Here is a 69,318-nt window from a genome sequence, read left to right as displayed (position 1 = left end):
CATGTTAAAGGTGCTGGTCTCTGGTCGCTCATGTTAAAGGTGCTGGTCTCCTCTGGTCGCTCATGTTAAAGGTGCTGGTCTCCTCTGGTCGCTCATGTTAAAGGTGCTGGTCTCCTCTGGTCGCTCATGTTAAAGGTGCTGGTCTCTGGTCGCTCATGTTAAAGGTGCTGGTCTCCTCTGGTCGCTCATGTTAAAGGTGCTGGTCTCTGGTCGCTCATGTTAAAGGTGCTGGTCTCTGGTCGCTCATGTTAAAGGTGCTGGTCTCCTCTGGTCGCTCATGTTAAAGGTGCTGGTCTCCTCTGGTCGCTCATGTTAAAGGTGCTGGTCTCCTCTGGTCGCTCATGTTAAAGGTGCTGGTCTCCTCTGGTCGCTCATGTTAAAGGTGCTGGTCTCCTCTGGTCGCTCATGTTAAAGGTGCTGGTCTCCTCTGGTCGCTCATGTTAAAGGTGCTGGTCTCTGGTCGCTCATGTTAAAGGTGCTGGTCTCCTCTGGTCGCTCATGTTAAAGGTGCTGGTCTCTGGTCGCTCATGTTAAAGGTGCTGGTCTCTGGTCGCTCATGTTAAAGGTGCTGGTCTCTGGTCACTCATGTTAAAGGTGCTGGTCTCCTCTGGTCGCTCATGTTAAAGGTGCTGGTCTCTGGTCGCTCATGTTAAAGGTGCTGGTCTCCTCTGGTCGCTCATGTTAAAGGAGCTGGTCTCCTCTTGTCGCTCATGTTAAAGGTGCTGGTCTCTGGTCGCTCATGTTAAAGGTGCTGGTCTCTGGTCGCTCATGTTAAAGGTGCTGGTCTCCTCTGGTCGCTCATGTTAAAGGTGCTGGTCTCTGGTCGCTCATGTTAAAGGTGCTGGTCTCCTCTGGTCGCTCATGTTAAAGGTGCTGGTCTCCTCTGGTCGCTCATGTTAAAGGTGCTGGTCTCCTCTGGTCGCTCATGTTAAAGGTGCTGGTCTCTGGTCGCTCATGTTAAAGGTGCTGGTCTCCTCTGGTCGCTCATGTTAAAGGTGCTGGTCTCTGGTCGCTCATGTTAAAGGTGCTGGTCTCTGGTCGCTCATGTTAAAGGTGCTGGTCTCCTCTGGTCGCTCATGTTAAAGGTGCTGGTCTCCTCTGGTCGCTCATGTTAAAGGTGCTGCTCTCCTCTGGTCGCTCATGTTAAAGGTGCTGGTCTCCTCTGGTCGCTCATGTTAAAGGTGCTGGTCTCCTCTGGTCGCTCATGTTAAAGGTGCTGGTCTCTGGTCGCTCATGTTAAAGGTGCTGGTCTCTGGTCGCTCATGTTAAAGGTGCTGGTCTCTGGTCGCTCATGTTAAAGGTGCTGGTCTCTGGTCGCTCATGTTAAAGGTGCTGGTCTCCTCTGGTCGCTCATGTTAAAGGTGCTGGTCTCTGGTCGCTCATGTTAAAGGTGCTGGTCTCTGGTCGCTCATGTTAAAGGTGCTGGTCTCTAGTCGCTCATGTTAAAGGTGCTGGTCTCTGGTTGCTCATGTTAAAGGTGCTGGTCTCTGGTCGCTCATGTTAAAGGTGCTGGTCTCTGGTCGCTCATGTTAAAGGTGCTGGTCTCTGGTCGCTCATGTTAAAGGTGCTGGTCTCCTCTGGTCGCTCATGTTAAAGGTCCTGGTCTCCTCTGGTCGCTCATGTTAAAGGTGCTGGTCTCCTCTGGTCGCTCATGTTAAAGGTGCTGGTCTCCTCTGGTCGCTCATGTTAAAGGTGCTGGTCTCCTCTGGTCGCTCATGTTTTTTTTTTTTTTATCCACTTTTTCTCCCATTTTTCCATATTTTCTCCCATCCCAATTTCGTATCATCCAATTTCAACCCTCCCCTGTCACGAACGCTGTTTCTTGCCTCCCACAAGCCGGCTGCAATGTGGACTAAGTCATACATAGCACAAGTCCCCTCCGGTACTTGAGGTAACAGCAGTCGCATCTTTTCACCTGCGCAGCTCGATCTCTCAGTGTCGAGGAGTAACGCGTGGGAGGCTCACGCTGCCCCCGACACTTCCTGATTCTACTGCGCAGGCGCACCAACCGACTTGTAGGAGTCGCTTGTTCACAACGTTCGATCCCCACCCTTCAGTTTTTCCCTCCCCGTAATACGGCCAATGTGTATTACTGCGGACGACCAGCCAAACTGAAAAACAATGTGGAGAGCTGGATTCGATCACGCGAATCCTAGCATCTCCACACTGGTGGCGAGTGCCTTGCCCACTACACCACCTAGCCGCCCTCTCTGGTCGCTCATGTTAAAGGTGCTGGTCTCCTCTGGTCGCTCATGTTAAAGGTGCTGGTCTCCTCTGGTCGCTCATGTTAAAGGTGCTGGTCTCCACTGGTCGCTCATGTTAAAGGTGCTGGTCTCTGGTCGCTCATGTTAAAGGTGCTGGTCTCCTCTGGTCGCTCATGTTAAAGGTGCTGGTCTCTGGTCGCTCATGTTAAAGGTGCTGGTCTCTGGTCGCTCATGTTAAAGGTGCTGGTCTCTGGTCGCTCATGTTAAAGGTGCTGGTCTCTGGTCGCTCATGTTAAAGGTGCTGGTCTCCTCTGGTCGCTCATGTTAAAGGTGCTGGTCTCCTCTGGTCGCTCATGTTAAAGGTGCTGGTCTCCTCTGGTCGCTCATGTTAAAGGTGCTGGTCTCTGGTCGCTCATGTTAAAGGTGCTGGTCTCCTCTGGTCGCTCATGTTAAAGGTGCTGGTCTCCTCTGGTCGCTCATGTTAAAGGTGCTGGTCTCTGGTCGCTCATGTTAAAGGTGCTGGTCTCTGGTCGCTCATGTTAAAGGTGCTGGTCTCCTCTGGTCGCTCATGTTAAAGGTGCTGGTCTCTGGTCGCTCATGTTAAAGGTGCTGGTCTCTGGTCGCTCATGTTAAAGGTGCTGGTCTCCTCTGGTCGCTCATGTTAAAGGTGCTGGTCTCCTCTGGTCGCTCATGTTAAAGGTGCTGGTCTCCTCTGGTCGCTCATGTTTTTTTTTTTTTTATCCACTTTTTCTCCCATTTTTCCATATTTTCTCCCATCCCAATTTCGTATCATCCAATTTCAACCCTCCCCTGTCACGAACGCTGTTTCTTGCCTCCCACAAGCCGGCTGCAATGTGGACTAAGTCATACATAGCACAAGTCCCCTCCGGTACTTGAGGTAACAGCAGTCGCATCTTTTCACCTGCGCAGCTCGATCTCTCAGTGTCGAGGAGTAACGCGTGGGAGGCTCACGCTGCCCCCGACACTTCCTGATTCTACTGCGCAGGCGCACCAACCGAATTGTAGGAGTCGCTTGTTCACAACGTTCGATCCCCACCCTTCAGTTTTTCCCTCCCCGTAATACGGCCAATGTGTATTACTGCGGACGACCAGCCAAACTGAAAAACAATGTGGAGAGCTGGATTCGAACACGCGAATCCTAGCGTCTCCACACTGGTGGCGAGTGCCTTGCCCACTACACCACCTAGCCGCCCTCTCTGGTCGCTCATGTTAAAGGTGCTGGTCTCCTCTGGTCGCTCATGTTAAAGGTGCTGGTCTCCTCTGGTCGCTCATGTTAAAGGTGCTGGTCTCCACTGGTCGCTCATGTTAAAGGTGCTGGTCTCTGGTCGCTCATGTTAAAGGTGCTGGTCTCCTCTGGTCGCTCATGTTAAAGGTGCTGGTCTCTGGTCGCTCATGTTAAAGGTGCTGGTCTCTGGTGGCTCATGTTAAAGGTGCTGGTCTCTGGTCGCTCATGTTAAAGGTGCTGGTCTCTGGTCGCTCATGTTAAAGGTGCTGGTCTCCTCTGGTCGCTCATGTTAAAGGTGCTGGTCTCCTCTGGTCGCTCATGTTAAAGGTGCTGGTCTCCTCTGGTCGCTCATGTTAAAGGTGCTGGTCTCTGGTCGCTCATGTTAAAGGTGCTGGTCTCTGGTCGCTCATGTTAAAGGTGCTGGTCTCCTCTGGTCGCTCATGTTAAAGGTGCTGGTCTCTGGTCGCTCATGTTAAAGGTGCTGGTCTCTGGTCGCTCATGTTAAAGGTGCTGGTCTCCTCTGGTCGCTCATGTTAAAGGTGTTGGTCTCTGGTCGCTCATGTTAAAGGTGCTGGTTTCCTCTGGTCGCTCATGTTAAAGGTGCTGGTCTCCTCTGGTCGCTCATGTTAAAGGTGCTGGTCTCTGGTCGCTCATGTTAAAGGTGCTGGTCTCTGGTCGCTCATGTTAAAGGTGCTGGTCTACTCTGGTCGCTCATGTTAAAGGTGCTGGTCTCCTCTGGTCGCTCATGTTAAAGGTGCTGGTCTCCTCTGGTCGCTCATGTTAAAGGTGCTGGTCTCCTCTGGTCGCTCATGTTAAAGGTGCTAGTCTCTGGTTGCTCATGTTAAAGGTGCTGGTCTCCTCTGGTCGCTCATGTTAAAGGTGCTGGTCTCCTCTGGTCGCTCATGTTAAAGGTGCTGGTCTCCTCTGGTCGCTCATGTTAAAGGTGCTGGTCTCTGGTCGCTCATGTTAAAGGTGCTGGTCTCTGGTCGCTCATGTTAAAGGTGCTGGTCTCCTCTGGTCGCTCATGTTAAAGGTGTTGGTCTCTGGTCGCTCATGTTAAAGGTGCTGGTCTCCTCTGGTCGCTCATGTTAAAGGTGCTGGTCTCCTCTGGTCGCTCATGTTAAAGGTGCTGGTCTCTGGTCGCTCATGTTAAAGGTGCTGGTCTCTGGTCGCTCATGTTAAAGGTGCTGGTCTCCTCTGGTCGCTCATGTTAAAGGTGCTGGTCTCCTCTGGTCGCTCATGTTAAAGGTGCTGGTCTCTGGTCGCTCATGTTAAAGGTGCTGGTCTCCTCTGGTCGCTCATGTTAAAGGTGCTGGTCTCCTCTGGTCGCTCATGTTAAAGGTGCTAGTCTCTGGTCGCTCATGTTAAAGGTGCTGGTCTCCTCTGGTCGCTCATGTTAAAGGTGCTGGTCCCCTCTGGTCGCTCATGTTAAAGGTGCTGGTCTCCTCTGGTCGCTCATGTTAAAGGTGCTGGTCTCCTCTGGTCGCTCATGTTAAAGGTGCTGGTCTCCTCTGGTCGCTCATGTTAAAGGTGCTGGTCTCCTCTGGTCGCTCATGTTAAAGGTGCTGGTCTCCTCTGGTCGCTCATGTTAAAGGTGCTGGTCTCTGGTCGCTCATGTTAAAGGTGCTGGTCTCTGGTCGCTCATGTTAAAGGTGCTGGTCTCTGGTCGCTCATGTTAAAGGTGCTGGTCTCCTCTGGTCGCTCATGTTAAAGGTGCTGGTCTCCTCTGGTCGCTCATGTTAAAGGTGCTGGTCTCCTCTGGTCGCTCATGTTAAAGGTGCTGGTCTCTGGTCGCTCATGTTAAAGGGTTAAAGGTGCTGGTCTCTGGTCGCTCATGTAAAGGTGCTGGTCTCTGGTCGCTCATGTTAAAGGTGCTGGTCTCTGGTCGCTCATGTTAAAGGTGCTGGTCTCTGGTCGCTCATGTTAAAGGTGCTGGTTCTCTCCTGGTGCTCTGTTAAAGTGCTGGTCTCCCTGGTCGCTCATGTTAAGGTGCTGGTCTCTGGTCGCTCATGTTAAAGTGCTGGTCTCCTCTGGTCGCTCATGTTAAAGGTGCTGGTCTCTGGTCGCTCATGTTAAAGGTGCTGGTCTCTCTGTCGCTCATGTTAAAGGTGCTGGTCTCTGGTCGCTCATGTTAAAGGTGCTGGTTCTCTGGTCGCTCATGTTAAAGGTGCTGGTCTCCTCTGGTCGCTCATGTTAAAGGTGCTGGTCTCCTCTGGTCGCTCATGTTAAAGGTGCTGGTCTCCTCTGGTCGCTCATGTAAAGGTGCTGGTCTCTGGTCGCTCATGTTAAAGGTGCTGGTCTCCTCTGGTCGCTCATGTTAAAGGTGCTGGTCTCTGGTCGCTCATGTTAAAGGTGCTGGTCTCTGGTCGCTCATGTTAAAGGTGCTGGTCTCTGGTCGCTCATGTTAAAGGTGCTGGTCTCTGGTCGCTCATATTAAAGGTGCTGGTCTCCTCTGGTCGCTCATGTTAAAGGTGCTGGTCTCCTCTGGTCGCTCATGTTAAAGGTGCTGGTCTCTGGTCGCTCATGTTAAAGGTGCTGGTCTCTGGTCGCTCATGTTAAAGGTGCTGGTCTCTGGTCGCTCATGTTAAAGGTGCTGGTCTCCTCTGGTCGCTCATGTTAAAGGTGCTGGTCTCTGGTCGCTCATGTTAAAGGTGCTGGTCTCCTCTGGTCGCTCATGTTAAAGGTGCTGGTCTCTGGTCGCTCATGTTAAAGGTGCTGGTCTCCTCTGGTCGCTCATGTTAAAGGTGCTGGTCTCTGGTCGCTCATGTTAAAGGTGCTGGTCTCTGGTCGCTCATGTTAAAGGTGCTGGTCTCTCGTCGCTCATGTTAAAGGTGCTGGTCTCTGGTCGCTCATGTTAAAGGTGTTGGTCTCCTCTGGTCGCTCATGTTAAAGGTGCTGGTCTCCTCTGGTCGCTCATGTTAAAGGTGCTGGTCTCTGGTCGCTCATGTTAAAGGTGCTGGTCTCTGGTCGCTCATGTTAAAGGTGCTGGTCTCTGGTCGCTCATGTTAAAGGTGCTGGTCTCCTCTGGTCGCTCATGTTAAAGGTGCTGGTCTCCTCTGGTCGCTCATGTTAAAGGTGCTGGTCTCTGGTCGCTCATGTTAAAGGTGCTGGTCTCTGGTCGCTCATGTTAAAGGTGCTGGTCTCTGGTCGCTCATGTTAAAGGTGCTGGTCTCTGGTCGCTCATGTTAAAGGTGCTGGTCTCCTCTGGTCGCTCATGTTAAAGGTGCTGGTCTCCTCTGGTCGCTCATGTTAAAGGTGCTGGTCTCTGGTCGCTCATGTTAAAGGTGCTGGTCTCCTCTGGTCGCTCATGTTAAAGGTGCTGGTCTCCTCTGGTCGCTCATGTTAAAGGTGCTGGTCTCTGGTCGCTCATGTTAAAGGTGCTGGTCTCTGGTCGCTCATGTTAAAGGTGCTGGTCTCCTCTGGTCGCTCATGTTAAAGGTGCTGGTCTCTGGTCGCTCATGTTAAAGGTGCTGGTCTCCTCTGGTCGCTCATGTTAAAGGTGCTGGTCTCTGGTCGCTCATGTTAAAGGTGCTGGTCTCCTCTGGTCGCTCATGTTAAAGGTGCTGGTCTCTGGTCGCTCATGTTAAAGGTGCTGGTCTCCTCTGGTCGCTCATGTTAAAGGTGCTGGTCTCTGGTCGCTCATGTTAAAGGTGCTGGTCTCCTCTGGTCGCTCATGTTAAAGGTGCTGGTCTCTGGTCGCTCATGTTAAAGGTGCTGGTCTCCTCTGGTCGCTCATGTTAAAGGTGCTGGTCTCCTCTGGTCGCTCATGTTAAAGGTGCTGGTCTCTGGTCGCTCATGTTAAAGGTGCTGGTCTCCTCTGGTCGCTCATGTTAAAGGTGCTGGTCTCTGGTCGCTCATGTTAAAGGTGCTGGTCTCCTCTGGTCGCTCATGTTAAAGGTGCTGGTCTCTGGTCGCTCATGTTAAAGGTGCTGGTCTCCTCTGGTCGCTCATGTTAAAGGTGCTGGTCTCCTCTGGTCGCTCATGTTAAAGGTGCTGGTCTCCTCTGGTCACTCATGTTAAAGGTGCTGGTCTCTGGTCGCTCATGTAAAAGGTGCTGGTCTCCTCTGGTCGCTCATGTTAAAGGTGCTGGTCTCTGGTCGCTCATGTTAAAGGTGCTGGTCTCCTCTGGTCGCTCATGTTAAAGGTGCTGGTCTCTGGTCGCTCATGTTAAAGGTGCTGGTCTCTGGTCGCTCATGTTAAAGGTGCTGGTCTCTGGTCGCTCATGTTAAAGGGGCTGGTCTCCTCTGGTCGCTCATGTTAAAGGTGCTGGTCTCTGGTCGCTCATGTTAAAGGTGCTGGTCTCTGGTCGCTCATGTTAAAGGTGCTGGTCTCTGGTCGCTCATGTTAAAGGTGCTGGTCTCCTCTGGTTGCTCATGTTAAAGGTGCTGGTCTCTGGTCGCTCATGTTAAAGGTGCTGGTCTCTGGTCGCTCATGTTAAAGGTGCTGGTCTCTGGTCGCTCATGTTAAAGGTTCCGGTCTCCTCTGGTCGCTCATGTTAAAGGTGCTGGTCTCTGGTCGCTCATGTTAAAGGTGCTGGTCTCCTCTGGTCGCTCATGTTAAAGGTGCTAGTCTCTGGTTGCTCATGTTAAAGGTGCTGGTCTCCTCTGGTCGCTCATGTTAAAGGTGCTGGTCTCTGGTCGCTCATGTTAAAGGTGCTGGTCTCCTCTGGTCGCTCATGTTAAAGGTGCTGGTCTCTGGTCGCTCATGTTAAAGGTGCTGGTCTTCTCTGGTCGCTCATGTTAAAGGTGCTGGTCTCCTCTGGTCGCTCATGTTAAAGGTGCTGGTCTCCTCTGGTCGCTCATGTTAAAGGTGCTGGTCTCTGGTCGCTCATGTTAAAGGTGCTGGTCTCCTCTGGTCGCTCATGTTAAAGGTGCTGGTCTCCTCTGGTCGCTCATGTTAAAGGTGCTGGTCTCCTCTGGTCGCTCATGTTTAAGGTGCTGGTCTCCTCTGGTCGCTCATGTTAAAGGTGCTGGTCTCCTCTGGTCGCTCATGTTAAAGGTGCTGGTCTCTGGTCGCTCATGTTAAAGGTGCTGGTCTCTGGTCGCTCATGTTAAAGGTGCTGGTCTCCTCTGGTTGCTCATGTTAAAGGTGCTGGTCTCTGGTCGCTCATGTTAAAGGTGCTGGTCTCCTCTGGTCGCTCATGTTAAAGGTGCTGGTCTCTGGTCGCTCATGTTAAAGGTGCTGGTCTCTGGTCGCTCATGTTAAAGGTGCTGGTCTCTGGTCGCTCATGTTAAAGGTGCTGGTCTCCTCTGGTCGCTCATGTTAAAGGTGCTGGTCTCCTCTGGTCGCTCATGTTAAAGGTGCTGGTCTCCTCTGGTCGCTCATGTTAAAGGTGCTGGTCTCCTCTGGTCGCTCATGTTAAAGGTGCTGGTCTCCTCTGGTCGCTCATGTTAAAGGTGCTGGTCTCTGGTCGCTCATGTTAAAGGTGCTGGTCTCTGGTCGCTCATGTTAAAGGTGCTGGTCTCCTCTGGTCGCTCATGTTAAAGGTGCTGGTCTCTGGTCGCTCATGTTAAAGGTGCTGGTCTCTGGTCGCTCATGTTAAAGGTGCTGGTCTCCTCTGGTCGCTCATGTTAAAGGTGCTGGTCTCCTCTGGTCGCTCATGTTAAAGGTGCTGGTCTCTGGTCGCTCATGTTAAAGGTGCTGGTCTCCTCTGGTCGCTCATGTTAAAGGTGCTGGTCTCTGGTCGCTCATGTTAAAGGTGCTGGTCTCTGGTCGCTCATGTTAAAGGTGCTGGTCTCTGGTCGCTCATGTTAAAGGTGCTGGTCTCCTCTGGTCGCTCATGTTAAAGGTGCTGGTCTCTGGTCGCTCATGTTAAAGGTGCTGGTCTCTGGTCGCTCATGTTAAAGGTGCTGGTCTCTGGTCGCTCATGTTAAAGGTGCTGGTCTCTGGTCGCTCATGTTAAAGGTGCTGGTCTCTGGTCGCTCATGTTAAAGGTGCTGGTCTCCTCTGGTCGCTCATGTTAAAGGTGCTGGTCTCCTCTGGTCGCTCATGTTAAAGGTGCTGGTCTCCTCTGGTCGCTCATGTTAAAGGTGCTGGTCTCCTCTGGTCGCTCATGTTAAAGGTGCTGGTCTCTGGTCGCTCATGTTAAAGGTGCTGGTCTCCTCTGGTCGCTCATGTTAAAGGTGCTGGTCTCTGGTCGCTCATGTTAAAGGTGCTGGTCTCTGGTCGCTCATGTTAAAGGTGCTGGTCTCCTCTGGTCGCTCATGTTAAAGGTGCTGGTCTCCTCTGGTCGCTCATGTTAAAGGTGCTGGTCTCCTCTGGTCGCTCATGTTAAAGGTGCTGGTCTCTGGTCGCTCATGTTAAAGGTGCTGGTCTCCTCTGGTCGCTCATGTTAAAGGTGCTGGTCTCCTCTGGTCGCTCATGTTAAAGGTGCTGGTCTCCTCTGGTCGCTCATGTTAAAGGTGCTGGTCTCCTCTGGTCGCTCATGTTAAAGGTGGTGGTCTCCTCTGGTCGCTCATGTTAAAGGTGCTGGTCTCCTCTGGTCGCTCATGTTAAAGGTGCTGGTCTCTGGTCGCTCATGTTAAAGGTGCTGGTCTCCTCTGGTCGCTCATGTTAAAGGTGCTGGTCTCTGGTCGCTCATGTTAAAGGTGCTGGTCTCTGGTCGCTCATGTTAAAGGTGCTGGTCTCTGGTCACTCATGTTAAAGGTGCTGGTCTCCTCTGGTCGCTCATGTTAAAGGTGCTGGTCTCTGGTCGCTCATGTTAAAGGTGCTGGTCTCCTCTGGTCGCTCATGTTAAAGGAGCTGGTCTCCTCTTGTCGCTCATGTTAAAGGTGCTGGTCTCTGGTCGCTCATGTTAAAGGTGCTGGTCTCTGGTCGCTCATGTTAAAGGTGCTGGTCTCCTCTGGTCGCTCATGTTAAAGGTGCTGGTCTCTGGTCGCTCATGTTAAAGGTGCTGGTCTCCTCTGGTCGCTCATGTTAAAGGTGCTGGTCTCCTCTGGTCGCTCATGTTAAAGGTGCTGGTCTCCTCTGGTCGCTCATGTTAAAGGTGCTGGTCTCTGGTCGCTCATGTTAAAGGTGCTGGTCTCCTCTGGTCGCTCATGTTAAAGGTGCTGGTCTCTGGTCGCTCATGTTAAAGGTGCTGGTCTCTGGTCGCTCATGTTAAAGGTGCTGGTCTCCTCTGGTCGCTCATGTTAAAGGTGCTGGTCTCCTCTGGTCGCTCATGTTAAAGGTGCTGCTCTCCTCTGGTCGCTCATGTTAAAGGTGCTGGTCTCCTCTGGTCGCTCATGTTAAAGGTGCTGGTCTCCTCTGGTCGCTCATGTTAAAGGTGCTGGTCTCTGGTCGCTCATGTTAAAGGTGCTGGTCTCTGGTCGCTCATGTTAAAGGTGCTGGTCTCTGGTCGCTCATGTTAAAGGTGCTGGTCTCTGGTCGCTCATGTTAAAGGTGCTGGTCTCCTCTGGTCGCTCATGTTAAAGGTGCTGGTCTCTGGTCGCTCATGTTAAAGGTGCTGGTCTCTGGTCGCTCATGTTAAAGGTGCTGGTCTCTAGTCGCTCATGTTAAAGGTGCTGGTCTCTGGTTGCTCATGTTAAAGGTGCTGGTCTCTGGTCGCTCATGTTAAAGGTGCTGGTCTCTGGTCGCTCATGTTAAAGGTGCTGGTCTCTGGTCGCTCATGTTAAAGGTGCTGGTCTCCTCTGGTCGCTCATGTTAAAGGTGCTGGTCTCTGGTCGCTCATGTTAAAGGTGCTGGTCTCTGGTCGCTCATGTTAAAGGTGCTGGTCTCTGGTCGCTCATGTTAAAGGTGCTGGTCTCTGGTCGCTCATGTTAAAGGTGCTGGTCTCCTCTGGTCGCTCATGTTAAAGGTGCTGGTCTCCTCTGGTCGCTCATGTTAAAGGTGCTGGTCTCCTCTGGTCGCTCATGTTAAAGGTGCTGGTCTCCTCTGGTCGCTCATGTTAAAGGTGCTGGTCTCTGGTCGCTCATGTTAAAGGTGCTGGTCTCCTCTGGTCGCTCATGTTAAAGGTGCTGGTCTCTGGTCGCTCATGTTAAAGGTGCTGGTCTCTGGTCGCTCATGTTAAAGGTGCTGGTCTCCTCTGGTCGCTCATGTTAAAGGTGCTGGTCTCCTCTGGTCGCTCATGTTAAAGGTGCTGGTCTCCTCTGGTCGCTCATGTTAAAGGTGCTGGTCTCTGGTCGCTCATGTTAAAGGTGCTGGTCTCCTCTGGTCGCTCATGTTAAAGGTGCTGGTCTCCTCTGGTCGCTCATGTTAAAGGTGCTGGTCTCCTCTGGTCGCTCATGTTAAAGGTGCTGGTCTCCTCTGGTCGCTCATGTTAAAGGTGGTGGTCTCCTCTGGTCGCTCATGTTAAAGGTGCTGGTCTCCTCTGGTCGCTCATGTTAAAGGTGCTGGTCTCTGGTCGCTCATGTTAAAGGTGCTGGTCTCCTCTGGTCGCTCATGTTAAAGGTGCTGGTCTCTGGTCGCTCATGTTAAAGGTGCTGGTCTCTGGTCGCTCATGTTAAAGGTGCTGGTCTCTGGTCACTCATGTTAAAGGTGCTGGTCTCCTCTGGTCGCTCATGTTAAAGGTGCTGGTCTCTGGTCGCTCATGTTAAAGGTGCTGGTCTCCTCTGGTCGCTCATGTTAAAGGAGCTGGTCTCCTCTTGTCGCTCATGTTAAAGGTGCTGGTCTCTGGTCGCTCATGTTAAAGGTGCTGGTCTCTGGTCGCTCATGTTAAAGGTGCTGGTCTCCTCTGGTCGCTCATGTTAAAGGTGCTGGTCTCTGGTCGCTCATGTTAAAGGTGCTGGTCTCCTCTGGTCGCTCATGTTAAAGGTGCTGGTCTCCTCTGGTCGCTCATGTTAAAGGTGCTGGTCTCCTCTGGTCGCTCATGTTAAAGGTGCTGGTCTCTGGTCGCTCATGTTAAAGGTGCTGGTCTCCTCTGGTCGCTCATGTTAAAGGTGCTGGTCTCTGGTCGCTCATGTTAAAGGTGCTGGTCTCTGGTCGCTCATGTTAAAGGTGCTGGTCTCCTCTGGTCGCTCATGTTAAAGGTGCTGGTCTCCTCTGGTCGCTCATGTTAAAGGTGCTGCTCTCCTCTGGTCGCTCATGTTAAAGGTGCTGGTCTCCTCTGGTCGCTCATGTTAAAGGTGCTGGTCTCCTCTGGTCGCTCATGTTAAAGGTGCTGGTCTCTGGTCGCTCATGTTAAAGGTGCTGGTCTCTGGTCGCTCATGTTAAAGGTGCTGGTCTCTGGTCGCTCATGTTAAAGGTGCTGGTCTCTGGTCGCTCATGTTAAAGGTGCTGGTCTCCTCTGGTCGCTCATGTTAAAGGTGCTGGTCTCTGGTCGCTCATGTTAAAGGTGCTGGTCTCTGGTCGCTCATGTTAAAGGTGCTGGTCTCTAGTCGCTCATGTTAAAGGTGCTGGTCTCTGGTTGCTCATGTTAAAGGTGCTGGTCTCTGGTCGCTCATGTTAAAGGTGCTGGTCTCTGGTCGCTCATGTTAAAGGTGCTGGTCTCTGGTCGCTCATGTTAAAGGTGCTGGTCTCCTCTGGTCGCTCATGTTAAAGGTCCTGGTCTCCTCTGGTCGCTCATGTTAAAGGTGCTGGTCTCCTCTGGTCGCTCATGTTAAAGGTGCTGGTCTCCTCTGGTCGCTCATGTTAAAGGTGCTGGTCTCCTCTGGTCGCTCATGTTTTTTTTTTTTTTTATCCACTTTTTCTCCCATTTTTCCATATTTTCTCCCATCCCAATTTCGTATCATCCAATTTCAACCCTCCCCTGTCACGAACGCTGTTTCTTGCCTCCCACAAGCCGGCTGCAATGTGGACTAAGTCATACATAGCACAAGTCCCCTCCGGTACTTGAGGTAACAGCAGTCGCATCTTTTCACCTGCGCAGCTCGATCTCTCAGTGTCGAGGAGTAACGCGTGGGAGGCTCACGCTGCCCCCGACACTTCCTGATTCTACTGCGCAGGCGCACCAACCGACTTGTAGGAGTCGCTTGTTCACAACGTTCGATCCCCACCCTTCAGTTTTTCCCTCCCCGTAATACGGCCAATGTGTATTACTGCGGACGACCAGCCAAACTGAAAAACAATGTGGAGAGCTGGATTCGATCACGCGAATCCTAGCATCTCCACACTGGTGGCGAGTGCCTTGCCCACTACACCACCTAGCCGCCCTCTCTGGTCGCTCATGTTAAAGGTGCTGGTCTCCTCTGGTCGCTCATGTTAAAGGTGCTGGTCTCCTCTGGTCGCTCATGTTAAAGGTGCTGGTCTCCACTGGTCGCTCATGTTAAAGGTGCTGGTCTCTGGTCGCTCATGTTAAAGGTGCTGGTCTCCTCTGGTCGCTCATGTTAAAGGTGCTGGTCTCTGGTCGCTCATGTTAAAGGTGCTGGTCTCTGGTCGCTCATGTTAAAGGTGCTGGTCTCTGGTCGCTCATGTTAAAGGTGCTGGTCTCTGGTCGCTCATGTTAAAGGTGCTGGTCTCCTCTGGTCGCTCATGTTAAAGGTGCTGGTCTCCTCTGGTCGCTCATGTTAAAGGTGCTGGTCTCCTCTGGTCGCTCATGTTAAAGGTGCTGGTCTCTGGTCGCTCATGTTAAAGGTGCTGGTCTCCTCTGGTCGCTCATGTTAAAGGTGCTGGTCTCCTCTGGTCGCTCATGTTAAAGGTGCTGGTCTCTGGTCGCTCATGTTAAAGGTGCTGGTCTCTGGTCGCTCATGTTAAAGGTGCTGGTCTCCTCTGGTCGCTCATGTTAAAGGTGCTGGTCTCTGGTCGCTCATGTTAAAGGTGCTGGTCTCTGGTCGCTCATGTTAAAGGTGCTGGTCTCCTCTGGTCGCTCATGTTAAAGGTGCTGGTCTCCTCTGGTCGCTCATGTTAAAGGTGCTGGTCTCCTCTGGTCGCTCATGTTTTTTTTTTTTTGATCCACTTTTTCTCCCATTTTTCCATATTTTCTCCCATCCCAATTTCGTATCATCCAATTTCAACCCTCCCCTGTCACGAACGCTGTTTCTTGCCTCCCACAAGCCGGCTGCAATGTGGACTAAGTCATACATAGCACAAGTCCCCTCCGGTACTTGAGGTAACAGCAGTCGCATCTTTTCACCTGCGCAGCTCGATCTCTCAGTGTCGAGGAGTAACGCGTGGGAGGCTCACGCTGCCCCCGACACTTCCTGATTCTACTGCGCAGGCGCACCAACCGACTTGTAGGAGTCGCTTGTTCACAACGTTCGATCCCCACCCTTCAGTTTTTCCCTCCCCGTAATACGGCCAATGTGTATTACTGCGGACGACCAGCCAAACTGAAAAACAATGTGGAGAGCTGGATTCGAACACGCGAATCCTAGCGTCTCCACACTGGTGGCGAGTGCCTTGCCCACTACACCACCTAGCCGCCCTCTCTGGTCGCTCATGTTAAAGGTGCTGGTCTCCTCTGGTCGCTCATGTTAAAGGTGCTGGTCTCCTCTGGTCGCTCATGTTAAAGGTGCTGGTCTCCACTGGTCGCTCATGTTAAAGGTGCTGGTCTCTGGTCGCTCATGTTAAAGGTGCTGGTCTCCTCTGGTCGCTCATGTTAAAGGTGCTGGTCTCTGGTCGCTCATGTTAAAGGTGCTGGTCTCTGGTCGCTCATGTTAAAGGTGCTGGTCTCTGGTCGCTCATGTTAAAGGTGCTGGTCTCTGGTCGCTCATGTTAAAGGTGCTGGTCTCCTCTGGTCGCTCATGTTAAAGGTGCTGGTCTCCTCTGGTCGCTCATGTTAAAGGTGCTGGTCTCCTCTGGTCGCTCATGTTAAAGGTGCTGGTCTCTGGTCGCTCATGTTAAAGGTGCTGGTCTCTGGTCGCTCATGTTAAAGGTGCTGGTCTCCTCTGGTCGCTCATGTTAAAGGTGCTGGTCTCTGGTCGCTCATGTTAAAGGTGCTGGTCTCTGGTCGCTCATGTTAAAGGTGCTGGTCTCCTCTGGTCGCTCATGTTAAAGGTGCTGGTCTCTGGTCGCTCATGTTAAAGGTGCTGGTCTCTGGTCGCTCATGTTAAAGGTGCTGGTCTCTGGTCGCTCATGTTAAAGGTGCTGGTCTCTGGTCGCTCATATTAAAGGTGCTGGTCTCCTCTGGTCGCTCATGTTAAAGGTGTTGGTCTCTGGTCGCTCATGTTAAAGGTGCTGGTTTCCTCTGGTCGCTCATGTTAAAGGTGCTGGTCTCCTCTGGTCGCTCATGTTAAAGGTGCTGGTCTCTGGTCGCTCATGTTAAAGGTGCTGGTCTCTGGTCGCTCATGTTAAAGGTGCTGGTCTACTCTGGTCGCTCATGTTAAAGGTGCTGGTCTCCTCTGGTCGCTCATGTTAAAGGTGCTGGTCTCTGGTCGCTCATGTTAAAGGTGCTGGTCTCCTCTGGTCGCTCATGTTAAAGGTGCTGGTCTCCTCTGGTCGCTCATGTTAAAGGTGCTAGTCTCTGGTTGCTCATGTTAAAGGTGCTGGTCTCCTCTGGTCGCTCATGTTAAAGGTGCTGGTCTCCTCTGGTCGCTCATGTTAAAGGTGCTGGTCTCCTCTGGTCGCTCATGTTAAAGGTGCTGGTCTCTGGTCGCTCATGTTAAAGGTGCTGGTCTCTGGTCGCTCATGTTAAAGGTGCTGGTCTCCTCTGGTCGCTCATGTTAAAGGTGCTGGTCTCCTCTGGTCGCTCATGTTAAAGGTGCTGGTCTCCTCTGGTCGCTCATGTTAAAGGTGCTGGTCTCTGGTCGCTCATGTTAAAGGTGCTGGTCTCCTCTGGTCGCTCATGTTAAAGGTGCTGGTCTCCTCTGGTCGCTCATGTTAAAGGTGCTGGTCTCTGGTCGCTCATGTTAAAGGTGCTGGTCTCTGGTCGCTCATGTTAAAGGTGCTGGTCTCCTCTGGTCGCTCATGTTAAAGGTGCTGGTCTCTGGTCGCTCATGTTAAAGGTGCTGGTCTCTGGTCGCTCATGTTAAAGGTGCTGGTCTCCTCTGGTCGCTCATGTTAAAGGTGCTGGTCTCCTCTGGTCGCTCATGTTAAAGGTGCTGGTCTTCTCTGGTCGCTCATGTTTTTTTTTTTTTGATCCACTTTTTCTCCCATTTTTCCATATTTTCTCCCATCCCAATTTCGTATCATCCAATTTCAACCCTCCCCTGTCACGAACGCTGTTTCTTGCCTCCCACAAGCCGGCTGCAATGTGGACTAAGTCATACATAGCACAAGTCCCCTCCGGTACTTGAGGTAACAGCAGTCGCATCTTTTCACCTGCGCAGCTCGATCTCTCAGTGTCGAGGAGTAACGCGTGGGAGGCTCACGCTGCCCCCGACACTTCCTGATTCTACTGCGCAGGCGCACCAACCGACTTGTAGGAGTCGCTTGTTCACAACGTTCGATCCCCACCCTTCAGTTTTTCCCTCCCCGTAATACGGCCAATGTGTATTACTGCGGACGACCAGCCAAACTGAAAAACAATGTGGAGAGCTGGATTCGAACACGCGAATCCTAGCGTCTCCACACTGGTGGCGAGTGCCTTGCCCACTACACCACCTAGCCGCCCTCTCTGGTCGCTCATGTTAAAGGTGCTGGTCTCCTCTGGTCGCTCATGTTAAAGGTGCTGGTCTCCTCTGGTCGCTCATGTTAAAGGTGCTGGTCTCCACTGGTCGCTCATGTTAAAGGTGCTGGTCTCTGGTCGCTCATGTTAAAGATGCTGGTCTCCTCTGGTCGCTCATGTTAAAGGTGCTGGTCTCTGGTCGCTCATGTTAAAGGTGCTGGTCTCTGGTCGCTCATGTTAAAGGTGCTGGTCTCTGGTCGCTCATGTTAAAGGTGCTGGTCTCTGGTCGCTCATGTTAAAGGTGCTGGTCTCCTCTGGTCGCTCATGTTAAAGGTGCTGGTCTCCTCTGGTCGCTCATGTTAAAGGTGCTGGTCTCCTCTGGTCGCTCATGTTAAAGGTGCTGGTCTCTGGTCGCTCATGTTAAAGGTGCTGGTCTCTGGTCGCTCATGTTAAAGGTGCTGGTCTCCTCTGGTCGCTCATGTTAAAGGTGCTGGTCTCTGGTCGCTCATGTTAAAGGTGCTGGTCTCTGGTCGCTCATGTTAAAGGTGCTGGTCTCCTCTGGTCGCTCATGTTAAAGGTGCTGGTCTCTGGTCGCTCATGTTAAAGGTGCTGGTCTCTGGTCGCTCATGTTAAAGGTGCTGGTCTCTGGTCGCTCATGTTAAAGGTGCTGGTCTCTGGTCGCTCATATTAAAGGTGCTGGTCTCCTCTGGTCGCTCATGTTAAAGGTGTTGGTCTCTGGTCGCTCATGTTAAAGGTGCTGGTTTCCTCTGGTCGCTCATGTTAAAGGTGCTGGTCTCCTCTGGTCGCTCATGTTAAAGGTGCTGGTCTCTGGTCGCTCATGTTAAAGGTGCTGGTCTCTGGTCGCTCATGTTAAAGGTGCTGGTCTACTCTGGTCGCTCATGTTAAAGGTGCTGGTCTCCTCTGGTCGCTCATGTTAAAGGTGCTGGTCTCTGGTCGCTCATGTTAAAGGTGCTGGTCTCCTCTGGTCGCTCATGTTAAAGGTGCTGGTCTCCTCTGGTCGCTCATGTTAAAGGTGCTAGTCTCTGGTTGCTCATGTTAAAGGTGCTGGTCTCCTCTGGTCGCTCATGTTAAAGGTGCTGGTCTCCTCTGGTCGCTCATGTTAAAGGTGCTGGTCTCCTCTGGTCGCTCATGTTAAAGGTGCTGGTCTCTGGTCGCTCATGTTAAAGGTGCTGGTCTCTGGTCGCTCATGTTAAAGGTGCTGGTCTCCTCTGGTCGCTCATGTTAAAGGTGTTGGTCTCTGGTCGCTCATATTAAAGGTGCTGGTCTCCTCTGGTCGCTCATGTTAAAGGTGCTGGTCTCCTCTGGTCGCTCATGTTAAAGGTGCTGGTCTCTGGTCGCTCATGTTAAAGGTGCTGGTCTCTGGTCGCTCATGTTAAAGGTGCTGGTCTCCTCTGGTCGCTCATGTTAAAGGTGCTGGTCTCCTCTGGTCGCTCATGTTAAAGGTGCTGGTCTCTGGTCGCTCATGTTAAAGGTGCTGGTCTCCTCTGGTCGCTCATGTTAAAGGTGCTGGTCTCCTCTGGTCGCTCATGTTAAAGGTGCTAGTCTCTGGTCGCTCATGTTAAAGGTGCTGGTCTCCTCTGGTCGCTCATGTTAAAGGTGCTGGTCCCCTCTGGTCGCTCATGTTAAAGGTGCTGGTCTCCTCTGGTCGCTCATGTTAAAGGTGCTGGTCTCCTCTGGTCGCTCATGTTAAAGGTGCTGGTCTCCTCTGGTCGCTCATGTTAAAGGTGCTGGTCTCCTCTGGTCGCTCATGTTAAAGGTGCTGGTCTCCTCTGGTCGCTCATGTTAAAGGTGCTGGTCTCTGGTCGCTCATGTTAAAGGTGCTGGTCTCTGGTCGCTCATGTTAAAGGTGCTGGTCTCTGGTCGCTCATGTTAAAGGTGCTGGTCTCCTCTGGTCGCTCATGTTAAAGGTGCTGGTCTCCTCTGGTCGCTCATGTTAAAGGTGCTGGTCTCCTCTGGTCGCTCATGTTAAAGGTGCTGGTCTCTGGTCGCTCATGTTAAAGGTGCTGGTCTCTGGTCGCTCATGTTAAAGGTGCTGGTCTCTGGTCGCTCATGTTAAAGGTGCTGGTCTCTGGTCGCTCATGTTAAAGGTGCTGGTCTCTGGTCGCTCATGTTAAAGGTGCTGGTCTCTGGTCGCTCATGTTAAAGGTGCTGGTCTCTGGTCGCTCATGTTAAAGGTGCTGGTCTCTGGTCGCTTATGTTAAAGGTGCTGGTCTCCTCTGGTCGCTCATGTTAAAGGTGCTGGTCTTTGGTCGCTCATGTTAAAGGTGCTGGTCTCCTCTGGTCGCTCATGTTAAAGGTGCTGGTCTCCTCTGGTCGCTCATGTTAAAGGTGCTGGTCTCCTCTGGTCGCTCATGTTAAAGGTGCTGGTCTCCTCTGGTCGCTCATGTTAAAGGTGCTGGTCTCCTCTGGTCGCTCATGTTAAAGGTGCTGGTCTCCTCTGGTCGCTCATGTTAAAGGTGCTGGTCTCCTCTGGTCGCTCATGTTAAAGGTGCTGGTCTCCTCTGGTCGCTCATGTTAAAGGTGCTGGTCTCTGGTCGCTCATGTTAAAGGTGCTGGTCTCCTCTGGTCGCTCATGTTAAAGGTGCTGGTCTCTGGTCGCTCATGTTAAAGGTGCTGGTCTCTGGTCGCTCATGTTAAAGGTGCTGGTCTCTGGTCGCTCATGTTAAAGGTGCTGGTCTCTGGTCGCTCATATTAAAGGTGCTGGTCTCCTCTGGTCGCTCATGTTAAAGGTGCTGGTCTCCTCTGGTCGCTCATGTTAAAGGTGCTGGTCTCTGGTCGCTCATGTTAAAGGTGCTGGTCTCTGGTCGCTCATGTTAAAGGTGCTGGTCTCCTCTGGTCGCTCATGTTAAAGGTGCTGGTCTCTGGTCGCTCATGTTAAAGGTGCTGGTCTCTGGTCGCTCATGTTAAAGGTGCTGGTCTCCTCTGGTCGCTCATGTTAAAGGTGTTGGTCTCTGGTCGCTCATGTTAAAGGTGCTGGTTTCCTCTGGTCGCTCATGTTAAAGGTGCTGGTCTCCTCTGGTCGCTCATGTTAAAGGTGCTGGTCTCTGGTCGCTCATGTTAAAGGTGCTGGTCTCTGGTCGCTCATGTTAAAGGTGCTGGTCTACTCTGGTCGCTCATGTTAAAGGTGCTGGTCTCCTCTGGTCGCTCATGTTAAAGGTGCTGGTCTCTGGTCGCTCATGTTAAAGGTGCTGGTCTCCTCTGGTCGCTCATGTTAAAGGTGCTGGTCTCCTCTGGTCGCTCATGTTAAAGGTGCTAGTCTCTGGTTGCTCATGTTAAAGGTGCTGGTCTCCTCTGGTCGCTCATGTTAAAGGTGCTGGTCTCCTCTGGTCGCTCATGTTAAAGGTGCTGGTCTCCTCTGGTCGCTCATGTTAAAGGTGCTGGTCTCTGGTCGCTCATGTTAAAGGTGCTGGTCTCTGGTCGCTCATGTTAAAGGTGCTGGTCTCCTCTGGTCGCTCATGTTAAAGGTGTTGGTCTCTGGTCGCTCATGTTAAAGGTGCTGGTCTCCTCTGGTCGCTCATGTTAAAGGTGCTGGTCTCCTCTGGTCGCTCATGTTAAAGGTGCTGGTCTCTGGTCGCTCATGTTAAAGGTGCTGGTCTCTGGTCGCTCATGTTAAAGGTGCTGGTCTCCTCTGGTCGCTCATGTTAAAGGTGCTGGTCTCCTCTGGTCGCTCATGTTAAAGGTGCTGGTCTCTGGTCGCTCATGTTAAAGGTGCTGGTCTCCTCTGGTCGCTCATGTTAAAGGTGCTGGTCTCCTCTGGTCGCTCATGTTAAAGGTGCTAGTCTCTGGTCGCTCATGTTAAAGGTGCTGGTCTCCTCTGGTCGCTCATGTTAAAGGTGCTGGTCCCCTCTGGTCGCTCATGTTAAAGGTGCTGGTCTCCTCTGGTCGCTCATGTTAAAGGTGCTGGTCTCCTCTGGTCGCTCATGTTAAAGGTGCTGGTCTCCTCTGGTCGCTCATGTTAAAGGTGCTGGTCTCCTCTGGTCGCTCATGTTAAAGGTGCTGGTCTCCTCTGGTCGCTCATGTTAAAGGTGCTGGTCTCTGGTCGCTCATGTTAAAGGTGCTGGTCTCTGGTCGCTCATGTTAAAGGTGCTGGTCTCTGGTCGCTCATGTTAAAGGTGCTGGTCTCCTCTGGTCGCTCATGTTAAAGGTGCTGGTCTCCTCTGGTCGCTCATGTTAAAGGTGCTGGTCTCCTCTGGTCGCTCATGTTAAAGGTGCTGGTCTCTGGTCGCTCATGTTAAAGGTGCTGGTCTCTGGTCGCTCATGTTAAAGGTGCTGGTCTCTGGTCGCTCATGTTAAAGGTGCTGGTCTCTGGTCGCTCATGTTAAAGGTGCTGGTCTCTGGTCGCTCATGTTAAAGGTGCTGGTCTCTGGTCGCTCATGTTAAAGGTGCTGGTCTCTGGTCGCTCATGTTAAAGGTGCTGGTCTCTGGTCGCTTATGTTAAAGGTGCTGGTCTCCTCTGGTCGCTCATGTTAAAGGTGCTGGTCTTTGGTCGCTCATGTTAAAGGTGCTGGTCTCCTCTGGTCGCTCATGTTAAAGGTGCTGGTCTCCTCTGGTCGCTCATGTTAAAGGTGCTGGTCTCCTCTGGTCGCTCATGTTAAAGGTGCTGGTCTCCTCTGGTCGCTCATGTTAAAGGTGCTGGTCTCCTCTGGTCGCTCATGTTAAAGGTGCTGGTCTCCTCTGGTCGCTCATGTTAAAGGTGCTGGTCTCCTCTGGTCGCTCATGTTAAAGGTGCTGGTCTCCTCTGGTCGCTCATGTTAAAGGTGCTGGTCTCTGGTCGCTCATGTTAAAGGTGCTGGTCTCCTCTGGTCGCTCATGTTAAAGGTGCTGGTCTCTGGTCGCTCATGTTAAAGGTGCTGGTCTCTGGTCGCTCATGTTAAAGGTGCTGGTCTCTGGTCGCTCATGTTAAAGGTGCTGGTCTCTGGTCGCTCATATTAAAGGTGCTGGTCTCCTCTGGTCGCTCATGTTAAAGGTGCTGGTCTCCTCTGGTCGCTCATGTTAAAGGTGCTGGTCTCTGGTCGCTCATGTTAAAGGTGCTGGTCTCTGGTCGCTCATGTTAAAGGTGCTGGTCTCTGGTCGCTCATGTTAAAGGTGCTGGTCTCCTCTGGTCGCTCATGTTAAAGGTGCTGGTCTCTGGTCGCTCATGTTAAAGGTGCTGGTCTCCTCTGGTCGCTCATGTTAAAGGTGCTGGTCTCTGGTCGCTCATGTTAAAGGTGCTGGTCTCCTCTGGTCGCTCATGTTAAAGGTGCTGGTCTCTGGTCGCTCATGTTAAAGGTGCTGGTCTCTGGTCGCTCATGTTAAAGGTGCTGGTCTCTCGTCGCTCATGTTAAAGGTGCTGGTCTCTGGTCGCTCATGTTAAAGGTGCTGGTCTCCTCTGGTCGCTTATGTTAAAGGTGCTGGTCTCCTCTGGTCGCTCATGTTAAAGGTGCTGGTCTCCTCTGGTCGCTCATGTTAAAGGTGCTGGTCTCTGGTCGCTCATGTTAAAGGTGCTGGTCTCTGGTCGCTCATGTTAAAGGTGCTGGTCTCTGGTCGCTCATGTTAAAGGTGCTGGTCTCCTCTGGTCGCTCATGTTAAAGGTGCTGGTCTCCTCTGGTCGCTCATGTTAAAGGTGCTGGTCTCTGGTCGCTCATGTTAAAGGTGCTGGTCTCTGGTCGCTCATGTTAAAGGTGCTGGTCTCCTCTGGTCGCTCATGTTAAAGGTGCTGGTCTCCTCTGGTCGCTCATGTTAAAGGTGCTGGTCTCTGGTCGCTCATGTTAAAGGTGCTGGTCTCTGGTCGCTCATGTTAAAGGTGCTGGTCTCCTCTGGTCGCTCATGTTAAAGGTGCTGGTCTCTGGTCGCTCATGTTAAAGGTGCTGGTCTCCTCTGGTCGTTCATGTTAAAGGTGCTGGTCTCTGGTCGCTCATGTTAAAGGTGCTGGTCTCCTCTGGTCGCTCATGTTAAAGGTGCTGGTCTCTGGTCGCTCATGTTAAAGGTGCTGGTCTCCTCTGGTCGCTCATGTTAAAGGTGCTGGTCTCTGGTCGCTCATGTTAAAGGTGCTGGTCTCCTCTGGTCGCTCATGTTAAAGGTGCTGGTCTCTGGTCGCTCATGTTAAAGGTGCTGGTCTCCTCTGGTCGCTCATGTTAAAGGTGCTGGTCTCCTCTGGTCGCTCATGTTAAAGGTGCTGGTCTCTGGTCGCTCATGTTAAAGGTGCTGGTCTCCTCTGGTCGCTCATGTTAAAGGTGCTGGTCTCTGGTCGCTCATGTTAAAGGTGCTGGTCTCCTCTGGTCGCTCATGTTAAAGGTGCTGGTCTCTGGTCGCTCATGTTAAAGGTGCTGGTCTCCTCTGGTCGCTCATGTTAAAGGTGCTGGTCTCCTCTGGTCGCTCATGTTAAAGGTGCTGGTCTCCTCTGGTCACTCATGTTAAAGGTGCTGGTCTCTGGTCGCTCATGTAAAAGGTGCTGGTCTCCTCTGGTCGCTCATGTTAAAGGTGCTGGTCTCTGGTCGCTCATGTTAAAGGTGCTGGTCTCCTCTGGTCGCTCATGTTAAAGGTGCTGGTCTCTGGTCGCTCATGTTAAAGGTGCTGGTCTCTGGTCGCTCATGTTAAAGGTGCTGGTCTCTGGTCGCTCATGTTAAAGGGGCTGGTCTCCTCTGGTCGCTCATGTTAAAGGTGCTGGTCTCTGGTCGCTCATGTTAAAGGTGCTGGTCTCTGGTCGCTCATGTTAAAGGTGCTGGTCTCTGGTCGCTCATGTTAAAGGTGCTGTTCTCCTCTGGTCGCTCATGTTAAAGGTGCTGGTCTCTGGTCGCTCATGTTAAAGGTGCTGGTCTCTGGTCGCTCATGTTAAAGGTGCTGGTCTCCTCTGGTTGCTCATGTTAAAGGTGCTGGTCTCTGGTCGCTCATGTTAAAGGTGCTGGTCTCTGGTCGCTCATGTTAAAGGTGCTGGTCTCTGGTCGCTCATGTTAAAGGTTCCGGTCTCCTCTGGTCGCTCATGTTAAAGGTGCTGGTCTCTGGTCGCTCATGTTAAAGGTGCTGGTCTCCTCTGGTCGCTCATGTTAAAGGTGCTGGTCTCTGGTCGCTCATGTTAAAGGTGCTGGTCTCCTCTGTTCGCTCATGTTAAAGGTGCTGGTCTCTGGTCGCTCATGTTAAAGGTGCTGGTCTCCTCTGGTCGCTCATGTTAAAGGTGCTGGTCTCCTCTGGTCGCTCATGTTAAAGGTGCTGGTCTCCTCTGGTCGCTCATGTTAAAGGTGCTGGTCTCTGGTCGCTCATGTTAAAGGTGCTGGTCTCCTCTGGTCGCTCATGTTAAAGGTGCTGGTCTCCTCTGGTCGCTCATGTTAAAGGTGCTGGTCTCCTCTGGTCGCTCATGTTTAAGGTGCTGGTCGCCTCTGGTCGCTCATGTTAAAGGTGCTGGTCTCCTCTGGTCGCTCATGTTAAAGGTGCTGGTCTCTGGTCGCTCATGTTAAAGGTGCTGGTCTCTGGTCGCTCATGTTAAAGGTGCTGGTCTCCTCTGGTTGCTCATGTTAAAGGTGCTGGTCTCTGGTCGCTCATGTTAAAGGTGCTGGTCTCCTCTGGTCGCTCATGTTAAAGGTGCTGGTCTCTGGTCGCTCATGTTAAAGGTGCTGGTCTCTGGTCGCTCATGTTAAAGGTGCTGGTCTCTGGTCGCTCATGTTAAAGGTGCTGGTCTCCTCTGGTCGCTCATGTTAAAGGTGCTGGTCTCCTCTGGTCGCTCATGTTAAAGGTGCTGGTCTCCTCTGGTCGCTCATGTTAAAGGTGCTGGTCTCCTCTGGTCGCTCATGTTAAAGGTGCTGGTCTCCTCTGGTCGCTCATGTTAAAGGTGCTGGTCTCTGGTCGCTCATGTTAAAGGTGCTGGTCTCTGGTCGCTCATGTTAAAGGTGCTGGTCTCCTCTGGTCGCTCATGTTAAAGGTGCTGGTCTCTGGTCGCTCATGTTAAAGGTGCTGGTCTCTGGTCGCTCATGTTAAAGGTGCTGGTCTCCTCTGGTCGCTCATGTTAAAGGTGCTGGTCTCCTCTGGTCGCTCATGTTAAAGGTGCTGGTCTCTGGTCGCTCATGTTAAAGGTGCTGGTCTCCTCTGGTCGCTCATGTTAAAGGTGCTGGTCTCTGGTCGCTCATGTTAAAGGTGCTGGTCTCTGGTCGCTCATGTTAAAGGTGCTGGTCTCTGGTCGCTCATGTTAAAGGTGCTGGTCTCCTCTGGTCGCTCATGTTAAAGGTGCTGGTCTCTGGTCGCTCATGTTAAAGGTGCTGGTCTCTGGTCGCTCATGTTAAAGGTGCTGGTCTCTGGTCGCTCATGTTAAAGGTGCTGGTCTCTGGTCGCTCATGTTAAAGGTGCTGGTCTCTGGTCGCTCATGTTAAAGGTGCTGGTCTCCTCTGGTCGCTCATGTTAAAGGTGCTGGTCTCCTCTGGTCGCTCATGTTAAAGGTGCTGGTCTCCTCTGGTCGCTCATGTTAAAGGTGCTGGTCTCCTCTGGTCGCTCATGTTAAAGGTGCTGGTCTCTGGTCGCTCATGTTAAAGGTGCTGATCTCCTCTGGTCGCTCATGTTAAAGGTGCTGGTCTCTGGTCGCTCATGTTAAAGGTGCTGGTCTCTGGTCGCTCATGTTAAAGGTGCTGGTCTCTGGTCGCTCATGTTAAAGGTGCTGGTCTCCTCTGGTCGCTCATGTTAAAGGTGCTGGTTTCTGGTCGCTCATGTTAAAGGTGCTGGTCTCTGGTCGCTCATGTTAAAGGTGCTGGTCTCTGGTCGCTCATGTTAAAGGTGCTGGTCTCTGGTCGCTCATGTTAAAGGTGCTGGTCTCTGGTCGCTCATGTTTTTTTTTTTGGATCACATTTTTTATTATTATTCACATGAAACAAGACAACACATTAACCACAATCACAGTACATAGAACTTCACAAGAAAATAACAAAAACAATAATAATAATGCAGACTAACAATTATACAGACAAGAGAAAAGAAAACAGAGTTCAACCTTCTAAATTTTTATTCCAAGGGGTACAATCTAATAAATGGTCTTTCCCAGTGTTCAGCCCCGACTCCCGGCCGTGTGACCCTATATTAATAAAACGTACATCTCCAATCCACCACAAGGACCATTTTTTGAGAACACGACCCGAAAACAGAGCAATGAACCTTCATGAAAAAACAAAAACCTGTAGAGGTGTTCCATAGACTCACAGAGACCGTGTAAAAGTGGCCAAACAGTGAAGAAATAGTTAAATAGCTGCCCCCCCATAATATCCCCAGCTAAACTCAAGATGACAAGACAAAAGACAAGACAGACAAAACATTTCCTCCTCCCCCTCCCAAGAGACCGCCGGACTCACCCGGACACGCACCTCAACCCCGCTCAGCCGCACACTGCGGTCTTTACCTTCTCAGCTGCTGCGAACCACAGGTCAATTCCAGCCTGCCCCACCCCAATCACCCGGGCTGTGGATATCTCAAGATAAATCACATCCAATAGAGTTAGGGACCAGTTAATCATTGTAAGCTTCTCAGGCTCCTTCCATCTCATTGCTATTAGCTTCTTCGCTGCTGTGACGCCCGCTAGGACAACCCTTTTCAGTTGTACGGACGCGGGTAGTGTCGTTATATCGTTCAGGAGTAGCGTAACAGCTGTGAATGGGATAGTTAAGCCACACAGATCTGAAAGTTTGTCCGTTATTGACCTCCAGAAGCGGGCCACTGGTGGGCAATCCCAATACATATGCATATAAGTGCCAGTGGCCTTTTGAGAGCACAAAGTGCACCGAGAGTCGGTTATCAGTCCCATAGCATATAGCTTCCTAGGTGTAAGATAGGTCCTATGAATATAATTAAAATTAATTTGCTGGTGATTGGGGTTGCGGGAAGATAATGCCACATTTGCCCAAACATCATCCCAGTCAAACTCGGGGTCCAACTCCGGGATATCCACACGCCAGATTGTATCCAATGATACATTTTTATACGTGGATTGAATTAAGAGCGTATAAAAGTCGGAGACAAACCCTCTGGATGTCGTCCTGTCCACTATGAGCCTGAGGAAGGGGTGTGGGTGCAAGGCTTGAGCCCACGGTACGCCATGCGCCCTCAGTGCTGACCTTAGTTGAAGGTAAAGAAAGAAGGACTCGCCGGGAAGATCATAAAATTCTCTTAAGTCCTGAAACGCACGGAGGCCGTTCTTATCATAAATATCCTCCAGAGTATGCACTCCCCTCCTTTGCCATTGAGGGATATTAACCGGCTTGTGTCTAACAAGTAATTGCTGGTTATTAAAAATTGGAGAGTCCAGGTGCCAAGGGCATTTAACCCCACACGACCTCTGTACATTACGCCACGTTTGGATCACGTGAGTTATGATCGGTCCATACCTCAGCCGGCATTTCGAAATAGAGACAGTGGAGTACACTACATCCTGCAATCTTAGCGGAGATACCGCCGCCGCTTCTAAGGAGCGCCACGATACAGCCTCTACAGGGTCTAGCCAGCACATCAGAGGTCTCAGTGAAAAGGACCAGAAATAAAGTTTAAAATCAGGGATTGCGAGGCCCCCATCTTGTTTTCTACGTTGAGTAGTAGCCCTTTTGATTCTCGGGCGTTTGTTATTCCAGATAAACTTAGATACCATCGATTGTACCTTGCGCCAGTGGTCTATTGGAGGGGGCAGGGGGAGCATTGAGCTAATAAAATTTATCCTAGGCAGGATGTTCATTTTGATTATGGAAGCCCGGGCTTGTAAGGAGTTAGGAAGGGACGACCACCTGTCTAGATCCTGGCGTATTTTATCATAAGTACCCGTGAAGTTGTACTTAGTAGTTTGGTTCAGCGTGGGGAATATCTCTATGCCCAAGTATTTAAAATGTTCTACTATGGGGATATCAGCTGGTAGTCGTACCGCCTTGGCCAGTTCATTAAGAGGTAGGCAGGCTGATTTGTTCCAGTTAATCTTAAAACCTGACAATTTACCAAAGTCGTCGATTATCCTCAATAATTTTGTGGCCGACCGGGAGGGGTCGTCCATGAAAATCAGCAGGTCATCCGCATAGAGAGCAATTTTGTGTGGAGTATTGTTGACCATTATGGGGACGATGTCCTCCGATTGCCTAATAAATTGGGCCAAAGGTTCGAGGGAAAGCGCGAACAGTCCCGGGCTCAGAGGGCAACCCTGTCTAGAAGATCTGGAGACTGGAAAGAGTGTGGAACAGTTTTTGCCTGTCAGTATCATCGCAGACGGCGAGGCATACAGGACTTTAATCATATGAATAAAACTCTTTCCAAGACCCATGACCTCAAGTACCTTCCACAGGTATGACCACTCAAGTCTGTCAAACGCCTTCATGGCATCCAAAGACAGAACTGTGGATGGAGTTGTATTGTCTTTACTGTTATCGATTAGATGCAACAGCCTCCTAAGATTATCTGCAGCCAGACGCCCCGGGATAAAACCAGTTTGATCGCAGTGTACCAATACAGACATAAATCTCTGCAGGCGACGGGCCAGCACCTTGGCAAACACCTTTAAATCGGCCCCGAGAAGACTCAAGGGTCTATAGCTACCACAATCATTGGGATCTTTGTCCTTCTTGAGAAGTAAAGAAATCAACGCCATATTGACATCTCTTGAGAACTCCCCTTGTTCGATAGCGTAATTGATCATATCGAGCATCAATGGACCCAGTTGGTCCCAGAAAGCTAAATACACTTCGGGTGGAATACCATCCCAGCCTGGTGCCTTACCCCTCTGCATTTCAACAATCGTCTCCCTCAATTCTACGAGAGTAATCGGTCTCCCCAGTTCCTTGGCCTCTTCCTCAGAAATGTGGGGTATCTCAAGCCCGCCAATGAACGATTCAAATTTAGAGTCATCAAGATTACCCTCTGAGCTATATAACTGTGAGTAAAACTCTTTAAAAGTGTCATTGATCTTTTTCGAATCAGTAGTGACTGCACCCTGGCTCGTCCTAATCGAGGGGATATCCGAGAAATGATCATTTGAGCGTATTTTCATTGCCAATAGATGGCTAGGTCTGGAGCCGTGAAAATAGTAATTTTGTCTTGTCCTATGTATCAAGAACTCAGACTGTTGTTTAAGTATGGAGTTTATTTCTTTTTTGACTATCTTACGTTGTGTGTTTAGTCGTTCATTATAGTTAGTTTGCAAGGATGCGTATAGGTCCGCATATAATGATTCCAGTCCTTCTAGCTTTTTTGACCGGGATTTTCGCAAATTGGAGGCAAATAGTGTGACATGACCCCTGATAAATCCTTTCAATGCGTTCCACAGGACCCTAGGGTCTTCTACTGTGCCAACGTTGATCTGCAAAAATTCAGCTAGTTTACTCCTGAACTCAGAACAGAAGTCATCGTTCTTTAGCAAGGTCGAATTAAAACGCCATCTGGGAGCTCTTGCGGAGAGCCTGCCAAAGGTTGCCGTAAGGAAAATCCCCTTGTGGTCTGAGAGAGCCAAGGGAACCAATGAGACATCGAAACTATCAAACATATTAGGGGACGCGAATGCATAGTCAATTCGAGAGAAGCTTTTGTGTCTGGCTGACAGGTGAGAGTAATCTTTGAGGGTGGGGTTGCATAAGCGCCAAAGGTCTGTGAGCCCCGTGTCTTTGGCCCACATCCTAAGGGCCTTAGAGGCCCGTTTTTGGTCGCTCGTTTCAGAGGGCCCGGACCTATCCATCTCCGCATCCCAGCACGCATTAAAATCGCCACCCACAATGAGAGCGTATCCATTAAGTTCCAACATATTCTTCGTGATTGTATTATAGAACGCTGAATCAAATGTGTTAGGAGCATACAATGCTATTATAGCCATCTTCCTATGCAAGAATTCAACTTTTGCTATAGTAATCCTTCCCTCCGTGTCCGACCATACATCCAAGATTTTGATATCAAGGTTACGTCTTGTAACTATGACTACTCCTTTCGTCTTATCATCGGCTGAGGATGAGGAGATAACGTGATATTGCCGATTTGCCAGTCTTGACACGTCACCTACCAATAAATGCGTCTCACTAAGGAGAGCAAGGTCAATATTTCTCCTCTTCAATAGCCAAAGGACACTGGCACGCTTGTGTGGGGCGTTAAGCCCTCCTGCGTTCCAAATTAAAATATTCAATTTAGCCATGGTCGAGCTTGTATAAATGCGTAGAGAACATACCAGTGCAGCCAGGCTGAGTACAGAGGTGCTGATCCCGGCGGGCCCGGACGGTCAATCCCAGGAGTTCAGAGGAGGAACAATTACACACATATAAGACAACAGTACATAAAACACATAAAAATACCACCCCAGCTACAACCCCCCCTCCTTCTACTCTAAACCCTAACCCCCCCGTCCTATTATAAGGCCCCCTATACCCACTCTCCAATCCCCACCCTATGCCCCATCCACTGAGGATGGTCATCTTCCTATCACTTCCCACTAGAGACATGGATCAATAAGACGCTCCCCACTCCAACCCCCCTCTAGATAAACCCTGAGTAAACCCCCACTAGTCCAATAAACACAAATAATAATAAAAATAAAATTCAATAAAGATATCGGTCGAAACCCACCTGAGCCCTGGCCCCAACATGAGACAACCATAATGGTAAAAATAGCCATTATTAAATAATAACTCCACATCAACCTGCAGCCAACTATTTCCGAATCTGCGCTTCAACGTCGCGTTGTTATAGCCCAAAAGGGTATAGGAAAATTCAAAACAAAGTTAAATTAAAGCATCCCAGCCGATAGTCTAAGGCAGGATCGGGTCACAGGTTAATTGTGCAAAATTGTGTGAACAATGTCAATTAAACAATGACAAAAAAAGGAAGGGAAAAAAAAAGGGTTATGGTCAAAGTGCACCCCTTTAGCTGTCCCTCTGATCAGGCACAACGGCTGAAATGACATAACCTATGTAAGAATAGAATTAAACACATTCATTAATTAATCCGGGGATGGTAATAAGCAACACCTGACACCACCTGTTATCATACATTGTTTCAATAAAGATATCGGTCGGAGCAGTTAGTCCAAGGTAGGATCGAATCACAGTTAAATTGCTCATTCAAATGCCATTAAAACAGCGACAATAATTATTATATAATTACTCAGCATCAACCCTGTAACCATCTACCTTGGAGTCTGCATATTAATGTCGCAACGTTATAGCATAAATGGATCACGGAAAATTCAAAACAAAATTAAGGAAAATCAGCAGTTAGTCCAAGGTAGAATCGGATCACATTTAAATCGCGCATACAGATGACATAAAAACAGCGACAATAAGAAAGAAAAAAGAAAGGAAAAGAGGGTCATGGCTAAAGTGCAGGCCATATAACCATATAGCCATGAAGTGCAAGCCATACCCGACCCAACCTGTTATCATATATTGTATATGCATATTCAACCGACCTTGGCTTCTACTATGGATCCCAAAGCTCAAAACAACCCGCCATAGATATCAAGCAACAGACTCGGGTATCTCCGCGAGATATTCCTTCGCTTTAGCCAACAACCAAAACAAACGCTGACCACCGACCTTCTCCAACACAGATAATTTCGCGGGAGCGAATAACGTGGGCCTCAGGCCTAGTTTCCATAGCTTAGTCAGGACCACCTTGTATTCGCCTCTCTGTGCTTGAACCTCCGGTGTAAAGTCTTCGAAAATGGCCACTTTGTGATCGCCAAGCCTCAGATTACCCCTTCTGGTACGAGCCGACCGCATGATGAGTTCTCTCTGCTGGAGTCTGTTCAGCTTGACTATGATGGGCCTCGGCTCTTTGTTCACGCCGGGAGAAAACCTGCCCGCTCTGTAGGCCGATTCACAGATAGGAGGCGAAGGGAGGACGTCCGTCCCTAGTATTTTCTGCAGCAGTTCGGGCACGGTCTCAGAGAGACGGCCTTCACCGCTGGTCTCCGGTACTCCAACAATCCTGACGTTGTGGCGTCTATCCCGGGACTGCATCTCCTCCATTGCCGACTGTAGTTTGTTGACTTCAGCCTGCCTAGCCAGCAGGGCGGATTCGAGACCCGCCATCTTCTCGCACTGTAATGATACCTCCGTCGTTAGCATGGCTAGTTCGTTAGCATTAGCCGAGGAGACAGCGTGCATCGTCTCCATCTTGTCTGTCAGCGGTACTACCGCCAGCCGTATTTCTTCTGATATCTCACGACGGAGGCTGACACAAAAATCCGCCAACACTTTCTTCTGTGCTTCAGCGATGCGTGTCTCAGAGTCTGCGTGTAGCTTGGTCATGACCAAGAGCACAGCTTCGCTTAACTCCCCGACAACGGGCGACGGTGCGGCCAGGCCCGGCGGTGATGGTTTGCTGGTTGGGGCAGTCATGGCTCTGGTTTCCACCCCCGTCATCGTAGAAAGTCGAAAAAAGTCGATGAATGTATACTAAACACGACGACCTAGCAAACAGATAAAAAACAAATAAAAATAAAATAAAGACTAATGGGGAGAAACGTATATTCAGCACGGTAGAAGGGAGCTCATGTGAAACACGTCTACTCCATGATCGCTCAGCTCCGCCCCCCCCTCTGGTCGCTCATGTTAAAGGTGCTGGTCTCCTCTGGTCGCTCATGTTAAAGGTGCTGGTCTCTGGTCGCTCATGTTAAAGGTGCTGGTCTCCTCTGGTCGCTCATGTTAAAGGTGCTGGTCTCCTCTGGTCGCTCATGTTAAAGGTGCTGGTCTCTGGTCACTCATGTTAAAGGTGCTGGTCTCTGGTCGCTCATGTTAAAGGTGCTGGTCTCCTCTGGTCGCTCATGTTAAAGGTGCTGGTCTCCTCTGGTCGCTCATGTTAAAGGTGCTGGTCTCTGGTCGCTCATGTTAAAGGTGCTGGTCTCCTCTGGTCGCTCATGTTAAAGGTGCTGGTCTCTGGTCGCTCATGTTAAAGGTGCTGGTCTCCTCTGGTCGCTCATGTTAAAGGTGCTGGTCTCTGGTCGCTCATGTTAAAGGTGCTGGTCTCCTCTGGTCGCTCATGTTAAAGGTGCTGGTCTCTGGTCACTCATGTTAAAGGTGCTGGTCTCTGGTCGCTCATGTTAAAGGTGCTGGTCTCCTCTGGTCGCTCATGTTAAAGGTGCTGGTCTCTGGTCGCTCATGTTAAAGGTGCTGGTCTCTGGTCGCTCATGTTAAAGGTGCTGGTCTCTGGTCGCTCATGTTAAAGGTGCTGGTCTCTGGTCGCTCATGTTAAAGGTGCTGGTCTCTGGTCGCTCATGTTAAAGGTGCTGGTCTCCTCTGGTCGCTCATGTTAAAGGTGCTGGTCTCCTCTGGTCGCTCATGTTAAAGGTGCTGGTCTCCTCTGGTCGCTCATGTTAAAGGTGCTGGTCTCCTCTGGTCGCTCATGTTAAAGGTGCTGGTCTCTGGTCGCTCATGTTAAAGGTGCTGGTCTCCTCTGGTCACTCATGTTAAAGGTGCTGGTCTCTGGTCGCTCATGTTAAAGGTGCTGGTCTCTGGTCGCTCATGTTAAAGGTGCTGGTCTCTGGTCGCTCATGTTAAAGGTGCTGGTCTCCTCTGGTCGCTCATGTTAAAGGTACTGGTCTCTGGTCGCTCATGTTAAAGGTGCTGGTCTCTGGTCGCTCATGTTAAAGGTGCTGGTCTCTGGTCGCTCATGTTAAAGGTGCTGGTCTCTGGTCGCTCATGTTAAAGGTGCTGGTCTCTGTTCGCTCATGTTAAAGGTGCTGGTCTCCTCTGGTCGCTCATGTTAAAGGTGCTGGTCTCCTCTGGTCGTTCATGTTAAAGCTGCTGGTCTCCTCTGGTCGCTCATGTTAAAGGTGCTGGTCTCTGGTCGCTCATGTTAAAGGTGCTGGTCTCCTCTGGTCGCTCATGTTAAAGGTGCTGGTCTCCTCTGGTCGCTCATGTTAAAGGTGCTGGTCTCTTCTGGTCGCTCATGTTAAAGGTGCTGGTCTCTTCTGGTCGCTCATGTTAAAGGTGCTGGTCTCCTCTGGTCGCTCATGTTAAAGGTGCTGGTCTCTGGTCGCTCATGTTAAAGGTGCTGGTCTCCTCTGGTCGCTCATGTTAAAGGTGCTGGTCTCCTCTGGTCGCTCATGTTAAAGGTGTTGGTCTCCTCTGATCGCTCATGTTAAAGGTGCTGGTCTCTGGTCGCTCATGTTAAAGGTGCTGGTCTCCTCTGGTCGCTCATGTTAAAGGTGCTAGTCTCCTCTGGTCGCTCATGTTAAAGGTGCTGGTCTCCTCTGGTCGCTCATGTTAAAGGTGCTGGTCTCTGGTCGCTCATGTTAAAGGTGCTGGTCTCCTCTGGTCGCTCATGTTAAAGGTCCTGGTCTCCTCTGGTCGCTCATGTTAAAGGTGCTGGTCTCTTCTGGTCGCTCATGTTAAAGGTGCTGGTCTCCTCTGGTCGCTCATGTTAAAGGTGCTGGTCTCCTCTGGTCGCTCATGTTAAAGGTGCTGGTCTCCTCTCGTCGCTCATGTTAAAGGTGCTGGTCTCTGGTCGCTCATGTTAAAGGTGCTGGTCTCTGGTCGCTCATGTTAAAGGTGCTGGTCTCTGGTCGCTCCTGTTAAAGGTGCTGGTCTCTGGTCGCTCATGTTAAAGGTGCTGGTCTCCTCTGGTCGCTCATGTTAAAGGTGCTGGTCTCTGGTCGCTCATGTTAAAGGTGCTGGTCTCCTCTGGTCGCTCATGTTAAAGGTGCTGGTCTCCTCTGGTCGCTCATGTTAAAGGTGCTGGTCTCCTCTGGTCGCTCATGTTAAAGGTGCTGGTCTCTGGTCGCTCATGTTAAAGGTGCTGGTCTCTGGTCGCTCATGTTAAAGGAGCTGGTCTCCTCTGGTCGCTCATGTTAAAGGTGCTGGTCTCCTCTGGTCGCTCATGTTAAAGGTGCTGGTCTCCTCTGGTCGCTCATGTTAAAAGTGCTGGTCTCCTCTGGTCGCTCATGTTAAAGGTGCTGGTCTCCTCTGGTCGCTCATGTTAAAGGTCCTGGTTAAAGGTGCTGGTCTCTGGTCGCTCATGTTAAAGGTGCTGGTCTCCTCTGGTCGCTCATGTTAAAGGTGCTGGTCTCTGGTCGCTCATGTTAAAGGTGCTGGTCTCCTCTGGTCGCTCATGTTAAAGGTGCTGGTCTCTGGTCGCTCATGTTAAAGGTGCTGGTCTCCTCTGGTCGCTCATGTTAAAGGTGCTGGTCTCTGGTCGCTCATGTTAAAGGTGCTGGTCTCCTCTGGTCGCTCATGTTAAAGGTGCTGGTCTCCTCTGGTCGCTCATGTTAAAGGTGCTGGTCTCTGGTCGCTCATGTTAAAGGTGCTGGTCTCCTCTGGTCGCTCATGTTAAAGGTGCTGGTCTCTGGTCGCTCATGTTAAAGGTGCTGGTCTCCTCTGGTCGCTCATGTTAAAGGTGCTGGTCTCTGGTCGCTCATGTTAAAGGTGCTGGTCTCTGGTCGCTCATGTTAAAGGTGCTGGTCTCTGGTCGCTCATGTTAAAGGTGCTGGTCTCCTCTGGTCGCTCATGTTAAAGGTGCTGGTCTCTGGTCGCTCATGTTAAAGGTGCTGGTCTCTGGTCGCTCATGTTAAAGGTGCTGGTCTCTGGTCGCTCATGTTAAAGGTGCTGGTCTCCTCTGGTCGCTCATGTTAAAGGTGCTGGTCTCTGGTCGCTCATGTTAAAGGTGCTGGTCTCAGGTCGCTCATGTTAAAGGTGCTGGTCTCCTCTGGTCGCTCATGTTAAAGGTGCTAGTCTCTGGTCGCTCATGTTAAAGGTGCTGGTCTCCTCTGGTCGCTCATGTTAAAGGTGCTGGTCTCTGGTCGCTCATGTTAAAGGTGCTGGTCTCCTCTGGTCGCTCATGTTAAAGGTGCTGGTCTCCTCTGGTCGCTCATGTTAAAGGTGCTGGTCTCCTCTGGTCGCTCATGTTAAAGGTGCTGGTCTCCTCTGGTCGCTCATGTTAAAGGAGCTGGTCTCCTCTGGTCGCTCATGTTAAAGGTCCTGGTCTCCTCTGGTCGCTCATGTTAAAGGTGCTGGTCTCCTCTGATCGCTCATGTTAAAGGTGCTGGTCTCCTCCGGTCGCTCATGTTAAAGGTGCTGGTCTCCTCTGGTCGCTCATGTTAAAGGTGCTGGTCTCCTCTAGTCGCTCATGTTAAAGGTGCTGGTCTCTGTTCGCTCATGTTAAAGGTGCTGGTCTCTGGTCGCTCATGTTAAAGGTGCTGGTCTCCTCTGGTCGCTCATGTTAAAGGTGCTGGTCTCTGGTCGCTCATGTTAAAGGTGCTGGTCTCCTCTGGTCGCTCATGTTAAAGGTGCTGGTCTCCTCTGGTCGCTCATGTTAAAGGTGCTGGTCTCCTCTGGTCGCTCATGTTAAAGGTGCTGGTCTCTGGTCGCTCATGTTAAAGGTGCTGGTCTCTGGTCGCTCATGTTAAAGGTGCTGGTCTCCTCTGGTCGCTCATGTTAAAGGTGCTGGTCTCTGGTCGCTCATGTTAAAGGTGCTGGTCTCTGGTCGCTCATGTTAAAGGTGCTGGTCTCCTCTGGTCGCTCATGTTAAAGGTGCTGGTCTCTGGTCGCTCATGTTAAAGGTGCTGGTCTCCTCTGGTCGCTCATGTTAAAGGTGCTGGTCTCTGGTCGCTCATGTTAAAGGTGCTGGTCTCCTCTGGTCGCTCATGTTAAAGGTGCTGGTCTCTGGTCGCTCATGTTAAAGGTGCTGGTCTCTGGTCGCTCATGTTAAAGGTGTTGGTCTCCTGTGGTCGCTCATGTTAAAGGTCCTGGTCTCCTCTGGTCGCTCATGTTAAAGGTGCTGGTCTCTGGTCGCTCATGTTAAAGGTGCTGGTCTCTGGTCGCTCATGTTAAAGGTGCTGGTCTCTGGTCGCTCATGTTAAAGGTGCTGGTCTCTGGTCACTCATGTTAAACGTGCTGGTCTCTGGTCGCTCATGTTAAAGGTGCTAGTCTCTGGTCGCTCATGTTAAAGGTGCTGGTCTCCTCTGGTCGCTCATGTTAAAGGAGCTGGTCTCCTCTGGTCGCTCATGTTAAAGGTGCTGGTCTCCTCTGGTCGCTCATGTTAAAGGTGCTGGTCTCCTCTGGTCGCTCATGTTAAAGGTGCTGATCTCTGGTCGCTCATGTTAAAGGTGCTGGTCTCTGGTCGCTCATGTTAAAGGTCCTGGTCTCCTCTGGTCGCTCATGTTAAAGGTGCTGGTCTCCTCTGGTCGCTCATGTTAAAGGTGCTGGTCTCTGGTCGCTCATGTTAAAGGTGCTGGTCTCTGGTCGCTCATGTTAAAGGTCCTGGTCTCCTCTGGTCGCTCATGTTAAAGGTCCTGGTCTCCTCTGGTCGCTCATGTTAAAGGAGCTGGTCTCCTCTGGTCGCTCATGTTAAAGGTGCTGGTCTCCTCTGGTCGCTCATGTTAAAGGTGCTGGTCTCCTCTGGTCGCTCATGTTAAAGGTGCTGGTCTCCTCTGGTCGCTCATGTTAAAGGTCCTGGTCTCCTCTGGTCGCTCATGTTAAAGGTGCTGGTCTCTGGTCGCTCATGTTAAAGGTGCTGGTCTCTGGTCGCTCATGTTAAAGGTGCTGGTCTCTGGTCGCTCATGTTAAAGGTGCTGGTCTCTGTTCGCTCATGTTAAAGGTGCTGGTCTCCTCTGGTCGCTCATGTTAAAGGTGCTGGTCTCCTCTGGTCGCTCATGTTAAAGCTGCTGGTCTCCTCTGGTCGCTCATGTTAAAGGTGCTGGTCTCTGGTCGCTCATGTTAAAGGTGCTGGTCTCCTCTGGTCGCTCATGTTAAAGGTGCTGGTCTCCTCTGGTCGCTCATGTTAAAGGTGCTGGTCTCTTCTGGTCGCTCATGTTAAAGGTGCTGGTCTCTTCTGGTCGCTCATGTTAAAGGTGCTGGTCTCCTCTGGTCGCTCATGTTAAAGGTGCTGGTCTCTGGTCGCTCATGTTAAAGGTGCTGGTCTCCTCTGGTCGCTCATGTTAAAGGTGCTGGTCTCCTCTGGTCGCTCATGTTAAAGGTGTTGGTCTCCTCTGGTCGCTCATGTTAAAGGTGCTGGTCTCTGGTCGCTCATGTTAAAGGTGCTGGTCTCCTCTGGTCGCTCATGTTAAAGGTGCTAGTCTCCTCTGGTCGCTCATGTTAAAGGTGCTGGTCTCTGGTCGCTCATGTTAAAGGTGCTAGTCTCCTCTGGTCGCTCATGTTAAAGGTGCTGGTCTCTGGTCGCTCATGTTAAAGGAGCTGGTCTCCTCTGGTCGCTCATGTTAAAGGTGCTGGTCTCCTCTGGTCGCTCATGTTAAAGGTGCTGGTCTCCTCTGGTCGCTCATGTTAAAGGTGCTGGTCTCCTCTGGTCGCTCATGTTAAAGGTGCTGGTCTCCTCTGGTCGCTCATGTTAAAGGTGCTGGTCTCCTCTGGTCGCTCATGTTAAAGGTGCTGGTCTCTGGTCGCTCATGTTAAAGGTGCTGGTCTCTGGTCGCTCATGTTAAAGGTGCTGGTCTCTGGTCGCTCATGTTAAAGGTGCTGGTCTCTGGTCGCTCATGTTAAAGGTGCTGGTCTCCTCTGGTCGCTCATGTTAAAGGTGCTGGTCTCTGGTCGCTCATGTTAAAGGTGCTGGTCTCCTCTGGTCGCTCATGTTAAAGGTGCTGGTCTCCTCTGGTCGCTCATGTTAAAGGTGCTGGTCTCCTCTGGTCGCTCATGTTAAAGGTGCTGGTCTCTGGTCGCTCATGTTAAAGGTGCTGGTCTCTGGTCGCTCATGTTAAAGGTGCTGGTCTCTGGTCGCTCATGTTAAAGGAGCTGGTCTCCTCTGGTCGCTCATGTTAAAGGTGCTGGTCTCCTCTGGTCGCTCATGTTAAAGGTGCTGGTCTCCTCTGGTCGCTCATGTTAAAAGTGCTGGTCTCCTCTGGTCGCTCATGTTAAAGGTGCTGGTCTCCTCTGGTCGCTCATGTTAAAGGTCCTGGTCTCCTCTGGTCGCTCATGTTAAAGGTGCTGGTCTCTGGTCGCTCATGTTAAAGGTGCTGGTCTCCTCTGGTCGCTCATGTTAAAGGTGCTGGTCTCTGGTCGCTCATGTTAAAGGTGCTGGTCTCTGGTCGCTCATGTTAAAGGTGCTGGTCTCTGGTCGCTCATGTTAAAGGTGCTGGTCTCTGGTCGCTCATGTTAAAGGTGCTGGTCTCTGGTCGCTCATGTTAAAGGTGCTGGTCTCTGGTCGCTCATGTTAAAGGTGCTGGTCTCTGGTCGCTCATGTTAAAGGTGCTGGTCTCCTCTGGTCGCTCATGTTAAAGGAGCTGGTCTCCTCTGGTCGCTCATGTTAAAGGTGCTGGTCTCCTCTGGTCGCTCATGTTTTTTTTTTTTTATCAATTTTTTTTATTATTAATTACATGAAACAAGACAACACAATAACCACAGTAACAAAAAACATAACTTCACAGGATAATAACAACCAATAATAATACAGAATAATACAGAATAATAAATTATAAAGATAAAAAGAAAAAGAAACAGCGTCCAACCTATCAAATATAGATGGCTACTTCAATAACAAAAGGTCTTCAAACATGCCAACCTTTCCCCACCTTTACAAAGTGGAGTGACTTAAAAGATTGTTTACGAGAGTGTTGCCGCAGATTTACTGTAGATAGCCTAGGTCCCTTACACATGTTCAAGACTGCCAAACTCGCAGAAGGTAAAGTGTAAGAAGAAAGAAAATCTTCCTCCAAGTTGGTTGACAGGTCAATCAGTCTGCCAATATTAGTCCCTTGGGGAGATGGCATGTGAATGGACATATAGCGCAGAATAGCTAAATATCAACCCCCCCTAAAATCCCCCCAGTCAAAGTTAAGAAGGACAAGACAAAAACCAAGACAGACAAGACATTTCCTCCTCCCCCTCCCCAGAGACCGCCGGACCCCCCCGATCAAGCGCCCCAACCCCGCTCAGCCGCACACGGCGGTCTTTACCTTCTCAGCTGCTGCGAACCACAGGTCAATGCCAGCCTGCCCTACCCCAATCACCCGAGCCGTGGATATCTCAAGATAAATCACATCCAATAGAGTTAAGGCCTCTGCATGCTACAGCAAATTCAAAGCAACTTCGACACAACATCGACAAAGCAACGGTGTTGCAGACACTCTACCTTTATGCTTCTGCAAAATCAACGCGCAGCCTATGTAACATTGTACCCCGTATGTAGCTAGGTTCCCTAGATAGATGACGCTTCCCTTCTCAACCAACCCATTGATAAAAGCAGAAAAATAAGCATAATTTTTACTTCCGGGCGGGGGGTTTCAAAATAAAAGAGCGAGTCTAAAAGCACCGTAAATACGTTTATTTTGTACATAATCTAACGTTAACACGAACCTAAACTAACTTTATATTAGTTTAGGTTTGTGTAACGTTAGATATTGTAAAAAATAAACGTATTTACGGTGCTTTTAGACTCGCTCTTTTATTTTGAAACCCCCCGCCGGAAGTATTATAGTGTCTGTTGCTAGCAGCTTAACCTTTGTCAGCCGGTTCTTTGCTTTTTAACGTAACTTCATTCGTTTCCAATGGAGAGGAGAGAAAGACCGGCTCACATGCAGCTCAAACTACCTATTGGAATAAATTAATTGATTGATGTTTAACTTGTCCCTGTGTGTGTCCAGTCATTTCGACTAGCAAACGTTGTATTTAACGTTAAAGTTACCTCAGGATACCATTGTATTTAGTTGGTTAGCTATGCAGCTAATGTGGATAGCATTTTGTATAGCACCAATGCTAGCTGGCTGGCTACAGCTTTATTTACTAAATTATGGAGGCTTTTTTATCGTCAAGGTAAGAGAGGATTTGTCATGATCAACTGAAGGCGTATGCTATGGAACAATATGTGCTTGGGTTTTCAGAAAAAGGCCAGCTATGTGACGCTAATTATTTAGCATCAACGCTGGCTGGCTACAACAATGGCGGATGGTATTCTCTGCGATACCTATATTATTCTATGACAGCCCCGCCCCCATTCGCTAACCAACCAATCACTGCTACGCAATATCAACGCAACGGTTGTTTAGGTTCGATTTTGGAGACATGTACGCAGATTCCTCGCAACACAGTCTACAAGACCCTAAACAACAACCGCGCTGAAATCGCGCTGATGTTGTGTTGAAGTTGCTTTGAAGTTGCTGTAGCATGTAGAGGCCTTTAGGGACCAGTTAATCATTGTAAGCTTCTCAGGCTCCTTCCATCTCATTGCTATAAGCTTCTTCGCTGCTGTGACGCCCGCTAGGACAACCCTTTTCAGTTGTACGGACGCGGGTAGTGTCGTTATATCGTTCAGGAGTAGCGTAACAGCTGTGAATGGGATAGTTAAGCCACACAGATCTGAAAGTTTGTCCGTTATTGACCTCCAGAAACGGGCCACTGGTGGGCAATCCCAATACATATGCATATAAGTGCCAGTGGCCTTTTGAGAGCACAAAGTGCACCGAGAGTCGGTTATCAGTCCCATAGCAAATAGCTTCCTAGGTGTAAGATAGGTCCTATGAATATAATTAAAATTAATTTGCTGGTGATTGGGGTTGCGGGAAGATAATGCCACATTTGCCCAAACATCATCCCAGTCAAACTCGGGGTCCAACTCCGGGATATCCACACGCCAGATTGTATCCAATGATACATTTTTATACGTGGATTGAATTAAGAGCGTATAAAAGTCTGAGACAAACCCTCTGGATGTCGTCCTGTCCACTATGAGCCTGAGGAAGGGGTGTGGGTGCAAAGCTTGAGCCCACGGTACGCCATGCGCCCTCAGTGCTGACCTTAGTTGAAGGTAAATAAAGAAGGACTCGCCGGGAAGATCATAAAATTCTCTTAAGTCCTGAAACGCACGGAGGCCGTTCTTATCATAAATATCCTCCAGAGTATGCACTCCCCTCCTTTGCCATTGAGGAATATTAACCGGCTTGTGCCCAACAAGTAATTGCTGGTTATTAAAAATTGGAGAGTCCAGGTGCCATGGGCATTTAACCCCACACGACCTCTGTACATTACGCCACGTTTGGATCACGTGAGTTATGATCGGTCCATACCTCAGCCGGCATTTCGAAATAGAGACAGTGGAGTACACTACATCCTGCAATCTTAGCGGAGATACCGCCGCCGCTTCTAAGGAGCGCCACGATACAGCCTCTACAGGGTCTAGCCAGCACATCAGAGGTCTCAGTGAAAAGGACCAGAAATAAAGTTTAAAATCAGGGATTGCGAGGCCCCCATCTTGTTTTCTACGTTGAGTAGTAGCCCTTTTGATTCTCGGGCGTTTGTTATTCCAGATAAACTTAGATACCATCGATTGTACCTTGCGCCAGTGGTCTATTGGAGGGGGCAGGGGGAGCATTGAGCTAATAAAATTTATCCTAGGCAGGATGTTCATTTTGATTATGGAAGCCCGGGCTTGTAAGGAGTTAGGAAGGGACGACCACCTGTCTAGATCCTGGCGTATTTTATCATAAGTACCCGTGAAGTTGTACTTAGTAGTTTGGTTCAGCGTGGGGAATATCTCTATGCCCAAGTATTTAAAATGTTCTACTATGGGGATATCAGCTGGTAGTTGTACCGCCTTGGCCAGCTCATTAAGAGGTAGGCAGGCTGATTTGTTCCAGTTAATCTTAAAGCCTGACAATTTACCAAAGTTGTCGATTATCCTCAATAATTTTGTGGCCGACCGGGAGGGGTCGTCCATGAAAATCAGCAGGTCATCCGCATAGAGAGCAATTTTGTGTGGAGTATTATTGACCATTATGGGGACGATGTCCTCCGATTGCCTAATAAATTGGGCCAAAGGTTCGAGGGAAAGCGCGAACAGTCCTGGGCTCAGAGGACAACCCTGTCTAGAAGATCTGGAGACTGGAAAGAGTGTGGAACAGTTTTTGCCTGTCAGTATCATCGCAGACGGCGAGGCATACAGGACTTTAATCATATGAATAAAACTATTCCCAAGACCCATGACCTCAAGTACCTTCCACAGGTATGACCACTCAAGTCTGTCAAACGCCTTCATGGCATGCAAAGACAGAACTGTGGATGGAGTTGTATTGTCTTTACTGTTATCGATTACATGCAACAGCCTCCTAAGATTATCTGCAGCCAGACGCCCCGGGATAAAACCAGTTTGATCGCAGTGTACCAATACAGACATAAATCTCTGCAGGCGACGGGCCAGCACCTTGGCAAACACTTTTAAATCGGCCCCGAGAAGACTCAAGGGTCTATAGCTACCACAATCATTGGGATCTTTGTCCTTCTTGAGAAGTAAAGAAATCAACGCCATATTGACATCTCTTGAGAACTCCCCTTGTTCGATAGCGTAATTGATCATATCGAGCATCAATGGACCCAGTTGGTCCCAGAAAGCTAAATACACTTCGGGTGGAATACCATCCCAGCCTGGTGCCTTACCCCTCTGCATTTCAACAATCGTCTCCCTCAATTCCACGAGAGTAATCGGTCTCCCCAGTTCCTTGGCCTCTTCCTCAGAAATGTGGGGTATCTCAAGCCCGCCAATGAACGATTCAAATTTAGAGTCATCAAGATTACCCTCTGAGCTATATAACTGTGAGTAAAACTCTTTAAAAGTGTCATTGATCTTTTTCGAATCAGTAGTGACTGCACCCTGGCTCGTCCTGATCGAGGGGATATCCGAGAAATGATCATTTGAGCGTATTTTCATTGCCAATAGATGGCTAGGTCTGGAGCCGTGAAAGTAGTAATTTTGTCTTGTCCTATGTATCAAGAACTCAGACTGTTGTTTAAGTATGGAGTTTATTTCTTTTTTGATTATCTTACGTTGTGTGTTTAGTCGTTCACTATAGTTAGTTTGCAAGGATGCGTATAGGTCCGCATATAATGTTTCCAATCCTTCTAGCTTTTTTGACCGGGATTTTCGCAAATTGGAGGCAAATAGTGTGACATGACCCCTGATAAATCCTTTCAATGCGTTCCACAGGACCCTAGGGTCCTCTACTGTGCCAATGTTGATCTGCAAAAATTCAGCTAGTTTACTCCTGAACTCAGAACAGAAGTCATCGTTCTTTAGCAAGGTCGAATTAAAACACCATCTGGGAGCTCTTGCGGAGAGCCTGCCAAAGGTTGCCGTAAGGAAAATCCCCTTGTGGTCTGAGAGAGCCAAGGGAACCAATGAGACATCAAAACTATCAAACATATTAGGGGACGCGAATGCATAGTCAATTCGAGAGAAGCTTTTGTGTCTGGCTGACAGGTGAGAGTAATCTTTGAGGGTGGGGTTGGATAAGCGCCAAAGGTCTGTGAGCCCCGTGTCCTGGGCCCACATCCTGAGGGCCTTAGAGGCCCGTTTTTGGTCGCTCGTTTCAGAGGGCCCGGACCTATCCATCTCCGCATCCCAGCACGCATTAAAATCGCCACCCACAATGAGAGCGTATCCATTAAGTTCCAACATATTCTTCGTGATTGTATTATAGAACGCTGAATCAAATGTGTTAGGAGCATACAATGCTATTATAGCCATCTTCCTATGCGAGAATTCAACTTTTGCTATAGTAATCCTTCCCTCCGTGTCCGACCATACATCCAGGACTTTGATATCAAGGTTACGTCTTGTAACTATGACGACTCCTTTCGTCTTATCATCGGCTGAGGATGAGGAGATAACGTGATATTGCCGATTTGCCAGTCTTGACACGTCACCTACCAATAAATGCGTCTCACTAAGGAGAGCAAGGTCAATATTTCTCCTCTTCAATAGCCAAAGGACACTGGCACGCTTGTGTGGGGCGTTAAGCCCTCCTGCATTCCAAATTAAAATATTCAATTTAGCCATGGTCGAGCTTGTCTAAATGCGTAGAGAACATACCAGTGCAGCCAGGCTGAGTAAAGAGGCGCTGATCCAGGCGGGCCCAGACGGTCAATCCCAGGAGTTCAGAGGAGGAACAATTACACACATATAAGACAACAGTACATAAAACACATAAAAATACCACCCCAGCTACAACCCCCCCTCCTTCTACTCTAAACCCTAACCCACCCATCCTATTATAAGCCCTCCTAAACCCACTCTCCAGTCCCCACGCTATGCCCCATCCACTGAGGATGGTCATCTTCCTATCACTTCCCACTGGAGACATGGATCCAATAAGACGCTCCCCACTCCAACCCCCCTCTAGATAAACCCCTGAGTAAACCCCCACTAGTCCAATAAACACAAATAATAATAAAAATAAAATTCAATAAAGATATCGGTCGAAAACCACCTGAGCCTTGGCCCCAACATGAGACAACCATAATGGTAAAAATAGCCATTATTAAATAATAACTCCACATCAACCTGCAACCATCTATGTTATAGCCCAAATGGGTACAGGAAAATTCAAAACAAAATTAAATTAAAGCATCCCAGCCGATAGTCTAAGGCAGGATCGGGTCACAGGTTAATTGTGCAAAATTGTGTGAACAATGTCAATTAAACAATGACAATAATAAGAAAGGGAAAAAAAGGGGTTATGGTCAAAGTGCACCCCTGTAGCAGTCCCTCTGATCAGGCACAACGGCTGAAATGACATAACCTATGTAAGAAAAGCATTAAACACATTAATTAATCCGGGGATGGTAATAGGCAATATCTGACACAACCCGTTAACATCTATTGTTTCAATAAAGATATCGGTCGAAAACCACCGTGAGCCTAGGACTTAACATGAGATAACTTATAATGGAAAAAATAAATTAAAAAATAAATTTAAATATAGTCATTATTATATAACAACTCAACATCAACCCTGCAACCATCTATTTCGGAGTCTGCGCATCAACGACGCAATGTTATAGCACCAATGGACAAAGGAAAAATCCAAAACAAAATTAAATTAGAGTATACCAGCGGGTAGTCTAAGGTAGGATCGGGTTCCAGGTAAATTGTGCAAACAAATGCCATTTAACAACGACAATAATAAGAAGGGGAAAAAGGGGTTATGGTCAAACTGCACATCTGTAACAGTCCCTCTGATCAGGCACAATCAAACACATTCATTAACCCGGGGATGATAATAGGCAATATCTGACAAAACCTGTTATCATATCTTGTTAATATACATATTCAACCGATCCTCTCCTACCGGAGCCCAAAGCTCAAAACAGCATGGATATAAAAATAACAGCATACAAGAATTTAGTTAAGGACCCGACCACCGTTGGATTGTGCGAGCCGATCACACTTATACAGCAACAACAACCAAAGTGCGTCACTATTAACGGGTCCCGAACGACTTCACGCAGGCGATAGACGCAGCCCGCTAGCTAGCCCGAGGCTAGCGCGTGAGCTAGTGATGAATCCGGATAGCACGTTAGAGTTTGTTATGTACATTGTTCAGCTAGCTCGCTAGCTTCCAAAGAGGCGATACACAAGTACGATCATGAGGTCAGCATTAGCAAGTAACAGAAGTCATTGGGAAGTCCCGCTAGTTGGATGGGCAGTGGACAGTTAGAGTGTCTGGGCATGACAGCAAGTATTTGTGAATAGTCGGCCTAATCAATGTATATAGGCCCACACCGCCAAGTCACTCACTCTGTGCTTGAACCTCCGGCGTAAAGTCTTCGAAAATGGCCACTTTGTGATCGCCAAGCCTCAGATTACCCCTTCTGGTACGAGCCGACCGCATGATGAGTTCTCTCTGCTGAAGCCTGTTCAGCTTGACTATGATGGGCCTCGGCTCTTTGTTCACGCCGGGAGAAAACCTGCCTGCCCTGTAGGCCGACTCACAGACAGGAGGCGAAGGGAGGACGTCAGTTCCTAGTATTTTCTGCAGCAGTTCGGGCATGGTCTCAGAGAGACGGCCTTCACCGCTGGCCTCCGGTACTCCAACAATCCTGACGTTGTGGCGTCTATCCCGGGACTGCATCTCCTCCATTGCCGACTGTAGTTTGTTGACTTCAGCCTGCCTAGCCAGCAGGGCGGACTCGAGACCCACCATCTTCTCGCCCTGTAATGATACCTCCGTCGTTAGCATGGCTAGTTCGTTAGCATTAGCCGAGGAGACAGCGTGCATCGACTCCATCTTGTCCATCAGCGGGACTACCGCCAGCCGTATTTCTTCTGATATCTCACGATGGAGGTTGACACAAAAATCCGCCAACACTTTCTTCTGTGCTTCAGCGAAGCGTGTCTCAGAGTCTGCGTGTAGCTTGGTCATGACCAAGAGCACAGCTTCGCTTATCTCCCCGACACCGGGCGACGATGCGGCCAGGCCCGGTGGTGGTGGTTTGCTGGTTGGGGCGCTCATGGCTCTGGTTTCCACCCCCGTCATCGCAGAAAGTCGAAAAAAAGTCGACGACAGTATACTAAACACGACGACCTAGCAAACAGATAAAAAACAAATAAAAATAAAATAAAGACTAATGGGGAGAAACGTATATTCAGCACGGTAGAAGGGAGCTCATGTGAAACACGTCTACTCCATGATCGCTCCGGTTCGATTCCTCTGGTCGCTCATGTTAAAGGTGCTGGTCTCTGGTCGCTCATGTTAAAGGTGCTGGTCTCCTCTGGTCGCTCATGTTAAAGGTGCTGGTCTCTGGTCGCTCATGTTAAAGGTGCTGGTCTCCTCTGGTCGCTCATGTTAAAGGTGCTGGTCTCTGGTCGCTCATGTTAAAGGTGCTGGTCTCCTCTGGTCGCTCATGTTAAAGGTGCTGGTCTCTGGTCGCTCATGTTAAAGGTGCTGGTCTCTGGTCGCTCATGTTAAAGGTGCTGGTCTCTGGTCGCTCATGTTAAAGGTGCTGGTCTCCTCTGGTCGCTCATGTTAAAGGTGCTGGTCTCTGGTCGCTCATGTTAAAGGTGCTGGTCTCCTCTGGTCGCTCATGTTAAAGGTGCTGGTCTCTGGTCGCTCATGTTAAAGGTGCTGGTCTCTGGTCGCTCATGTTAAAGGTGCTGGTCTCCTCTGGTCGCTCATGTTAAAGGTGCTGGTCTCCTCTGGTCGCTCATGTTAAAGGTGCTGGTCTCCTCTGGTCGCTCATGTTAAAGGTGCTGGTCTCCTCTGGTCGCTCATGTTAAAAGTGCTGGTCTCCTCTGGTCGCTCATGTTAAAGGTGCTGGTCTCCTCTGGTCGCTCATGTTAAAGGTCCTGGTCTCCTCTGGTCGCTCATGTTAAAGGTGCTGGTCTCTGGTCGCTCATGTTAAAGGTGCTGGTCTCCTCTGGTCGCTCATGTTAAAGGTGCTGGTCTCTGGTCGCTCATGTTAAAGGTGCTGGTCTCTGGTCGCTCATGTTAAAGGTGCTGGTCTCTGGTCGCTCATGTTAAAGGTGCTGGTCTCTGGTCGCTCATGTTAAAGGTGCTGGTCTCTGGTCGCTCATGTTAAAGGTGCTGGTCTCTGGTCGCTCATGTTAAAGGTGCTGGTCTCCTCTGGTCGCTCATGTTAAAGGAGCTGGTCTCCTCTGGTCGCTCATGTTAAAGGAGCTGGTCTCCTCTGGTCGCTCATGTTAAAGGTGCTGGTCTCTGGTCGCTCATGTTAAAGGTGCTGGTCTCCTCTGGTCGCTCATGTTAAAGGTGCTGGTCTCTGGTCGCTCATGTTAAAGGTGCTGGTCTCCTCTGGTCGCTTGTTACATCCCAATGTATATATTCCCCAGTGTGTGTCTCCATGTGTGTGTGTTCTACATTTTGTTTGTTTCCTCCCTCCAGCCATTGTTCCCTTCACCATTGGTCAATTCTTCCATTATTGCAATACAGCACCGATTGGTGGATGGCTTCAGACTCCAACACTCAATCCACACCACCCAATCATGGATCACCCCACACCTGTTAAAACATGGCTTCTCACTTCAGTCTTTCTCTCTCTCTGGCATGAGACTAGGCATGTTGTGTTTTTGGTAAACCTGTAACTTTGACAGCATTGCATTTCGTTTATTGGCCTTTGGTGCTTAGTAGTAATTTCCTTGTGTGTGTATGGCCACAGAGAGAGCATTGTCCGTTATAGTTTGTTTTTGTATATATTCTGCTTTTGTTTCTGTATAATTAATGTGTTTTTCTCTCTTTCTCAGGAAGCACAGATGGGGTGAGCTGCCATTTCCTTTGGACATTGTTTTCTCCTGTTTTGGTTAGGTAAGAGTAGTTTAGGTAATGTAATCTCTTTTACCATAGATTAGATTGTGTTTATTTGGAGTATAGTGGTGTTTGTTTGTTGTTTTGGCCTGGGCTCACCCCTGAGCTACATGTGCTTCCTTTGCCTCTATTCAATAAATATCATTGTTGTTTACAAACCTGGTCCATCTTTTCTGTCAACCAACTGTTATGTTACAGCCCTTTACCCTTAGACTCACAGGGGTCGTAACATAAATGGGGGCTCTCCGAGAGACCGAAGTTGATACTTATTTTAATGTGTTTGAGCGTATTGCTGCTTCATTGCGCTGGCCAAGAGAGGTCTGGCCTTTGTTGCTTCGATGCAAATTGACTGGTAAAGCCCAAGAGGTTTGTTCAACACTTTCCCTAGAAGATAGTCTATTGTATGATACTGTGAAGGCTGCCATCCTTCGTGCATATGAGCTTGTGCCCGAAGCTTATAGGCAGAGGTTTCGCAGTCACAAGAGAGCTGTCAACCAGACCTTTGTAGAGTTTGCTAGAGAGAAGGGAACTCTCTTTGATAAATGGTGTGCAGCAAGCAAGGCCTCAGATCTTAACTCTCTCAGAGAACTCATTCTATTAGAAGAGTTTAAGAATCGTTTGCCAGAGCGTATTGTAATTTACCTGAGTGAGCAGAAAGTGTCCACTCTGCAGCAAGCTGCTGTATTAGCTGATGAGTTTGCGCTAACCCATAAAACTGTGTTTGTAGATAGGCGTGACTCGTTTCCCCCCCATGATTTCTCTCAGAGACCTTCTGTCCCCAACCATTCAGAATTCACACACCCCCGACCAAAAATGTCACCTCCACGCTCAAAAGATGAGCGGACATGTTACTACTGTCATAAATCTGGTCATGTTATTTCTGACTGTTTAACATTGAAACGTAAGCAGCAACCGTCCTCTCAGAACTTTAGGCAACCCAAAGGGGTTGGTCTGATTAAAATGGCACCTGATTCCGATCAACAGATGCACAATGATCAGGATGTTCTCGATCCTTGTTTCAGGCCATTTACTTCCAAGGGTTTAGTTTCCTTGACAGGGGATCCAAAAGATCAGTGTACAGTTCAGATCTTACGAGATACTGGAGCCTCACAATCCTTTATCCTCTCTGATGTACTACCTCTGTCTGAGAAATCTTCCTGTGGTTCTAGTGTCCTAGTTCAAGGTATTGAGATGGGTTTCGTGCCAGCCCCGTTACACTGTATTCATGTACAATCTGATTTGGTCACTGGTTTCTTTAAAATAGGGGTGAGACCTTCCTTGCCAGTTAAAGGCATTTCCTTTATCATGGGAAATGATTTAGCTGGAGGACAGGTGAACGCTGTGCTGGAAGTGTTGGATCACCCAGACACAGATTCTCTGCCTGATGACTTGTCACAGAACTTCCCTGAAGTTTTTTCTGCAAGTGTTGTCACTCGGGCTCAATTGAAAAGGAGAGGTGATGAAATTAATTTGTCTGACTCTGTTTTTGCTTCAGCCTTTGTCAGGGAGGAGTTGCTGGCTCCAACTTCTGATACCGCTGACAAACCACCGACTCATAGTAAGGTACCCCCACAGACAACTGTAACTAGTTCCGACGCATTGAAGTTACCCGTTACTCGTGAAATGCTAATTACTGCCCAGAAGGCTGACCCTTCTCTTGCAAAATGTTTCTCTTCTCTTGAAACAGAACAGAGGAGAGAGTTGCATTCTTATTTTGTGGATGAAGGAGTTTTGATGCGTACATGGAGGTCCCATGGTACTAGACTGGCAGAGCATGCACAATCGGAGATAGGGCTACCAGATCAGGTACCAGACTGGAGCACTGTTTATCAGATTGTTGTCCCTGCAGTTTATCGTCAGCATGTACTGTTCTTGGCCCATGACCACCCTTGGTCTGGACACTTGGGAGTCACTAAAACATACAACAGAATACTTCAACATTTCTTTTGGCCCGGTTTGAAGTCCGATGTAGCACAGTACTGTCGTACCTGTAGTACTTGTCAGATCACCGGAAAGCCAAACCAGGTAATTCCACCTGCTCCCCTCTGTCCTATACCAGCGGTCGGTGAACCATTTGAACATGTCATAGTTGACTGTGTTGGTCCGTTGCCAAGGACCAAAGCCGGCAATCAGTTTTTGTTGACAATAATGTGTACCGCCACCCGTTTCCCTGAGGCTATCCCTCTTCGCAGAATTACAGCGCCTGTAATAGTTAAGGCTTTGACGAAGTTCTTCTCCACGTTTGGACTGCCTAAGGTAGTACAAACGGACCAAGGCACCAACTTCCTGTCTAGGTTATTTGAGCAAGTGTTACAGTCCCTGGGTATCCGACATATAGTGTCCAGTGCCTACCACCCTGAAACTCAGGGGGCTCTAGAACGTTGGCATCAGACCTTAAAGTCCATGCTGCGTAAATATTGCTTAGACACAGAGAAAGATTGGGATGAGGGTGTCCCCCTTGTTCTATTTGCTGCGCGAGAGACCATACAGGAGTCTCTTGGTTTCAGTCCTGCTGAGCTCGTTTTTGGGCACACTGTTAGAGGGCCTCTGAAAGTTCTTAAAGAACGGTTCATGTCAAAGGGTGCCAGCACACCCACTAATGTTCTAGATTTTGTTAGCCAGTTTCGAGAGCGACTGCATCAGGCGTGCTCTCTCGCAAAAGAAGCGCTCTCTTCTTCCCAGAGAACTATGAAACGGCGCTATGACGAGAAAGCTGTTTCTCGATCTTTCCAGCCAGGTGATAAGGTTCTAGTCCTGTTACCTATCCTTGGTTCTGCTCTTTCCGCTCGTTTTTCCGGACCGTATGCAATAGACAAGAAGATAAGTGATACAGACTATGTGGTTCGCACCCCTGATCGTAAACGTCACTCTCGTGTTTGCCACATCAATATGCTTAAACCATATTTTTCCAGAGATAGTGTGCAGGTGAAGACCTCAGACCAGACAGCCGGACTGGCCGTCTCTGCTGTTGCCTCAACTCCAATAGTTCCGGACTCTCCTGACGTTAGTGGTGAGGATGTAGATGGCTTAGAGTTGCGCAATGCAGCCCATCAGGGTGCTAGATTGTCCAACACTGAGATGTTATTGAACCTGCCCACTCACTTAGCACACTTACCTGAGGAGCAGCGAGAGGACATCACAAATTTGATTCAGGCCTACATGGCTCTGTTTGGTGATGTTCCCTCCTGTACTTCTGTATTGGCCCATGATATTAATGTTAACAATGCTGTGCCTATCAAGCAACATGCATACCGTGTTAACATCACCAAGAGGGCCATGATGCAACAGGAGGTTGACTATTTGTTAAAACATGGTTTAGCCAAGCCAAGTTGCAGTCCCTGGAGTTCACCTTGCTTGTTAGCTCCCAAATCGGATGGAACTCCTAGATTTTGTACTGATTTCCGAAAGGTAAATGCTGTCACCGTGCCTGATTCCTTCCCACTGCCCCGCATGGAAGATTGTATTGACAACCTTGGATCTGCCACCTATGTTAGCAAACTAGATTTGTTAAAGGGTTACTGGCAGGTCCCTTTGACCCCCCGTGCCTCGGAAATCTCGGCGTTTGTTACTCCTGACAATTTTTTGCAATATACTGTAATGCCTTTTGGAATGCGTAATGCCCCGGCCACTTTCCAGCGACTGGTGACCCTAGTCCTGGCTGGTGTTCCAAATTGTAATGCCTATCTCGATGACCTGGTTGTCTATTCGACCAACTGGCGTGACCACATGACAACCTTGCAAACTGTCTTTGACCGCTTAGCTGGAGCCTCCCTGACCCTTAACCTTGCCAAGTGTGAGTTCGGCAAGGCTACGGTTACCTATCTTGGTAAGCAGGTAGGACAAGGCCAAGTGCGTCCGGTGGATGCAAAAATATCTGCAATCACAACTTTTCCAGTGCCTACTACTAGGCGGGAATTGCGTAGATTCCTTGGGATGGCTGGGTATTACCGTGGTTTTTGCCGGAACTTTTCTTCTGTCGTCACTTCTCTCACTAGCCTGTGTAGCCCGTCCAAACCATTCATTTGGACAGCTGATTGTCAAAATGCATTTGATAGTGTTAAAGCTCTCTTATGCAGTTCCCCTGTTCTCTCTGCTCCAGATTTCTCCCTGCCGTTCCAGCTGGAGGTGGATGCCAGCGGGGTGGGAGCTGGAGGGGTGTTATTACAGGAAGATCATGATGGTGTCAGTCACCCGGTTTGTTATTTCTCCCGGAAATTTAACAAACATCAACTAAACTATTCCACTATTGAAAAGGAGACTTTGGCTATGTTGTATGCGTTGCAACATTTTGAGGTGTATGTCGGTTCGAGCGTATTACCAGTGGTAGTATACACCGACCACAACCCATTGGTTTTTCTGTCGCGGATGTACAACCACAATCAGCGCCTCATGCGTTGGGCGCTCATAGTGCAAAATTATAACCTCAGCATAAAGCATAAGAAGGGGTCTGAGAATGTGTTGGCGGATGCTCTATCTCGGAGTTAAATCTCTCGTGCTGTCGACTTGTTCTATTTTGCTGTCGACTCGTTCTACTGTATATTGCTGTCGACTTGATCTATTTTTGCTGTCTACTCGGTCTATGTTGCTGTGGACTCGTTTTATGTTGCTGCTAGTTTTTCATAGCTCTTTGTTTTGGAGTGCATGTTATCTCAGGGATGTTATCTCGTTGTTAAAGAAAAAAAAACATGTTTAGTTGGTAGTTTGTGTAGGCATGTTTTTTGTCTTATGTATGGGGGTGTTACATCCCAATGTATATATTCCCCAGTGTGTGTCTCCATGTGTGTGTGTTCTACATTTTGTTTGTTTCCTCCCTCCAGCCATTGTTCCCTTCACCATTGGTCAATTCTTCCATTATTGCAATACAGCACCGATTGGTGGATGGCTTCAGACTCCAACACTCAATCCACACCACCCAATCATGGATCACCCCACACCTGTTAAAACATGGCTTCTCACTTCAGTCTTTCTCTCTCTCTGGCATGAGGCTAGGCATGTTGTGTTTTTGGTAAACCTGTAACTTTGACAGCATTGCATTTCGTTTATTGGCCTTTGGTGCTTAGTAGTAATTTCCTTGTGTGTGTATGGCCACAGAGAGAGCATTGTCCGTTATAGTTTGTTTTTGTATATATTCTGCTTTTGTTTCTGTATAATTAATGTGTTTTTCTCTCTTTCTCAGGAAGCACAGATGGGGTGAGCTGCCATTTCCTTTGGACATTGTTTTCTCCTGTTTTGGTTAGGTAAGAGTAGTTTAGGTAATGTAATCTCTTTTACCATAGATTAGATTGTGTTTATTTGGAGTATAGTGGTGTTTATTTGTTGTTTTGGCCTGGGCTCACCCCTGAGCTACATGTGCTTCCTTTGCCTCTATTCAATAAATATCATTGTTGTTTACAAACCTGGTCCATCTTTTCTGTCAACCAACTGTTATGTTACAGCCCTTTACCCTTAGACTCACAGGGGTCGTAACATCGCTCATGTTAAAGGTGCTGGTCTCTGGTCGCTCATGTTAAAGGTGCTGGTCTCCTCTGGTCGCTCATGTTAAAGGTGCTGGTCTCTGGTCGCTCATGTTAAAGGTGCTGGTCTCTGGTCGCTCATGTTAAAGGTGCTGGTCTCTGGTCGCTCATGTTAAAGGTGCTGGTCTCCTCTGGTCGCTCATGTTAAAGGTGCTGGTCTCTGGTCGCTCATGTTAAAGGTGCTGGTCTCCTCTGGTCGCTCATGTTAAAGGTGCTGGTCTCTGGTCGCTCATGTTAAAGGTGCTGGTCTCTGGTCGCTCATGTTAAAGGTGCTGGTCTCCTCTGGTCGCTCATGTTAAAGGTGCTGGTCTCCTCTGGTCGCTCATGTTAAAGGTGCTGGTCTCCTCTGGTCGCTCATGTTAAAGGTGCTGGTCTCCTCTGGTCGCTCATCTTAAAGGAGCTGGTCTCCTCTGGTCGCTCATGTTAAAGGTGCTGGTCTCCTCTGGTCGCTCATGTTAAAGGTGCTGGTCTCCTCTGGTCGCTCATGTTAAAGGTGCTGGTCTCCTCTGGTTGCTCATGTTAAAGGTGCTGGTCTCTGGTCGCTCATGTTAAAGGTGCTGGTCTCTGGTCGCTCATGTTAAAGGTCCTGGTCTCCTCTTGTCGCTCATGTTAAAGGTGCTGGTCTCCTCTGGTCGCTCATGTTAAAGGTGCTGGTCTCTGGTCGCTCATGTTAAAGGTGCTGGTCTCCTCTGGTCGCTCATGTTAAAGGAGCTGGTCTCTGGTCGCTCATGTTAAAGGTGCTGGTCTCTGGTCGCTCATGTTAAAGGTGCTGGTCTCCTCTGGTCGCTCATGTTAAAGGTGCTGGTCTCTGGTCGCTCATGTTAAAGGTGCTGGTCTCCTCTGGTCGCTCATGTTAAAGGTGCTGGTCTCCTCTGGTCGCTCATGTTAAAGGTGCTGGTCTCCTCTGGTCGCTCATGTTAAAGGTGCTGGTCTCTGGTCGCTCATGTTAAAGGTGCTGGTCTCCTCTGGTCGCTCATGTTAAAGGTGCTGGTCTCTGGTCGCTCATGTTAAAGGTGCTGGTCTCTGGTCGCTCATGTTAAAGGTGCTTGTCTCCTCTGGTCGCTCATGTTAAAGGTGCTGGTCTCCTCTGGTGGCTCATGTTAAAGGTGCTGGTCTCCTCTGGTCGCTCATGTTAAAGGTGCTGGTCTCTGGTCGCTCATGTTAAAGGTGCTGGTCTCCTCTGGTTGCTCATGTTAAAGGTGCTGGTCTCCTCTGGTCGCTCATGTTAAAGGTGCTGGTCTCTGGTCGCTCATGTTAAAGGTGCTGGTCTCTGGTCGCTCATGTTAAAGGTGCTGGTCTCCTCTGGTCGCTCATGTTAAAGGTGCTGGTCTCTGGTCGCTCATGTTAAAGGTGCTGGTCTCCTCTGGTCGCTCATGTTAAAGGTGCTGGTCTCCTCTGGTCGCTCATGTTAAAGGTGCTGGTCTCTGGTCGCTCATGTTAAAGGTGCTGGTCTCCTCTGGTCGCTCATGTTAAAGGTGCTGGTCTCTGGTCGCTCATGTTAAAGGTGCTGGTCTCCTCTGGTCGCTCATGTTAAAGGTGCTGGTCTCTGGTCGCTCATGTTAAAGGTGCTGGTCTTCTCTGGTCGCTCATGTTAAAGGTGCTGGTCTCTGGTCGCTCATGTTAAAGGTGCTGGTCTCCTCTGGTCGCTCATGTTAAAGGTGCTGGTCTCTGGTCGCTCATGTTAAAGGTGCTGGTCTCCTCTGGTCGCTCATGTTAAAGGTGCTGGTCTCCTCTGGTCGCTCATGTTAAAGGTGCTGGTCTCTGGTCGCTCATGTTAAAGGTGCTGGTCTCCTCTGGTCGCTCATGTTAAAGGTGCTGGTCTCTGGTCGCTCATGTTAAAGGTGCTGGTCTCCTCTGGTCGCTCATGTTAAAGGTGCTGGTCTCTGGTCGCTCATGTTAAAGGTGCTGGTCTCTGGTCGCTCATGTTAAAGGTGCTGGTCTCTGGTCGCTCATGTTAAAGGTGCTGGTATCCTCTGGTCGCTCATGTTAAAGGTGCTGGTCTCTGGTCGCTCATGTTAAAGGTGCTGGTCTCTGGTCGCTCATGTTAAAGGTGCTGGTCTCCTCTGGTCGCTCATGTTAAAGGTGCTGGTCTCTGGTCGCTCATGTTAAAGGTGCTGGTCTCAGGTCGCTCATGTTAAAGGTGCTGGTCTCCTCTGGTCGCTCATGTTAAAGGTGCTAGTCTCTGGTCGCTCATGTTAAAGGTGCTGGTCTCCTCTGGTCGCTCATGTTAAAGGTGCTGGTCTCTGGTCGCTCATGTTAAAGGTGCTGGTCTCCTCTGGTCGCTCATGTTAAAGGTGCTGGTCTCCTCTGGTCGCTCATGTTAAAGGTGCTGGTCTCCTCTGGTCGCTCATGTTAAAGGAGCTGGTCTCCTCTGGTCGCTCATGTTAAAGGTCCTGGTCTCCTCTGGTCGCTCATGTTAAAGGTGCTGGTCTCCTCTGGTCGCTCATGTTAAAGGTGCTGGTCTCCTCTATTCGCTCATGTTAAAGGTGCTGGTCTCTGTTCGCTCATGTTAAAGGTGCTGGTCTCTGGTCGCTCATGTTAAAGGTGCTGGTCTCCTCTGGTCGCTCATGTTAAAGGTGCTGGTCTCTGGTCGCTCATGTTAAAGGTGCTGGTCTCCTCTGGTCGCTCATGTTAAAGGTGCTGGTCTCCTCTGGTCGCTCATGTTAAAGGTGCTGGTCTCCTCTGGTCGCTCATGTTAAAGGTGCTGGTCTCTGGTCGCTCATGTTAAAGGTGCTGGTCTCTGGTCGCTCATGTTAAAGGTGCTGGTCTCCTCTGGTCGCTCATGTTAAAGGTGCTGGTCTCTGGTCGCTCATGTTAAAGGTGCTGGTCTCTGGTCGCTCATGTTAAAGGTGCTGGTCTCCTCTGGTCGCTCATGTTAAAGGTGCTGGTCTCTGGTCGCTCATGTTAAAGGTGCTGGTCTCCTCTGGTCGCTCATGTTAAAGGTGCTGGTCTCTGGTCGCTCATGTTAAAGGTGCTGGTCTCCTCTGGTCGCTCATGTTAAAGGTGCTGGTCTCTGGTCGCTCATGTTAAAGGTGCTGGTCTCTGGTCGCTCATGTTAAAGGTGTTGGTCTCCTGTGGTCGCTCATGTTAAAGGTCCTGGTCTCCTCTGGTCGCTCATGTTAAAGGTGCTGGTCTCTGGTCGCTCCTGTTAAAGGTGCTGGTCTCTGGTCGCTCATGTTAAAGGTGCTGGTCTCTGGTCGCTCATGTTAAAGGTGCTGGTCTCTGGTCACTCATGTTAAAGGTGCTGGTCTCTGGTCGCTCATGTTAAAGGTGCTAGTCTCTGGTCGCTCATGTTAAAGGTGCTGGTCTCCTCTGGTCGCTCATGTTAAAGGAGCTGGTCTCCTCTGGTCGCTCATGTTAAAGGTGCTGGTCTCCTCTGGTCGCTCATGTTAAAGGTGCTGGTCTCCTCTGGTCGCTCATGTTAAAGGTGCTGATCTCTGGTCGCTCATGTTAAAGGTGCTGGTCTCTGGTCGCTCATGTTAAAGGTCCTGGTCTCCTCTGGTCGCTCATGTTAAAGGTGCTGGTCTCTGGTCGCTCATGTTAAAGGTCCTGGTCTCCTCTGGTCGCTCATGTTAAAGGTCCTGGTCTCCTCTGGTCGCTCATGTTAAAGGAGCTGGTCTCCTCTGGTCGCTCATGTTAAAGGTGCTGGTCTCCTCTGGTCGCTCATGTTAAAGGTGCTGGTCTCCTCTGGTCGCTCATGTTAAAGGTGCTGGTCTCCTCTGGTCGCTCATGTTAAAGGTCCTGGTCTCCTCTGGTCGCTCATGTTAAAGGTGCTGGTCTCTGGTCGCTCATGTTAAAGGTGCTGGTCTCTGGTTGCTCATGTTAAAGGTGCTGGTCTCTGGTCGCTCATGTTAAAGGTGCTGGTCTCTGGTCGCTCATGTTAAAGGTGCTGGTCTCTGGTCGCTCATGTTAAAGGTGCTGGTCTCCTCTGGTCGCTCATGTTAAAGGTGCTGGTCTCCTCTGGTCGCTCATGTTAAAGGAGCTGGTCTCCTCTGGTCGCTCATGTTAAAGGTGCTGGTCTCCTCTGGTCGCTCATGTTAAAGGTGCTGGTCTCCTCTGGTCGCTCATGTTAAAGGTGCTGGTCTCCTCTGGTCGCTCATGTTAAAGGTGCTGGTCTCCTCTGGTCGCTCATGTTAAAGGTGCTGGTCTCCTCTGGTCGCTCATGTTAAAGGTGCTGGTCTCTGGTCGCTCATGTTAAAGGTGCTGGTCTCTGGTCGCTCATGTTAAAGGTCCTGGTCTCCTCTGGTCGCTCATGTTAAAGGTGCTGGTCTCCTCTGGTCATTCATGTTAAAGGTGCTGGTCTGTGGTCGCTCATGTTAAAGGTGCTGGTCTCCTCTGGTCGCTCATGTTAAAGGAGCTGGTCTCTGGTCGCTCATGTTAAAGGTGCTGGTCTCTGGTCGCTCATGTTAAAGGTGCTGGTCTCCTCTGGTCGCTCATGTTAAAGGTGCTGGTCTCTGGTCGCTCATGTTAAAGGTGCTGGTCTCCTCTGGTTGCTCATGTTAAAGGTGCTGGTCTCCTCTGGTCGCTCATGTTAAAGGTGCTGGTCTCCTCTGGTCGCTCATGTTAAAGGTGCTGGTCTCTGGTCGCTCATGTTAAAGGTGCTGGTCTCCTCTGGTCGCTCATGTTAAAGGTGCTGGTCTCTGGTCGCTCATGTTAAAGGTGCTGGTCTCAGGTCGCTCATGTTAAAGGTGCTGGTCTCCTCTGGTCGCTCATGTTAAAGGTGCTAGTCTCTGGTCGCTCATGTTAAAGGTGCTGGTCTCCTCTGGTCGCTCATGTTAAAGGTGCTGGTCTCTGGTCGCTCATGTTAAAGGTGCTGGTCTCCTCTGGTCGCTCATGTTAAAGGTGCTGGTCTCCTCTGGTCGCTCATGTTAAAGGTGCTGGTCTCCTCTGGTCGCTCATGTTAAAGGAGCTGGTCTCCTCTGGTCGCTCATGTTAAAGGTCCTGGTCTCCTCTGGTCGCTCATGTTAAAGGTGCTGGTCTCCTCTGGTCGCTCATGTTAAAGGTGCTGGTCTCCTCTGGTCGCTCATGTTAAAGGTGCTGGTCTCCTCTAGTCGCTCATGTTAAAGGTGCTGGTCTCTGTTCGCTCATGTTAAAGGTGCTGGTCTCTGGTCGCTCATGTTAAAGGTGCTGGTCTCCTCTGGTCGCTCATGTTAAAGGTGCTGGTCTCTGGTCGCTCATGTTAAAGGTGCTGGTCTCCTCTGGTCGCTCATGTTAAAGGTGCTGGTCTCCTCTGGTCGCTCATGTTAAAGGTGCTGGTCTCCTCTGGTCGCTCATGTTAAAGGTGCTGGTCTCTGGTCGCTCATGTTAAAGGTGCTGGTCTCTGGTCGCTCATGTTAAAGGTGCTGGTCTCCTCTGGTCGCTCATGTTAAAGGTGCTGGTCTCTGGTCGCTCATGTTAAAGGTGCTGGTCTCCTCTGGTCGCTCATGTTAAAGGTGCTGGTCTCTGGTCGCTCATGTTAAAGGTGCTGGTCTCTGGTCGCTCATGTTAAAGGTGTTGGTCTCCTGTGGTCGCTCATGTTAAAGGTCCTGGTCTCCTCTGGTCGCTCATGTTAAAGGTGCTGGTCTCTGGTCGCTCCTGTTAAAGGTGCTGGTCTCTGGTCGCTCATGTTAAAGGTGCTGGTCTCTGGTCGCTCATGTTAAAGGTGCTGGTCTCTGGTCACTCATGTTAAAGGTGCTGGTCTCTGGTCGGTCATGTTAAAGGTGCTAGTCTCTGGTCGCTCATGTTAAAGGTGCTGGTCTCCTCTGGTCGCTCATGTTAAAGGTGCTGGTCTCCTCTGGTCGCTCATGTTAAAGGTGCTGGTCTCCTCTGGTCGCTCATGTTAAAGGTGCTGATCTCTGGTCGCTCATGTTAAAGGTGCTGGTCTCTGGTCGCTCATGTTAAAGGTCCTGGTCTCCTCTGGTCGCTCATGTTAAAGGTGCTGGTCTCTGGTCGCTCATGTTAAAGGTCCTGGTCTGCTCTGGTCGCTCATGTTAAAGGTCCTGGTCTCCTCTGGTCGCTCATGTTAAAGGAGCTGGTCTCCTCTGGTCGCTCATGTTAAAGGTGCTGGTCTCCTCTGGTCGCTCATGTTAAAGGTGCTGGTCTCCTCTGGTCGCTCATGTTAAAGGTGCTGGTCTCCTCTGGTCGCTCATGTTAAAGGTCCTGGTCTCCTCTGGTCGCTCATGTTAAAGGTGCTGGTCTCTGGTCGCTCATGTTAAAGGTGCTGGTCTCTGGTCGCTCATGTTAAAGGTGCTGGTCTCTGGTCGCTCATGTTAAAGGTGCTGGTCTCTGGTCGCTCATGTTAAAGGTGCTGGTCTCTGGTCGCTCATGTTAAAGGTGCTGGTCTCCTCTGGTCGCTCATGTTAAAGGTGCTGGTCTCCTCTGGTCGCTCATGTTAAAGGAGCTGGTCTCCTCTGGTCGCTCATGTTAAAGGTGCTGGTCTCCTCTGGTCGCTCATGTTAAAGGTGCTGGTCTCCTCTGGTCGCTCATGTTAAAGGTGCTGGTCTCTGGTCGCTCATGTTAAAGGTGCTGGTCTCTGGTCGCTCATGTTAAAGGTCCTGGTCTCCTCTGGTCGCTCATGTTAAAGGTGCTGGTCTCCTCTGGTCATTCATATTAAAGGTGCTGGTCTGTGGTCGCTCATGTTAAAGGTGCTGGTCTCCTCTGGTCGCTCATGTTAAAGGAGCTGGTCTCTGGTCGCTCATGTTAAAGGTGCTGGTCTCTGGTCGCTCATGTTAAAGGTGCTGGTCTCCTCTGGTCGCTCATGTTAAAGGTGCTGGTCTCTGGTCGCTCATGTTAAAGGTGCTGGTCTCCTCTGGTTGCTCATGTTAAAGGTGCTGGTCTCCTCTGGTCGCTCATGTTAAAGGTGCTGGTCTCCTCTGGTCGCTCATGTTAAAGGTGCTGGTCTCTGGTCGCTCATGTTAAAGGTGCTGGTCTCCTCTGGTCGCTCATGTTAAAGGTGCTGGTCTCTGGTCGCTCATGTTAAAGGTGCTGGTCTCTGGTCGCTCATGTTAAAGGTGCTGGTCTCCTCTGGTCGCTCATGTTAAAGGTGCTGGTCTCCTCTGGTCGCTCATGTTAAAGGTGCTGGTCTCCTCTGGTCGCTCATGTTAAAGGTGCTGGTCTCTGGTCGCTCATGTTAAAGGTGCTGGTCTCCTCTGGTCGCTCATGTTAAAGGTGCTGGTCTCCTCTGGTCGCTCATGTTAAAGGTGCTGGTCTCTGGTCGCTCATGTTAAAGGTGCTGGTCTCTGGTCGCTCATGTTAAAGGTGCTGGTCTCCTCTGGTCGCTCATGTTAAAGGTGCTGGTCTCCTCTGGTCGCTCATGTTAAAGGTGCTGGTCTCCTCTGGTCGCTCATGTTAAAGGTGCTGGTCTCCTCTGGTCGCTCATGTTAAAGGTGCTGGTCTCTGGTCGCTCATGTTAAAGGTGCTGGTCTCTGGTCGCTCATGTTAAAGGTGCTGGTCTCTGGTCGCTCATGTTAAAGGTGCTGGTCTCCTCTGGTCGCTCATGTTAAAGGTGCTGGTCTCTGGTCGCTCATGTTAAAGGTGCTGGTCTCTGGTCGCTCATGTTAAAGGTGCTGGTCTCTGGTCGCTCATGTTAAAGGTGCTGGTCTCTGGTCGCTCATGTTAAAGGTGCTGGTCTCTGGTCGCTCATGTTAAAGGTGCTGGTCTCCTCTGGTCGCTCATGTTAAAGGTGCTGGTCTCCTCTGGTCGCTCATGTTAAAGGAGCTGGTCTCCTCTGGTCGCTCATGTTAAAGGTGCTGGTCTCCTCTGGTCGCTCATGTTAAAGGTGCTGGTCTCCTCTGGTCGCTCATGTTAAAGGTGCTGGTCTCCTCTGGTCGCTCATGTTAAAGGTGCTGGTCTCTGGTCGCTCATGTTAAAGGTGCTGGTCTCTGGTCGCTCATGTTAAAGGTCCTGGTCTCCTCTGGTCGCTCATGTTAAAGGTGCTGGTCTCCTCTGGTCATTCATGTTAAAGGTGCTGGTCTGTGGTCGCTCATGTTAAAGGTGCTGGTCTCCTCTGGTCGCTCATGTTAAAGGAGCTGGTCTCTGGTCGCTCATGTTAAAGGTGCTGGTCTCTGGTCGCTCATGTTAAAGGTGCTGGTCTCCTCTGGTCGCTCATGTTAAAGGTGCTGGTCTCTGGTCGCTCATGTTAAAGGTGCTGGTCTCCTCTGGTTGCTCATGTTAAAGGTGCTGGTCTCCTCTGGTCGCTCATGTTAAAGGTGCTGGTCTCCTCTGGTCGCTCATGTTAAAGGTGCTGGTCTCTGGTCGCTCATGTTAAAGGTGCTGGTCTCCTCTGGTCGCTCATGTTAAAGGTGCTGGTCTCTGGTCGCTCATGTTAAAGGTGCTGGTCTCTGGTCGCTCATGTTAAAGGTGCTGGTCTCCTCTGGTCGCTCATGTTAAAGGTGCTGGTCTCCTCTGGTCGCTCATGTTAAAGGTGCTGGTCTCCTCTGGTCGCTCATGTTAAAGGTGCTGGTCTCTGGTCGCTCATGTTAAAGGTGCTGGTCTCCTCTGGTCGCTCATGTTAAAGGTGCTGGTCTCCTCTGGTCGCTCATGTTAAAGGTGCTGGTCTCTGGTCGCTCATGTTAAAGGTGCTGGTCTCTGGTCGCTCATGTTAAAGGTGCTGGTCTCCTCTGGTCGCTCATGTTAAAGGTGCTGGTCTCCTCTGGTCGCTCATGTTAAAGGTGCTGGTCTCCTCTGGTCGCTCATGTTAAAGGTGCTGGTCTCCTCTGGTCGCTCATGTTAAAGGTGCTGGTCTCTGGTCGCTCATGTTAAAGGTGCTGGTCTCTGGTCGCTCATGTTAAAGGTGCTGGTCTCTGGTCGCTCATGTTAAAGGTGCTGGTCTCTGGTCGCTCATGTTAAAGGTGCTGGTCTCTGGTCGCTCATGTTAAAGGTGCTGGTCTCCTCTGGTCGCTCATGTTAAAAGTGCTGGTCTCTGGTCGCTCATGTTAAAGGTGCTGGTCTCCTCTGGTCGCTCATGTTAAAGGTGCTGGTCTCTGGTCGCTCATGTTAAAGGTGCTGGTCTCCTCTGGTCGCTCATGTTAAAGGTGCTGGTCTCTGGTCGCTCATGTTAAAGGAGCTGGTCTCCTCTGGTCGCTCATGTTAAAGGTGCTGGTCTCCTCTGGTCGCTCATGTTAAAGGTGCTGGTCTCCTCTGGTCGCTCATGTTAAAGGTGCTGGTCTCTGGTCGCTCATGTTAAAGGTGCTGGTCTCCTCTGGTCGCTCATGTTAAAGGTGCTGGTCTCCTCTGGTCGCTCATGTTAAAGGTGCTGGTCTCCTCTGGTCGCTCATGTTAAAGGTGCTGGTCTCTGGTCGCTCATGTTAAAGGTGCTGGTCTCTGGTCGCTCATGTTAAAGGTGCTGGTCTCTGGTCGCTCATGTTAAAGGTGCTGGTCTCTGGTCGCTCATGTTAAAGGTGCTGATCTCCTCTGGTCGCTCATGTTAAAGGTGTTGGTCTCCTCTGGTCGCTCATGTTAAAGGTGCTGGTCTCCTCTGGTCGCTCATGTTAAAGGTGCTGGTCTCTGGTCGCTCATGTTAAAGGTGCTGGTCTCCTCTGGTCGCTCATGTTAAAGGTGCTGGTCTCTGGTCGCTCATGTTAAAGGTGCTGGTCTCCTCTGGTCGCTCATGTTAAAGGTGCTGGTCTCTGGTCGCTCATGTTAAAGGTGCTGGTCTCTGGTCGCTCATGTTAAATGTGCTGGTCTCTGGTCGCTCATGTTATGAATATTGAAGTTTTCAAGGACTGGATGGAAGAAATGTATATAAACAATAATCAAAAGGCTATTTTCATCTGTGGGGATTTTAACATTGATCTTTTAAATCCAAACAAACATAAAATGACTGAGGAATTCATCAACACATTGTATAGTTTGAGCCTTTATCCAAAAATCACAAGACCCAGCCGAATCACATCCCATTGTGCCACTCTGATAGACAATATATTTACGAACATTATAGAAAACAATACAGTGAGTGGATTACTAATAAATGACATCAGCGACCATTTACCAGTTTTTACAGTTTATGACAACAACTACACAGAAAACAAGCAGGACAATAAACTACAATTTAAACGAGTAAGGACTGAAGAATCAATGAACGCTTTCAAAAATGATTTGCTACTACAAAATTGGGAGATAGTATATAAAGAGGATGACACTGATAAAGCATATGAAACATTCTTATCTATATTTAACTTACTATATCACAAACATTGTCCAATAAAAGAATATAGCAGTAAACATAAACACTCAGACAGCCCATGGATCACAAGGGGATTACAGAATGCATGTAAAAAGAAAAATACACTATATAGAGAATTTATAAAACAGAACTAAAGAGGCAGAAAATAAATATAAGAAATATAAAAACAAGTTGACTAATATTATGAGAAGATGTAAGAAGGATCATTATAGTAGAATATTAGATAACAACAAATATAATATTAAAGGTGTTTGGAAGATATTAAATGGTATTATCAGGAATGGATCAAGACAAATAAACTATCCTCAGTATTTTATGGAAGAGGATCAAACTATTAGCAATATGGATGATGTGGTTAACAACTTTAATACATTTTTTGTAAATATTGGACCAGAATTAGCGGGAAAAATCCCAGATCCAGTGACTCCTGAAGACATAAAAGACAATTACATTGAAAGAAATCCTAGTTCAATGTTTCTGGAAGCGGTAGATGAAAATGAAATTATAGAAACTACTAATAAATGTAAAAACAAGACATCTACAGACAGTAATGAAATAGATATGAAAATAGTAAAAAATGTCATTATTGGGATTTCAAAACCACTCACGCACATCTGCAATTTATCATTCAAAACTGGTCGATTTCCGAATAAAATGAAAATAGCAAAAGTCATACCTCTGTTCAAGACTGGAGATAAACACCACTTCACAAATTATAGGCCTGTTTCTCTACTTCCTCAGTTTTCAAAAATATTAGAAAAACTCTTCAACAACAGATTAGATAAATTCATTGATAAACATAATTTACTCACCGATAGCCAGTATGGATTCAGAACACACCGGTCAACATCACTAGCGTTAATAGAACTCATTGAAAAAATCACAAATTCCATAGATCAAAAAAAACATGTAGCTGGAGTATTCATTGACCTAAAAAAAGCATTTGATACTATTAATCATGATATATTAATCAGGAAATTGGAGAGATATGGGATCAGGGGGGTAGTATTGGACTGGGTAAGAAGCTATCTAAATAAAAGACAACAATTTGTGACAATGAGAGATTATAAATCTGAATGTTTGGAAATTGCTTGTGGTGTCCCCCAGGGGTCAGTGTTGGGTCCAAAACTGTTCATCTTGTACATTAACGAGATATGTAAAGTATCCAATATATTTAAATGTATTTTATTTGCGGATGACACTAATCTTTTTTTTTCTGGTGAGAATGTCCAGCAGCTTTTAGAGGTCATCACATCTGAAATGAAGAAATTGAAGGAATGGTTTGATAGAAACAAATTATCATTGAACTTGAGCAGAACTAAAATTATGTTGTTTGGAAACTGTAGATTGGATACTCAGGTACAAGTTAAAATAAACGATGTGATTATTGAAAGAGTTTATGAAAATAAATTCCTAGGTGTAATAATAGACCATAAAATCTGTTGGAAACCTCACATAAAACATGTCCAATCTAAACTCTCACGAAGCATTTCAGTCATGAGTAAAGTAAAGCACATCCTGGATAGAAAATCACTCTACATTCTCTACTGTTCACTAGTTTTACCATATTTAAATTACTGTGCTGAAGTCTGGGGAAACAATTATAAGTCTACACTACAACCACTTTTTATACTCCAAAAAAGGGCCATAAGGATAGTTCACATTGCAGGTTATCGTGATCACACTAACATATTGTTTCTGGAGTCAAAGACATTGAAGTTAAATGATCTTGTGGAATTTAAAACGGCACAATTAATGTATAAAGCAAAAAGTCATGCACTTCCAAGAAACATTCAAGAATTGTTCTTTGATAGGGAGGGGGGTTATAATCTGAGGGGAGAACACAATTTAAAGGTGCTAAACGTACGCACTACCATGAGAAAACACTGCATCTCAATATGTGGAGTGAAACTGTGGAACAGTCTTAATGTGGTGTTAAAGCAATGTCCAAACATGAGACAATTCAAACTGATGTATAAGGAAATTATGTTCACAAGGTACAGGGATGAAGAAGGGACTTGATATTCACAGGTGTTTACATTTTTATTTTGTTTCTATTTTATTTTATTTTATACATATATAGTTTTTGTTTTTTGTTTTGCATATATATATATATATATTTTTTTTTCTTTTCTTTTCTTTTCTTTTTTATGTTTAAAATAGTACACTCATTTGAGTAGTGGAAAAGGGGTAGGATTAAATAAGTGTATACTTCTTCCTACTCCTTTTCGAACATGCAGATTGAGTTGTTTTTCTTTTTTGTTATTGTTTGTTGTATTCATTGCATGTTCGAAATAAAGACTTCAAATCAAAAGGTGCTGGTCTCCTCTGGTCGCTCATGTTAAAGGTGCTGGTCTCCTCTGGTCGCTCATGTTAAAGGTGCTGGTCTCCTCTGGTCGCTCATGTTAAAGGTGCTGGTCTCCTCTGGTCGCTCATGTTAAAGGTGCTGGTCTCCTCTGGTCGCTCATGTTAAAGGTGCTTGTCTCCTCTGGTCGCTCATGTTAAAGGTGCTGGTCTCCTCTGGTCGCTCATGTTAAAGGTGCTGGTCTCCTCTGGTCGCTCATGTTAAAGGTGCTGGTCTCCTCTGGTCGCTCATGTTAAAGGTGCTGGTCTCCTCTGGTCGCTCATGTTAAAGGTGCTGGTCTCCTCTGGTCGCTCATGTTAAAGGTGCTGGTCTCTGGTCGCTCATGTTAAAGGTGCTGGTCTCTGGTCGCTCATGTTAAAGGTGTTGGTCTCCTCTGGTCGCTCATGTTAAAGGTGCTGGTCTCTGGTCGCTCATGTTAAAGGTGCTGGTCTCCTCTGGTCGCTCATGTTAAAGGTGCTGGTCTCCTCTGGTCGCTCATGTTAAAGGTGCTGGTCTCTGGTCGCTCATGTTAAAGGTGCTGGTCTCTGGTCGCTCATGTTAAAGGTGCTGGTCTCTGGTCGCTCATGTTAAAGGTGCTGGTCTCTGGTCGCTCATGTTAAAGGTGCTGGTCTCCTCTGGTCGCTCATGTTAAAGGTGCTGGTCTCTGGTCGCTCATGTTAAAGGTGCTGGTCTCCTCTGGTCGCTCATGTTAAAGGTGCTGGTCTCTGGTCGCTCATGTTAAAGGTGCTGGTCCCCTCTGGTCGCTCATGTTAAAGGTGCTGGTCTCCTCTGGTCGCTCATGTTAAAGGTGCTGGTCTCCTCTGGTCGCTCATGTTAAAGGTGCTGGTCTCTGGTCGCTCATGTTAAAGGTGCTGGTCTCTGGTCGCTCATGTTAAAGGTGCTGGTCTCTGGTCGCTCATGTTAAAGGTGCTGGTCTCCTCTGGTCGCTCATGTTAAAGGTGCTGGTCTCTGGTCTCTCATGTTAAAGGTGCTGGTCTCTGGTCGCTCATGTTAAAGGTGCTGGTCTCCTCTGGTCGCTCATGTTAAAGGTGCTGGTCTCTGGTCGCTCATGTTAAAGGTGCTGGTCTCTGGTCGCTCATGTTAAAGGTGCTGGTCTCTGGTCGCTCATGTTAAAGGTGCTGGTCTCCTCTGGTCGCTCATATTAAAGGTGCTGGTCTCTGGTCGCTCATGTTAAAGGTGCTGGTCTCTGGTCGCTCATGTTAAAGGTGCTGGTCTCCTCTGGTCGCTCATGTTAAAGGTGCTGGTCTCCTCTGGTCGCTCATGTTAAAGGTGCTGGTCTCCTCTGGTCGCTCATGTTAAAGGTGCTGGTCTCCTCTGGTCGCTCATGTTAAAGGTGCTGGTCTCTGGTCGCTCATGTTAAAGGTGCTGGTCTCCTCTGGTCGCTCATGTTAAAGGTGCTGGTCTACTCTGGTCGCTCATGTTAAAGGAGCTGGTCTCGTCTGGTCGCTCATGTTAAAGGTGCTGGTCTCCTCTGGTCGCTCATGTTAAAGGAGCTGGTCTCCTCTGGTCTCTCATGTTAAAGGTGCTGGTCTCCTCTGGTCGCTCATGTTAAAGGTGCTGGTCTCCTCTGGTCGCTCATGTTAAAGGTGCTGGTCTCTGGTCGCTCATGTTAAAGGTGCTGGTCTCCTCTGGTCGCTCATGTTAAAGGTGCTGGTCTCCTCTGGCCGCTCATGTTAAAGGTGCTGGTCTCCTCTGGTCGCTCATGTTAAAGGTGCTGGTCTCCTCTGGTCGCTCATGTTAAAGGTGCTGGTCTCCTCTGGTCGCTCATGTTAAAGGTGCTGGTCTCCTCTGGTCGCTCATGTTAAAGGTGCTGGTCTCCTCTGGTCGCTCATGTTAAAGGTGCTGGTCTCTGGTCGCTCATGTTAAAGGTGCTGGTCTCTGGTCGCTCATGTTAAAGGTGCTGGTCTCGTCTGGTCGCTCATGTTAAAGGTGCTGGTCTCCTCTGGTCGCTCATGTTAAAGGTGCTGGTCTCTGGTCGCTCATGTTAAAGGTGCTGGTCTCTGGTCGCTCATGTTAAAGGAGCTGGTCTCCTCTGGTCGCTCATGTTAAAGGTGCTGGTCTCTGGTCGCTCATGTTAAAGGTGCTGGTCTCCTCTGGTCGCTCATGTTAAAGGTGCTGGTCTCCTCTGGTCGCTCATAATAATAATAATAATAATAATAATAATAATAATAATGCAGGACCTGTTCAGAGGTCATGTTAAAGGTGCTGGTCTCTGGTCGCTCATGTTAAAGGTGCTGGTCTCCTCTGGTCGCTCATGTTAAAGGTGCTGGTCTCTGGTCGCTCATGTTAAAGGTGCTGGTCTCTGGTCGCTCATGTTAAAGGTGCTGGTCTCTGGTCACTCATGTTAAAGGTGCTGGTCTCCTCTGGTCGCTCATGTTAAAGGTGCTGGTCTCTGGTCGCTCATGTTAAAGGTGCTGGTCTCTGGTCGCTCATGTTAAAGGTGCTGGTGTCCTC

The sequence above is a fragment of the Notolepis coatsorum genome, assembly GCF_963971535.1.
Source record: "Notolepis coatsorum genome assembly, chromosome: 4".
Lineage (NCBI taxonomy): Eukaryota > Metazoa > Chordata > Actinopteri > Aulopiformes > Paralepididae > Notolepis > Notolepis coatsorum.
Note: the sequence above shows the minus strand (reverse complement) of the source record.